Below are 72,089 nucleotides of genomic sequence, written 5' to 3' on the forward strand. Positions count from 1 at the left end.
TTTAAAATATTGTTACTGATAATTAGTTTTTTAATTTAATTTATAGCTATACAAAGAGTTAAATGAAATAGAAAATTTTAAATTTAGTATAAGGATAACTCCAGTAAGCGTACTTAATATTCGATTCTGAGTTGTAAAGACATTTTTTAAGTATTACATATTCCAATTGAAAACTTACTTTTTATTAAATTAGATAACTTTAAAGTTCAAATAAGGTGTTACAAATTAAAGTCACGTTTCTGTTATAAAAATAGAATAATATTATGATCGCTTTGAAAACTTATTTTCACTGCGGCAATTTGTCGTTAAGACCGTTCAAGACATCTGTGCTTGGAGCAACGTACTGAGCTCCACATCTAATGTGTTTTCTTTACATTTTGAAATTATTTCTGAACTTAATAAATTTAAAATAACTTACTTTGTTATATAGCTCCTACATCATTAAAAATTATGTAGAAAAAAAATTCCTTTTTTTTCAATTAATAAACCAGTGCTCCACAAAAGACCCAGCTATGATGTGGTGATACTGCCGAAGAACGGTACGAGCAAGCTTAGTAGATGCTATACTACTCTTGAAGGCTCCCACGTCATACTAGGATGGAAAATGACACTAGCAACTTGTCCAATTTCATTACAAAGTAGTGACTAAGGTTTTTATAAGTTACTAGCTGTCGCCCGGGTCTTTGTCCATGCGAAATAAAAAAAATAATTAATCAATAAAGTTCAAATTGACTCTACGTTTTATTTAGATAACGTTTATTTGGGAAAAAGAGAAGAACTGTTTTTAGGATTTTCACGGCAATTATTCGAATTTTTCTCACCTTTTAAACCTTCCCTAGATGTTCACGAACATTTCAAGATCAAGATAAGAAAAAACAGTTCAGCCGTTCTCGAGTTTTAGCGAGACTAACGAACAGCAATTGATTTTTATATCGATGTTTGCTTTAATTAATTAGTTCATATGTATAGTATTAAAATTGTATAAATTCATAGTATATAACATATGAATAAATATTTTACATACCAACAGTAATTTATATTAAACATTCTCTCAGTCACAACACTCACGTCTTCCAAGAATGTTACTAAATCACTCGAGACTGGAATATGTCTCATTTATTTATGTTAAATAAATCTGTGTAGCGGTTGTTACTGTATATTTGCGATGTGGTATATCTTGTTAGGTTCTTCACAGAATATAAAGGGTGTATTCTAAAATTTGCTTTTAATTTTTTTTTAAATAATAACTGGCTGATTTCGATGTGTTTTCCTTCCTTGATTGACTTTTATAACAGTTTAAGCATTCAATAATTTATCTACATAGTATTAAAATGACAAAAGGAAGTCGAACTTGCTACCGGACGAAGAAGAGGGCCTTTCTAGACCAGCCAGCTATCAAACTGGCTAACAACATACTAAATAGAACCACTCTACCACTAAACTAATTAATTATAAGATTTTTAGAGCGAGGCTTGAGTCCGGCCCTCGCAACCGCCGGTCTTCTCGGTAGCAACGGACTCCCCAGAACGTATTACGCTTTACACTTTTATATAGAATCTTCTGAATAAAACTTTAATATCGTGTTTCAGGATCTAAGTAGCGATTGGTTGATTGTTAGTGAAAGCGAAGCTTATAACGTTGTATCACAATATACTGTTCGTTCATTGTCTGCTTCACGGTAGACTGCACTTTTAAAAGATACGTCTGTGTTACGGTCGTGGAATTCTTCGAATATTAAAAAATAATCATTAAATATCGTAAAATGAACTCTTCGATCATTGATGTTGATGAAGACAGGCGTGAAGTGGAAGCAATTCCGCGTTTCGTCTGATGAGTGTGCGTCCCGGAGGCCTAATTTAGTCCTCTGTCTCTTCCCACCCTTTTTCTCATAAGGAAAGGATGGGAAGTAGAAGTGGGCTTTCCGGATGATTGCTTTCTGTGCATCCTCTCCTCCGTCGATGAAAGGTAGGCAACGCATATGCAATTGCGTATGTTCATGGGCAACGGTCACTTCGCTATTCAGCGATTTCATGCTCGCTCGTTTGCCACCTTATGATATAAAAAAAATGTGAAAAGTGCTCATTGCTCAAGAGACGGCTTGATCCAGGAAGTAATCCGATCTGCAGTGTACGAACGTTAAGTGACATTTATAATAAGAACGAGTTGCTGAAGTTTCGTTTATTTTACTTCTAATTTATTTATTATTTTCTGTTGGAATTGTATTTGTGACTAATTAATTTCTGCGAGTCTCAATAACATTGTCTAATATGAACCGAGAATATGAATTTTAATCCTTTAAATATCTTTAACCTGAGAGTTTAACTGCGCAGAATTAAAGAAAAAGGGTGAAAATTATTTCATATGTTACTGGAGTTTATGTTCTATATTTGTGCCAAATAGCAATAAGATGTATTGAAGAAATGCGGAGTTATCAAGTAAATATGCAAACATATCTCACGGGAACACGTAACCAGGAACATAAGTAGTCTGTGTTCATTAAGATTGTGTTTTATAGCTATACCAAATTTCGTTGAGTTCCATCTAGCTGTTCCATCAACATAATTACAAACATTCATCGAAACATACTTAGATGAGTAGATACAACCAAACATAATATTCGTCATAATTTCTAAATTCCAAACAATATCATTAATTTGTCAAATTCAGTTGTTTTGTTCAGTAATAACTAGTCATTTCAACAATAGAAATACAAGAAACAATTTGCTGCTTGTTTGCTATTTTGCGCTGAAAATTGTCGAGGAATTTAAATTATATGGTATTAATAATGCGATTAAAGTTTTTACCCTACTTTAGTGTAGTTATAGTAAAAAAGTCTTGACAGACAGACGGACGGACGGACAACAAAGTGATCCTATATAGTTCCGTTTTCCTATGAGGTTCCTAAAAACAAAATTAAAAGTGATAAAAATATATGTACTATGTCATTATACGTCCCCAATGAGGGGCTCGGAGCCTACCTTAAATCAAGGGTGACTAGACCATAGTCAACCACGCTGGCTCAATGCGGGTTGGTTCACACATATCTTTGAATTTCTTCTCAGATATGTGCAGGTTGCATCACGATGTTTTCCTTCGCCGTAAGAGTCTACTATGAGTTAGTTTTGAATTATTTTTATTAACTTACATATCTATTTTTTTATATATATAAAAATCAATTCCTGTTCGTTAGTCTCGCCACGACTGGAGAACGGCTAAACGGATTTATTATATATTGGTCTTGAAATGTTCTTAGTGGTCTAGGGAAGGTTTTAAAAAGTGAGAAAAAATCGAATAATTACCGGGAAAACCCTAAAAACAGCCCTTTTTATTCTATACAAACGTTTTCTAAATAAAATGTAGAGTCAATTTGAACTTTATTGACTAATTGTTTTTTTTTAATTTCGCGCAGACGGAGTCGCGTGCGACAGATAGTTATCGAAATATATACCGTTAACATTTTTGAAGAAATTATTATAAAAATTCATGTCTTTTCGATACTACGTAACGTGGAAACGACACACAAAGTGAAATGATGAGAGAGAAATTTTTAAGAATTTTTGGAAGAATTTGAAAGTTTATATAAAATATCACATGAAAATGAATAGGTATTTACTTTTCTAACTCTAAGAAGGTCAGGCGAGAGTTAACAACCGGCGGCTTTAATTAGGAAGGGAAGCTCTTCCCCAAGTTTTGATGAATGCGATTCCACAGACAAACCTCGCGCCACGATAAGCGACGACAAATTTCAAATTTGAATCTCGCTTCTTTGAGTAATTGCTTATTTCTTATTACGTCTTTATTATATGATAATTAGATATTTAAATAATTGACCTATATTTTGTTGTGTCTTGCTTAATGTAAGATTTATTATTAACTTCGAATATATATATTTGTTATACCAACTGTTGCCCCACTCATTAAGCGAGGAAATAAAAAAACAAACTTTATTAGTAGCCTATATCTTCTTTATAGAGATTCCTAATCGTAAAAAAATACGCGAAGCGATATTTTTGTACACCTTATTGAGAAAATTACGTTAAAGGACGAACGCAAAATTTTACAGAGTTCAAATTAATGTGGTGAAAAAGTGCATAAAATTAACCTACCAATATTATAAATGCGAATGTTTAGATGAATGGATGAAGGTTTCAAGGTATCTCAGGAAGGACTGCATTGGTCACGCTGAAATTTTAGAATAGAACAATAGATGTAGAACATAGTCTGGAAGAACACATAGGCTACTTAAGTTTGTAATTCCGCACGTACGGAGTCGCAGGCGACTGCTAGTTTAAAATAAATAGCATCATGAGCAACTCGTTCGTTTTTTTAGTATAAAAGTTATTCCATATTTTGTTCTAAATTTGAATTTCTTTGCAAATCGCTATTGAATTTAATACAAGTTATCATTTGAAAGCAATAAATAACAGCTGATAAATGTGTATCGTCATTTGGCAGTTTTCTTGCGCTGCGCCATTTGTCTTAACTTTTTTTTAAATTTCTTTTTAAAAACTTCCGCTCAGTATAGTAAGATAAAGTAGAATGGTGTCGATTCTCAGTTCGAGACAGTTTATACAACAGACTGGGATCTTTATCGCGGTCAATGCTGAGTTTTAAAAGTAGGAAGTTTTACGAATGACTATGTAATTTATTTCTTTTTAAAAAAATATATATTGAATAACGAAAATCTCGATTTTATCCGCTTTTATTATTATTTAAATCTTACTTTCATGTAATCATTCCGTCTTTTTTTCTAATTTAAATTTACGTCATTTTTGGAAACTGTTTACGAATAGACATTTTTTGTTTGTAATAATTTTAATACTTTTCATATGATTTCTTTGTGTCCTTTAATTTGCTTTATAAATATTCAATATATTTATATCCTTTAGTTTGTTATGAGGAAATTATTTCTAATTCCCTACATCAAACCCGCGACCCACGTCAAACCCTTTGATTCCTAAATGTGTATTCAAGCATAACAAAAGAATTTCCATAACTAATTTTGGTTTATTAATCGAAGATTAATTCGTAATATTTAAATATTATTTTTTAGGTTATTAAATTGCCCGCTCAATAAAAATATACAGTCTGACTTAGAATAAATGAAAGAAATAAGACACTTTTTGACTGGTTTAAACTTTTTTTTGTTCTTAAAGCTAATTATTTTATTAAATTACTAAAATCATGGGTAAATCAAACAATAGCATCCATGTTTCGCAACGCCTGTCATAATTTAATAGCAAATACTTATAAAATAAACTTCAAATAATTTCAAAGTCAAAATGATTGATCTATAATAATTGTACTTTACTTACAAAAAAGTTCTTACTTTTTATGAGCAGGCAACAGAGATGTTAGGAAATAAATTAAAAAGGGCCGAAACGTGTCTGTATAAAAAGGGCCCGTATTTGAAAAGCGGATGAATTCTTGCAAGATTTTTCGACGTGCTAATAACACTTTGAAGCATTCACGTATACCGTTATCCGTTTCCATTGGACACGATTGTATTTAAATTATTAAAGTAAAAAAATATAGATTTATTACCTACTTTAGGAACATAATCTTTTTGTTGGGATAATTTTTTTTAAATGTCATTAACATTTCAAAATGACATTCCGAAAATCGACTTTCGAAATGACGTTTTTATTTGACGTCAAATTTGTATGGAACATTCCATTCACTAATCCATGTATTTATAATAGGTAACACAATTTACTAGAAAGAGAGAAAACATAATCATCCATTAGATAAATCGCTAGTAGAAAGGTCCAAAATGTATTTTAATATCCATTTTGGATTTGAATATTTTAGGTTATCAAGTGTCACGTGGTTAGTATAAGAAATAATTAGGATTTTTCTATTCAATTACATTTTCTCCTTAATTTACGTAGGTAACGTCCTAATTTCGTTCCTTAACCTGCGTGCAGGTAACCGCCATTTCTTTTGTTAATCTACTGACGTAATAAAAATCGTGATAAACGTGTACCGTATGGACCGTACAATGGAAACGCGCTCATATCTCTTGTCGAATTATTTCAGGCTGAGGTTTCCGCATTTTTGTATAATGAGTTTCATTCGGATCAAGAAGGAATTGAATTTGGAATAATGTGTGATATTTTAGCAGATCACTTGACGTAATATATTTTAACCTACGTTTAAATCACCTTTGTTTTGAAAACATAATTTAAGTCTTTAGAATTTTACAAGAAAAACATTTTTTTGTAATTTGAAATTTTGTTAACAAAACATAACAAGTTGTGTGCTTAAAAATGCAGTAATCTGAAATGACAGTGCTTAATGACTACAGGCTTATATTATTAACTACTAGCTGTCTCGCGAATCCGTCCGCGCGGAACTAAAAAACGCAGCCTATGTATTCTACCAGACTATGTTCTACATCTATACCAAATTACAGCGGCATCTGTTCAATGGTTTTGTAGATACATTCAAACAAATATCCAACCGGGCATCCAACATTCGCATTTATAATATTAGTAACAGAAACGAAGGTTTTTTTTTTGTACAAAATTGATCTTGTTTCAGGGCTCTGTTGGGGCTGCCGCGCTTCTGCAGCGCGTCTGGTATGTTTGCTGATGCTGGTGTTGACGGCTTCGCCGCAATGATCAGGAAAAGAGCAGCATCCCTGATGCGTCGGGTGCGGGACAGCACCAACACCTGCAACTCATTGTTGATAGAGTGGGATTGGACTGTCCAGTGCTGGCCATGTGGACACGTCTACATGTGCCCTAAAGAATTTTGTTTTATTTTATTTTTGTGCTAGTGTGTTTAATTTGTATTTTTGTTTTGTATGGACCATGTGTCTGAATTAAAGATTTATTATTATTAAGAAGTAGTAGTAGAGTATTCCGAAATTTATAGGAAAGTTTGAATATCGATTCTCAGCTGTCAAAAGTACAACTGTCATGTATTTGACTTCGAAAAAAACACAAAGGAATTTTAAAGGTAAAATGCATTATTTTATTATAAAGAAAAATAAGCATTTAAATATACACCGGCTCTTTACGATTCGCTCCAGCAGTTATACGGTATCAAACAGACTCCTTCAGAAAAACCTAACTGGAAGTTTTTAATTTAACTTTAAAGCCAGATTCACAATCTTGGTTTATGCAAACTGAGTTTTGTTCGCCTTGAATTTGTATGCAAATTATTTACCCGGTGGGAGCGCTAAGCTTTTATAGATTTGCCTTCATTTATTATTGAAATTGTCTTTTTTTAGCAATGATTTTTCGTGAAATAAAATTTTATAAATATTTAACATATATACGTTTTTTTTATTTCACTGCCAATTTTTATGTCCATAAAAAAGGAAGTGAATGGTATATATAAAAATAAGAAATGTTCGTTGTAGATTATTTTAAATTTTGTCTACGTCCAAGCTCCGTTTTACGTGAAATTCTACGAAACGCTTCTAACCATATTCGCAAATGAAAAATGCTGGCTATGCATTATGCAGTAATTCTACTGATCCCCTGCATTTTGATTTTGTGTTCAGTTTAGTAATTCGATCTTTTTAGTATTATCTAACAGTTTGTACCTTATTTAACAGAAAATTTAGACAAAAAACATGCTATGAGAACCACAGTAAGTTCAAAATCTTACTAATATTATAAATGCGAATTTTTAGATGGATGGATGGAGGGATGGATGTTTGTTACAAGGTATCTCCTAGACGGCTGTACGGATCTCGATGAAATTTGGCATAGATGAGAAACATACTCTGAAAGAATACATAGGCTACTAATTAAGTTTTTTTAACTCAGCTAGTAGTCAGACAGCTAGTCATTAATAAAACATAAGTTCAATATCTTATGTTTTTGTTTGGAAATCAAAAATCGCTCGCAAAAATAAAATAAGTAAAAATTATTTCGTTAAAAATGTTAATTTCGTTTTAGGTTTAAAAAACTTCGCTATTCGAATAGACGCCTGCATTAAAATATCAAGTGCCGACGAACAGAGAGCGCATAAAACATTTGAGGCACCCCATTTTTTTTTTATTTACGTCGACTCTACATTTCCATTCTCTTTAATTTTCACTCTCAATCCAAACGCCTGTGAACTACAGATATTTAAAAATTATGTATTTCATAATTAAATCGTGAGTCAAACTCAGAGTTGAGATGTCGACTTACTGTAGACCAGCTTTTGTTCATCATGACTTCGATCGCGCAGGTTCAAAAATCTAGTCACAAAAATAGCTCATTTTGCTTCGTAATGGCGAAATATTTTTTGCAGTCAGTTCAGAAGGTTACGAGTTTTTTGCATGCAAAAATATAAACCTTTGCTATTTATAAAATAAGTATAAATTTGGTATTAGAAATCTACACTAAGAGTACCTTAGTTACCATTCGCGACTAAATGAGGCTGTAAAATTTGCTACACTAAAACCTTAATTTAACTATGTTCTTTCATCGCATTGTGAATATTAGTTCTAACCCTAGTAAATATAATATCTAGTAACGTAAAAAAAAGTAGCAAAACTCTTTTCTACTTACGACAAGCATCGCGTGCGTTTGTCGCGTGAGAAGATTTCATTTGAAATTATTACGGTAATTAGGATAGTCTCGATATATTTGGGTTTGTCTGTGTTGAAAGGAAGGCGTTCAAATACGTTCTCTCACGAAATAATGAAATACGCTCTCTAGCGGACAATGGAGCAAAGCGTACCATTTGTGGCTCGGACACGACGACCAGCTTTCAATTGAAAATGAAACGCAAACTGCAGACAGAATAAGTTTAAAAAGAAACTATAGACTTGGATATATACTCTGAGACTATAGACTTGGATATACACGAGGATATGAGTCTATGGTCATACCTTTTTTAGATATCATATGTAAAATGTGGAGTAATAAAATGAGAATGGTCTGAACGCAATTTACCGTGACTGCTTACTTCATACTTAACTAATTATAAATGCGAATGTTTGGATTGATTGATGGATAAATGGAAGCATGATTATTAGAAGGTATCTCCACAAATGTTGCCTGAATCTCACTGTCCTTTGGCATGGATGTAGAACATAGTCTGGAAGAACACATAGGATACTAATACTTTTTTTTTCTACACGGATGGTGTCATCTGCAAGAAAAATACGTAATGTTTAATCAGTTAAAATGACTACTTAAGGCAATAAAATGCGTCTCCTAAATGTCATTTGTCATCTTCTCAATGTATTATTTTTGTAAATAAACTGATAACAGTTTACATTTCCACTCCATTAAATATATATTTTCAATTACATATTAAAGTTTGTGAACGCGATGAGGTTAATTAGATTACATTAGTCGTCAAAGAGGTAATTTACATTCCGAGAGCGACCAGATTGAAACGACGAGATTTATGTAAAAAGTTCTAGCGACGTGTAATTAGCACCAATTTTGTTCGTTAACATTTCGATTTTAATATTTTTATATTTAATAGTTTTATTAATATAAATACTAAGTATCAGAAAAAAGTAACCAGAATTTAACTCAATTATGCAATTTGTTTGTTAAGAAAGTCCATTAATTTTCGAGCCCTTTCATCTTAGTTCTCGATGAATTTTAAATCTAAACTAAGACTAAGATTAGATATTGTTCAAACGAATACATTTACCGATTAGAATCAGTTAACGACTATTCAATTAATTATTCAAGTTTTACCCTCAAACGAACGTGATTAAATTTCACGAATGGACTTAAATTTTAATTACAATTCTAGATATCGGCACGTGTTTTGAATACGACTTACTAGATCATTGCAAACCAACGTAGCTGATAGCGGGATTCTGCTTGTATCATATTGCATATTTTTTATTAATTTTACTAATATTATAAACTAGCAATCGCCCGCGAATTCCTCCGCATGCAATAAATAAAAGAAACCTAACCTATGTGTTCTTCCAGTCTATGTTCCACTAATGTGTCGAATTTCATCGAGATCGGTTGAGTCGTTTCGGAAAATACTTTCAAACAGACATCCATTTAAAATTTCGCATTTATGATATTAGAAAGATAGAGAGTAGTAGTAGAAATAGTAAGTTAATCTATACTTATATCTAAATGTTTTTTTTTTATAAAAATGTTATCTGAACCATTGATATGTTGGAAAATGTTTAGTATTCCGTATTCGTGGCAGATCTATCTTTCAAAGAACAAAGTGCCGCGACGGGATGAAGCGAGAATTGGATATGGTGCCTCGCAAACTTATTGGTTCCTCTACAACAGACCATTTTGCAATATCGGACGCTGAATAAAACACTCGCTTTTTATATATGTATCGTAATATACAAGCCATTTAATTTTTTTTTAAATACAGTTCTTGGAAGAAAATTGTAAAAAGACTTATCAAATTGTACGTACTGTTAGTTTTTTTTTAACTAGCTGTCGCCCGCAACTCCATGCGCGTGGATGTATAAAAAAAACTTAATTAGTGTGGCCTATGTGTTCTTTCAGACTATGTTCCACACGTATGCCAAATTTAATCGAGATCCGTACAGCCACATCACATCTATCTAAACATTCGCATTTATAATATAAGTACGTTAAATAACAAGCAGCTCTTCAAGGCATAAATTATAAATAAAATCATAAAATAGTATTCTATGACCGTCTCCATGCTCTAAACTACTTCCTCACTAATTTTCAGGCATATCGGTAAAGCCCTTCTTGAGTTATAAATATTGTAACACGACTTTCTTTTATATACATATATACTCGTACGAGTATATAAAGATTTTCGCAAACGAAGTCGAGCGGCAGCTATATTACAATAAACGAACCACTATAAATTTAAAGAAATAATCTTTGACCAAACTAATTATTATATTTTTAGTTAGTTTAATTTGTATCAAAGTGCATGTACGGTAAAAACCTTTTTTTTCTTGACCGAACGACTTTAAGTTTATCTGTACCAATAAAACATTTAGCCACACTAAACGGCCATTTATGGTCTTCAATGGATCGTAATACGCTTTTACGAGAACACTAGTTGAAAGTCGGTGCATTGATTGAATTGCCACACTAGTGATGTAACTCAGTGGTTAGGCTAAATTATAAATTCGAATGTATAAATAGATAGATGTTTGTTACACGATAAACCCAGAACGACTAAACCGATCTCGCTGAAATTTGACATAGACGTGGAACATAATCTGGAAGAACCAATAGGCTACTAATTTAGTTTTCTTTTTAATTCCACGTATAGGGTGTCGCTAGTAACAGCCAGTAGTTTAATACGAGTGATACGAACTTCATAAACAAAAGAACATCAGTTGATTTTGAAAGCGGTTCTTTAAGAATATTATGTTTTCAGTGTTGACTTAGTTCACCTTACCTTATCTTTTCAACGGTCAAAAAATATTAACGTAAACAAACCCTTCAAGAACACGTGTAGGATTTCCATGAGATTTTATTTTTAACGAATAATTTTCATAAAAAGATCCTTTTGAAGCAATTAAAGTGAATATTCAATAGCGTTCGATGAAATTTTGAATGAAAAAAAAATTACGATTAACTTATTTAATTTCACGGCTGAAAACAAGCAATTAACGTACTAAATGGCCGAACCTGTCCACTCATAAAGCCTTTACGATCGATTTGGATGGTTGTTTACATGAAATTCTTCTATAATTATTTTCTTTTTCTGTAATTAAAAGAAAAAGTATTTACCTCACGCTTAACGTTTCGGATGCATTATTTTGGTCCCCTTTTCTTCAAATTTTCTTGGTAAGTGATCGGAATGGTAGGTTGATTTGGCATCAAAAGCGGACATAGGTATCCTCTTTCTGTGTGCTCCCTCTGTCAATTTCTTAGTCTCAGTCAGTAGTCAGTAGTCTTATCGCTATTTCGGCGAATTTTCATGTTGCTTCCTCGTTTGTCACCTTATACTATAAAACATACCACCTTACCTTGGGCTTTCACGGGAAGCATTCATACAAATTAGTTTTTTCAGGTTTTTTCAAAGTAATTACAAATTTTGAGGATGACCAAAAGTTCAAGCAACAATATTCCTTGCAATCATTTATTTACTCACTTCATAACATCGATCCGTTTTTAAAATAATTACATTAATTCCCGACACTTATGCCTTGCCTTTGCCGTGCCTTTTAGTTGACGACTACTCAACGAATGAATCCGTCTCCATGGTTGTTTTCACATTTATACGTTCACTCTATTGACCAATCCAACGGAACCGGACGTTCGTTCAGTTGTCGTATTAAAATAGTAAAACATTTAGTAACGATTCAACAATATAATCTAAAATCATAAAACAGATCAAGATTAATTTACGGATGATTAAAACAATTATGTATTTTAACTCGATACAAATATAAGTAAATTATTAAGCTTAAGGAAGCTAATTAATTGCATAACAAGTCTTGAGTCAATGCAAATACCATTACTACATGGATTACGCCGTCATCATCACCAGCTCACTATATGTCCCCACCGAGGGGCTCGGAGCCTACCCTAAGTTAAGGGTGATTAGGCCATAGTCAACCACGCTGGCCAATTACGGGTTGGTTGACTTCACACATATCTTTGGATTACTTCTCAGATATGTGCAGTATCACGATGTTTTCCTTCGCCGTAAGAACGTCGGATAAATGTACATATGTAAATAGGAAATGGAAAAACACATTGGTACATGGCGGGATTCGAACCCAGGACCTGTAGATTGCAAGTCAAGTGCTTGACCACTGAACCACCGCCGCTCATTTACTATATAATGATATTTATATAGTAAATGAGCGATATGATTACGTCGTCAATGACTATATAATTATAAAATAGGCACGCAAGACCCTAATAGAAATGAATAAATAAGATACACTTGTAAACAAAAACTTTTGAAATGATGAACTGAAACTGAAGCTCTTTCAATATTGGAATAAACGTAATCCGATCAGGTCTATCGGATTATCAACGTGATTTAAACCTTACTGATCTTATTTTATCTTAAAATTTACTAAAGAAATACATTAATTAAGCACCAATATTTTCGCTTTGTAATTGTAGAATTATCAATATCCATGACAACATTTAAAAATAATCTCCTATTTATATTATAGGTAGATAAATAATACAATGGATAGATAGATAAAACACAACATACGAGAGAGTCAGACAAACGTGATCCCACAGAAAAACGTCTAATGTCGCTTTGTGGATTAATTATCAGTATTAGTAAAATTCGAAAACCTTAAGAATACTATCATACATTCTAACAATACAGTTTAATTTATCAAAAGCAATTCCAAACAGAATCATAAAAACATTACAGACTGGCCATCAATAGCGTCTTCCAAACTTATCAAGTTGAGATGGAATAAAGAAAACAAGTAGAAAAACGCGGCGCCGAACGTTTGACGTGTTTCCAATAAGGGAACTGTTCAGAGTAACCCAACTTCTAAATAGCTGAGTCCGACAAAAACAGTTGCAAGTTTTTAATTCAACTTTAAAGGCGGACTTCGGTCTCGGTTTGTGTAAACATAGTTCTACTTACATTGAATACCAATAGTTTACTTCTTATATAGTTCAAGTACTGCTTTAATTCTTTGACTTTTAAGCTGAAAGTAATGTCTAGATTTTGTTGGGTTTGCAGTATCTATCTGTAATGGGTTTTATAAAAATACAAAGTCACGCGTGACTCCGTCCGCGCGGAATTTGTTCTTCCAGACTATGATTTACACGTATGCTAAATTATATCAAAATCCGTTGAGCCGGAGATACCTTCAAACAAACATCCATCCATGCAAACATTCGCATTTATATTACTAAGATATTCGACCTCGATTTAAGTTTATTTTGTATGGGTGTTTTGAGATTGGAATAGCTAAAATAGTACAAAAAGTAGTACGATTTTAATGATCTCATTTTATATTTTTAAATTAATTATTTATGCTTAAAATAACAATACCTTTAACTATGTAGCCTAACACACACAAGCGTTGTGGAATGGTCTATCCTCGGCGGTATGACTTAGGGTGCGACCGATCGTCGGTGGCTCAGTGGTCAAGCACTTGACTTGCAATCTGCAGGTCCTGGGTTCGAATCCCGCCATGTACCAATATGTTTTTCGATTTTCGATTTACATATGTACATTTATCCGACGTTCTTACGGGAAGGAAAACATCGTGATGCAACCTGCACATGTCTGAGAAGAAATTCAAAGATATGTCTGAAGTCAACCAATCCGCACTGGGCCAGCGTGGTTGACTATAGCCTAATCACCCTTAACTTAGGGTAGGCTCCTAGCCCCTCGGTGGGGACGTATAGTGAGCTGATGATGATGATGATGACGACTTAGGGTCCTTCAAGAAGCGAGCGTATCATCATCTCAAAGGCCGGCAACGCATCTGCGGTTCCTCTGGTATAACTGTCCATGGGCGTCGTTGTTCCCGCTGCTCGTTTGCCCCCTTCTGTTATAAAAAAAAACGTGCAAAGACGCAGTAAATGGTTCAAAATATTCAATTGCACGTTCAATTTAACTTGGCATGAAATACCAAATCCATTATTCCCTGTGGTATTAAAGTATTAAGAACTAACGAATGCAACCTTGAAATATAATAATTACTCCATAACGACTTTCAATATTGAAAATATTTGTATTTCGAAGAATCGTTAGCAAGATATCAATTTTCGAGCTTTAAATTAATGATATTGAAGTTTACTACTTATTATTTATCCAATAACGAGTGTGGAAAGAATATTTTTTGTATATTTCATGAAATAATCATACTAAAAATTAATATCTATTTTCATTATCTTGTAGAAACAAAAATTTTATAGATATTCTCCATCATAATATACTATTTGCTTACTGAATTTGGTTTATTGATTACAATTTAGAGCTTTTTAGATAATCAAATAATAAAATATACTCATTCATCTGCTTTGACGCAGTAATGTTGTATGTGCATGTACAGTCAGAGCCCTTCACGGTGTACCACTTTGAGAAAAATTGCCATCTTCCTAGCATCGTTACTACCTCCGATCCGTCTTACTCCTTGACTCCTTGTCGTCGTCTCAATGTTCACGAAATGTTCAAACGAATGTCGCTAAAGATGGAACACCGTCAGATGCCCCGAGTGTACAGTTGAGAGACTTTTATTTCCTACCCATTTGATTGAAATGTTATTTGACTCTCCAATTACAATGCATTTAGGTCGAAAATTGGTCATAATAACATACATACTTGCTATATTATAGCTCTTATGGTGTTTACCGTTCGATATTCGATTCTAAATGGGTGACGTATTTAATTATTTGTCTATACACACAGTCAAACGTTTGACGCGGTCGCAATAAAGTCCATCCGTGCGGAGGCCGTGAATGAACTTTTTAATTACATTTCATCCTGTGTCGCCCTGTGTACAGCACACGTATTGTTTTGTCAAACAAAGCCACCACTCTAAATTTTATTCGATGTCACTTCCTTTTAGTTGTTCAACAGAATATACAAAAAAAAGCTTAAAATTTTAACGAAGACATGTAAATTTTTTATTTTGTTTTCTTTTAGAATGTACATGAAGGTTTTACATGGTAAATAAAAGAGTTTATATAAGGTTTCATTCATGTAAATTATAATCATAGTCAGCTAGTCGTCTGCAACTCCGCCCGGGTTGAGTTAAAAAAAAACATAGTAGCCTATTTGTTCTTCTAGATAATATTCTATATGTATGCCAAATTTAATCGAGATCCATTCAACCGTTCTGGATACTTCCATCTAAGATTAAAAGTAAATATCAGACATAGAATTTACTTGAAAGGAATTCAGTGTATAGTCCGATTCAATTACTTATTTCGACCATAGTGTAATATGTAATAGTAAGTAAGGTGTGTAATTAAAGGATTAATTAAATAAAACGAAATAATTTCGACGTATAATTTGTATTAAATCAACAATAATCTTAGTCTTTACATTCTTTGGTATATTTTCAGCTCGTCTTTAGGTACAATTAACTATAAATTCAAATTCACATTTACCTTATCGATCTGATTTTAATACACCTAATAATTAAACTATATTATTACACAATTTTATGGATAATCGTAGTCTATGTATTGTTTGCCCATACGACAATATGCAGCAGTAACAGGACTTGGCACGTTTGCAGCTTGGCCGCGGAACCTGGCGACGTAACTGAAAAGAAAAAGCCATTCTGAGGAATATTTTAAAATATATTACTAGCAAATTGTTATTTAACAATAGTGAATTGGTCGTTCGCATTGCATTCGAGTCATATTTTATTGTTTGTATTTGAAGTATGGTTTACGATCCTACTTATTGGTTTAAATTACCCATTTCTGTGTATTTATGCTGCAAAATATTAGATAAACTTTTTTTATATTAAAAGGTGGCAAACGAGCGAACGGCCACCTGAAATCGCTGAAATAGCGAAGTGACCGTTGCCCATAGACATACGGAATTGTATATGCGTTGCCTATCTTTAATCGACGGAGAAGAGGATGCATAGAAAGAAAATATCTTCCATTTCCATGTATCGTCTCATTCGGAAAGCCCACTTCCACTTCCCATACTTTCCTTATAAGAAAAAGGGTGGGAAGGGAAAGATAACTAAATTAAGCCTCCGGGACGCACTCATCAGACGAAACCCGGAATTGCTTCCACTTGACGCCTGTCTTCTGTGTGGTCGTGTTATTTCACGGGGCGAGCCGGGACAATTCGTGCGAAGATTTTAAAGCGGGCTCTACCACTGTTAACTTCTCAATTTTGTTTTGTTAATGTAAACCGCCAATTTGTAATATGACTTTGTACAAAAAACAGTCATAGTGCAATAACGCAAGTAAAATGATAGTTTACAAATGTTTAGTTTGCTTTTTCATAAAATAAATTTAAAATAAACTTTGTGTAAAAGGTGCATTTCTACAAAATGTTAATGATTCAATCCTTTACACTAATGATTGGTTAACACCAATAATAACCGCACTGGTAAATTTATAACATCCTTATGGCAACATTGAAGTAAATTTGCCGAAAACCCGTTACCACGTCCGTGTCTTTTCCGAGAATAGTAACAAAATTGTTTCTGTTCTCTCATACAAATACAGAATTGCGATGAATTTTAGATTTTTAAATATTCAGTGTATATTATTGAAAAGGAATATATCCGATGATGGGTACAAATTACTAAAATATAAGGCTTCCTAATTTGCAAACATTTTTTAATTATTTTTTTAAAAAACGAACAAAGATAGAAGTAATACCTAAACTAATACTCAATCTAAATTATATTAAATAATAAAACAAACTCTAGTATTCAAAGCCACAAAGTATTAGCAACATACAATCTTGCATTCAACTAAAAACCACACTGTGTTAAGCTGTATTCAGACACGCGTCGATTCTAAATTTATTATGACTGAACAACGGTTCAGTGTTGCCATCGTAGGAAATTGTCTCCGCCAATGAGCCGGGGAGCCGGCGAGCAATAATTTACTGAGCCTGAATGACCTCTTTGGTAGTGATCTCATCTTTGACTATAGAGAAACGGACTAAGAAAAGCACCACCGTTGAATTAAATAAATTCTACCACTTTTCCCAGGACCGTGATAAATATGACAATCATACATGTGCATATTAATATGACATGTAAAATTAAAAACAACCAAAATTACACACACAAAACGAGCACACAAGCAAGCTTAAAACGTGTTGTTCATTTCTATTTAATGAACGTGCGCGCGCTTAACAAGTCCTGTCTCTTAAAAGTCAAAGGATCTCATTATCTCAGTTTCCTCTCGCATATGCTACATTGTCCCGAGCAAGCTCTCTTTTAACGCTTATGCTCCCATTGTATTAGAGATAAGGGTATTTGGCTGGCGTATCATTTTCTATGACGTCATCTTTATTTGATATCGCAATTATGTTCATCAGCTTGGAATATTAAAGGTTCTGATTCACTACAATTCTGACGAATAGATGTATTAACGTGGGTAATTTTGACATTATTTGTTATTGTTTTTTTTTTATTAACAAATTTTTTTTTTTGTTTTTATCAATTTTGCCACTTTGTAACTTTTTCGATACTCTCCAATTTTTAGCTTCATTAATTTGCAGTTCGTCATAACCTTTTCCATGAAATACTTTTCCCGAACTCAACTAAGATTTAGTTACATTACACAAAGGTCAATAATAATAGTTCAATTCATAACTATTTGGACCTGCACAAGATTTTTTTTAGTAGTAGTAGGGGGCAAACAAATCGCCTAAGATTTCTTTGAAAACTGGAGATTCAATTATGCACCTTCCCTCTTAACTATTCACTAAGTTTATTCGTCGAGAGCTTACCTCGTTCAATTTTAGGATCGCTGTTCGCTGAATAGAGGGCGACAGCGGAATTATCCCTGTAAAGCTCCCCGAGCTTGGCCTCGCAGCGGAGTATCGGAGCACCGCGTTCATAATGAGCAGGCCATAATTGTACTTGGACGTATTGTTCTGAACGAAACAGTCCTTCTGCCGCCGGTTGCACGTTGTACATCCCAGGAGACACCTGACAAATTATACACATTTTAGTTAAAGTAAGTACAGTATAATTAGTTGTAATTGTATCGTGTGAAAGTACCTTTATAACTAAGTTTAGGTTCTTCTTAAAAATTATAAATTTATAGATAATAGATTCTTAAAAATGAGCGTCTGTGGCTCAGAGGCCAAGCACTAAGATACTTTATAACATCCATCCATCCATCTATTTATCTAAATATTCGCATTTATATTATAGTAAGAAATAGAAACCCTACCATATGTAAACAAGGTCCGTGGCACATAGAGTAATATATCAAGGACAACGAAAGTCATAACTTTAACACAAATTCAGCTACAAAAAGTGTTGACAAGAAATTCCGTGCCGAATACAACGTATAATATTTCCAGCAAAACAATCTCATACGGTACAAGAAGAAATTTCAATCATAATAAAACTTTCACGAGCATAAAGTCAGCGGAGTGTGTAATGTTTACAAAAAAAAATGCGAGATCGCTAACACTGGATGTGATATGTTACTATGTCTGTAATTGAGTTTTTATTAAGATTATATGTTAACATAATCATATCTCGTTTCAATATTTCACTAGCTATTGCATGCCACTCCGTCTGCGCGGAATTAAAATATGTATACTAAATTTCATCGAGATCAGTACAGCCGTTCTGAAGGTAACCTTCAAACAAACATCCATCTAATCTTTCGCTTTTATAATATTAAAAAGGAATAAGATAATAAGATTACTATTATAGAAGATTTTTTTTTCTATTACCTGAACTTTTTAGGCCCCTTACTTATTTTAAAGTAATCGACACGAAATTGTATACAATTGTTGATTTACGCCCGAACAAAGCAATCTGTGCTTAAAATCAGAAGATTTTTTTTTATATGGGATACTAAAATAGAACGATCGCTAAAGTATGGAGTAAAATTATTAAACATTTTGAAAAGGAAAAATTAATCAACGATACTTTTTAGTTATTTTTCTACAATTAAATTTTTATGTTGTTAGTATATTGCGACAGAACACAGATGTATAAATTCCAGAAAAGATAAAGATTAGTTGTTTTAAAAATTAGCATTAAAAAAGGTATTTTTAAATAATTAAGAATGTGTATGTTATCGTAAAATAAATGTTTTTAACCAGCAATGAACTGAATGAGGGCTTATGTTTTTATTTTACGCGCTTAAATAAACCAGAACGAATGGCACTACGGCTTATTTTAATTACGTATTTTTAAATCATATTAAATTTTATGTTTACGTAAAATTGTGTGTTTCTAGAATCCTCGCGTAATTTATTTTTTGTATGAAATAATTTTAGATTTGAATGTTTACTGTATTCTAATACTAAACCAGATTTAGATTATATTCGAAATAGTTAACCTTGATAATGTTTTCTTCCAAAACAACACAATAACTGTGGGTTTCCGAGATCAAAATATAAAACACATCGTAATCCCTGTCTTATTTTTGACAAAACAGAGATAACAATATGTTTTAAATTAGTGTCTCAGAAATCCACGGTAAGTTAGATAAATAAACTACTTGAATCGACATTATTTACAAAGTTATATAAACATAAACCACGAAACACAGACGTAGGTAATTTTAAATAAGGACTAATTCAACGCTCTTCATACGTTTAAATACGACACGAGTGCTAAAATAATTTGTTTTACTTCAATGAATTTTAGCAAGTGGCTTCAGGCTTTATACAAGGCAAGCAGTTTGTTACATATACGTCTGCCATTTTGCGGGTTACCCGTATAATGGTCGGCTCGCCTCAGGCGATTTAGGGGAGTACCGAATTAGAATAATTAAACTTTCTATATGCGAAAAATCATGTTAAAAGAAATTTTAAACATGTTACAGTATGAATTTTAACATAACTTGAAAAGGAGAATATATTTTATCACAATTTTCGTATCCTATTCCAAACGCATAGGAATAGGACAAGGGACGTAATTCACCTTCCAATCTTTACCTTATTAGTAATGAAAAGAAAGGGAAGTTACTTAAGTTGGTATTCGGCATTCACAATCATTAGACGTGGAATTACTTCCACTTCACGCCTGTCTTCTGTGTGGTTGTGGTATTGTACTGGACGTGGATCGTTCGTGCAGTAGCTAATACTGCTGCGGACTGTATAACTGTTAGCGTTGATTTCTAAGACTAAAATTAAACATCTCGTCATATCTGCCTTTTATATTTAATAGAACAGGGATTGCTCTTAGAAAACCACGATGATATCAAGTGATACATATGTTAATTACTAATTTTAACAGAATCGGCCAGGCTCGCCCGGTGAAATACCACGACCACACAGAAGACAGGCGTCAAGTGAAAGCAATTCCGCGTTTCGTCTGATGAGTGTGCGTCCCGGAGGCCTAATTTAGTCCTCTTTCTCTTCCCGCTCTTTTTCTTATAATTAAAGGATGGGAAGTGGAAGTGGACTTTCCGGATGAGAGGGTGCATGGAAAGGGAAAATATTTTCTTTCTGTGCATCCTCTCCTCCGTCGATTAAAGGAAGGCAACGCATATGCAATTGCATGTGTCTATGGGCAACGGTCACTTCGCTACTTCAGCGATTTCAGGTGTCCGCTCGCTCGTTTGCCACCTTATGATATAAAAAAAAATTAAATGTAAATTATAATAACAAAAATGTTCAGTAATAAAAATCAGAAATATTAGCGATGCTTCGGGATAGAGTTAGTGAATTTATACGAGTATGTATAGTTATGTTGAGCGGTACTTAATTTTTGGGAGAATTATCCGTTCCTCTTGTGAGTTGAATTTTAAATTAATAATCTAATGCATATTGGATTCGCTTTGTAATTGCTTTTAATACAGCTAATTTAAAGTTCTCTAAGGGCAAACTTTAGCTTATATTTAGTAAAGATAGCTGTTGCCCGCGACACCGTCCGCACTGAACTGAAAAAACCTTATTTAGCCTATGAGTTGTTTCAGACTATGTTGTCAAATTTCGGCGGAATCCATTCAGCTGTTCAAGATACCTTCAAACAAACATCCATCCATCCATCTAAACATTCGCATTTATATTATTAGTAAAATCTAATGATGTTATTGTTCAAAATTTGTATATTTTGAAATTATGCTAACTCATAAACAGTTTTTAAACTAAAAGCGACTTTTTATAATTCAATTTGTGTAAATAAAATATAAATTAAATGTTGACGTTAAGTTGTAAGTGAATAAGTATCCGAAAGAAGCTTAAATTTCTCTTGTAATTGGGTAAGTTCTTGCTTCAAAAGAGCATCGATTTTAATACAAATTGCTTTTATAGTTCCTTCAACAATGTTATAGTCAATTTTCTACGAGTTTATAAAATGAACAACAATTTTCTTACGGAATTTAGTACACGGAAATATCAAATGTTTATTATAAATATATATATATAAATATATAAATGTGTATAATTTACCTTACAACTAAGTAAAGGTATTTGCAAATTAATATTATCTTTTTTTTAGCCGACTTCAAAATGAAGGAGATTCAATTCGTCTGGATGTTCTTTTTTAACATCAATAGTTTTAAAAAAGATACTGCCTGTATTGTGATTAGGTTACTCATATTTATATCCCTGAAGATTTTATTAAAGTCACAATATACTTATAAATATTATAACTGCTAATGTTTAGATGGATAGATAGATGTTTGTTATTTTGTATCTCCAGAACAGCTCAAAGGATCTGTATGAAATTTGGCATAGATGTAGAACATAGTCTAGAAAAACACATACGCTGCTTACTGTTTTTATTTTATTTAATGCAAACAAGATCGCAGGCAAAAGCTACTTTCATATATATTAGATATCTGAATCCAGTTTATCTGCATAAAAAGTAAAAGTAGAATAAAAACTAAAGAAAATAATTCTAAAAATATACATTTGAAAACTTATAATGGCTCAAGATCAATTCCGATTCCTGGAATTTACGTGAACATTTGCGGTTTTATATTCCGTATAAAATTGCACGTATGTGGAATTTATATAAGCATGTCTGCGGTATTTCAAACCATGCAACTGGAATTAAAATTGCGAGCGTCATTTTAACTGTTATATTTTTTGTGAATTTGAAATGCTCTCCTGTTTACATAAATAACACAGACACTCCTCCGTTTTTAGAATAGAATAGCGTCAGATTTTTAATTTAAAATTAGAAAATATTACAATAAAAATTACTAATCTATATATATAAAAGAAAGTATTAGTTACACTATTTATAACTTAATAACGGCTTTACCGATATGGCTGAAAATTGGTTTATTCATTTTTTTTCGAATTAATGCTTGGATAGAGCTGCTTTTTATTTAACTTACTAATATTATAAATGCGAATGTTTAGATGGATGTGATGTCGATGAATGGAAGGGTTAAGGGCTACACTAATTAAGTTTTTTTTTATATTTATTTACGCGGACGGAGTCGCGGGCAACAGCTAGTATATTTTAGAAGAAATACGTTGAACTTACCGGTATATCATTGATGTAAAATGTCAATTCGGAGGGCGGGCGGCTCGGACCTGAAGTGCAGTTGGCGCGTAAGATGTCTCCTGGCATGTAGTAGTGTTGACTCGTGTGGATTACCGGGGACGACGGCGGTAATACTGTTTACAATTAGAAAAATATTATTAATTTGTTAATATAAAAATTCATGGTATAAAATAATGATTAAATTGTACACATATTAGAACAGATGAAAGTAGGTGTCTGATATCGCATAATCAGATTTTTTTTGTAATTTGTGGCCACTAAATATGATAATATAATCATCAAATCAGCTTACTATACGTCCCCATTGAGGGGTTCCAAGCCTACTCTGTCAGGGGTGACTAGGCCATAGTCAACCGCTCTCTCAGTGCGGGTTGACTTCATCCATATATTTTAATTCTTTCGCAGTTAAGTGCAGCATCACGTCGTTTACATATCGATGTAGAATCGAATACACATCTATTATTTCTAAACGAAAGTTAAGTATTTAACTCTTGACGTAATAGACAGTTTGAAAGTCGTAGTAAAAAATACTAAAAAAATGTAACATTTAAGTTGTTCAAGTAAACATGGGTTTGCACCTCGTAATAGCAGGTCATTGTACTACTTGACACTGTTCGCGAACGAGCCTGAACAAGTTGGCCTGAGACAGATGTTTTTATACTTAGCTATGCTAAAACAAACATTTATCTGCAACTTTTAATGTTCATTGTTATTCATATTTTTAATGTTATGACTAGAATATCTGTACTTTAAATGTGAGTGTATTAACAGTCAAAATGTAGTTAGTTTCTATTGCCACAATACAAACTAAAATATTTGCCTCTGTATCTTTTTTGTAAAGTTGTAAGGTCAAAGCCGACAAATTATATGTACTACACCTCTATAACACTACAGAGAAGCAATAATTAATGACACTTCACTCTTCAAAAATAAGTGTAGTCGTTGTTTTGTTTAATATTAGCAGATTTTAATTCATCATCATCATCAGCTCACTATACGTCCCCACCGAGGGGATCGGAGCCAACCCTAAGTTAAGGGTAACAAGGCCATAGTCAACCACGCTGGCGCAGTGCAGGTTGGTTGACTTCACACATATCTTTGAATTTCTTCTCAGATATGTGCAGGTGGCATCACGATGTTTTCCTTCAATGTAAGAACGTCGGATAAATGTACATATGAAAATCAGAAATCGGATCGAACCCAGGACCTGCAGTTTTTATTCTTTTACTAATATTTCTTGCACTATCCAAGTAAACTGTAGGCTTGTTAGGATATGGTTTAGGACAAAAGAACAATGGGATTCGAAGTCTCGATCAGATAAATGAAGATTTACGTTTCCTTGTTTACGAAGCTTAGACTGATTAGAAAAATCAAATCAAATAATTCAATATAAACTTACCGACAACTTCCATATTGTTTGAAACAATAGACGTAGCAAAAGATGGTGCATCAGCTGTCACCTCGCAGCTGAAGTTGCCGGAGAGACCGAAACTCACCCGCGTCAGTACCACTTGGCTCTGATTAGATCTGGCCAGCTGAAACAAATGCATATTTTACTATCTACACATCTTAAATGTTACTACGATTTGCGCGAATTATAGTAAACTTTATTCTGTACTAGCTATCGCCCGTGACTCCGTCCGCGCGGAATTAAAAAAAACTTAGCTAATTTAATATCATTTTTCTGCATCTCCTCTCCTCTGCCCATTAAAGTTAGGGAAATCCACCTCAGAACATGTTGGAGATGTCAACAAGCAGTGGATACTACGCTATTTTGGATTGCTGGTTTGAATATCTTTGAGAACATAGTACAAAAATAATATATTCTAAATTAAAAAAAAAAACACCGCGTTTTTCGAACGACCTTTTTCGTTCCATCAATATTATTTACGGAACACATTCAAATCTTCCAGAGTTTGTCAAAAATGTTTCATACATTTAAATAACAAAAATAAAAAACTACAAAAATTGTTTGCTTAATATCCAATCTGTGTATCTCGACCAAGTTTTTTTTCATTAAGCGTCATACAATTTTCTCTAGGCTTATCACATTCGAAGGCAAAAAGGCAAAACACGATAGATTACGGTCCGTTTTCAGACCGACCGCTGTTATTAATGTCTAATACGACCAGTATAAGCTGAGCTCTAATACAATACAAAATAAAAACAAGACGGTAGCTGGAAAATGACCCATCAGGTTATTATCGCGAGAAATAAGAATTCTTGATAAAGGAGTTGGATTTATGAACATCTGCCGCGTAGACTGCGGAGAAATATGGCAGTGCTACCTAAAAAATAACCAACTAAATGCTATCAAGAAAACAGAAAAGATATTTTTTGTAACAAATGTTTATTGTTAAAAACAAAATGTTAATGTTATCATTAAAATTTAAAAATCTTTCTTAATGATTTATTATTTCTTAGGCATTCAAAGCAAACCGTGTCATTAGATTAATTTCAAAGATACAAGCATAAATAAAACAAACATGCTTTACGTTGCTCAGTTTGAAAAAAATGTGTCTTTACTTCGCTTTGATATTTTCACACTATAAATACTGCAAAATTCACACATACTTTATTATATGTCAGTCCCTTACATTCACTATACCGTTAAAGAAGGATAACGACAACACGTCCTCATGATCCAAGAGCCTGTGGCTATTCAACGAACGCGCTACTGCAGCCGATGTAAGATATTTCAGGTCAAGGGTTACATTCAAGTAGTACGTTGAATATATTTTAGCACATTGACACTAGAATTTCACCTCTCTGTCCACATTTATATATTCAAAGTACTGTAATATATCAAATCCAAAGGTTACTGACCTCCAGTTCATCATCATCAACTAACTATACGTCCCTACTGAGGGGCTGGGAGCCTACACTAAACCACGCTGACCCAGTGCGGGTCTGTGGATTTCACACATATATTTGAATTTCTTCTCAGATATGGGCAGGTTTTATCACGATGTTTTCCTTCACCGTAAGAACGTCGGATAAATGTACAAACATAAATTGAAAACACATTGGTAAAACCCAAGACTTGAAGGTTACAAGTAATGTGCTTAACCCACTGAGCCACCGACGCTAAAGTTACCAAGCGGTAACTAACCAAGAGGTCAGTTGTATGTTAAGAAAGTATGTTAGGAGACCTTTGTGAAGGACCGTAACATAAATTATGTTTAGGGAGACAGAGCAGTCAAGTGCTTTATTGCCCCATTACCATTAATCATAATTTACGTTTAGTCCCATCTTAGGGGCAAAGTAAGATCGATAACTCTTTATAATAAGATTGTTTGCTAAATTATCAATTGTGTAGGCACACGTATATATTCGAACGTACATTAAGTAGTGACTATTTTATAAATTAACCTGCTAGATATTAAATTGTCATTAATAGAGAAAATAACAGTCTTTATACAACATTTTTAATCACAATATTTTCTTGCACAAATGAAAAGCTGCATAACATTAAACCTTATCTTCATACTTATTAAGTACAATTTTAAGTAATTGTCTGATTAGTGGAAAAGTTATTAAATATCGACGATTTGATAAAGAAATTAATTTGAAAACTGACGAAGATTTTTTTACCAGGACTGTACAATAGAAGAAATATCATGACTGAAAAATAAATAAATGACAAGGTTAGGGCAAAACTGGATGTATTAAATAGGATTTAGTTATATAGTTAATAATATTTCAATCAACAAAAATCATTAATTAATTGCCTAATCTATTCCCAGGAACAAAGGAACTAAACGGGCATAACATTGTATTATTGAATATTGTTTGGAGGCGTTCAAGCGAAAGAGCTTTGTGATCTTGTTCGAATTATAAAATAAAGCGGATTAATCAACTGCTAAATAATTTAAAGATGACGTAATTTACTATTAAAGTATATTTAGAAGTAAAAGATTTACTAGATGAGAATCGCTACTCAAACTTGTTTCCCACAATTAGTACTTGTTTTGGGAAACAGTAAGAAACAAGGGAACGACTACATGATGTTCTAGATTCTATCTTTAACTGATGATAGATTAAACTTATGTAAATATGGTTAAACACACGTATATTCATCCGGTCGTGGCACCGACTAGTTTCGAGCGATGGGCCGCGTCAGCGAAATATTACCAGTCCCAATCACCCTGATGAAGGGCCCCCGATGGACTCGGAATTAGTCGGTGCCGCCACCGGACGAATATACGAGAGTGTTTAGCCTTGTTTATATATCAGTTTAATAAAAAGTATATTTGCTTATTATGAAAGTAAAAAGATTTCCTATATTCTTTGGTATTAGGATTAATTTTTCTTAAACTGTATACTTACATTCAAATCTATTTTTCAGTTTATTACAAAACCTAATCGCTTCGTCTCACATTTTACGGCAAAGGATTGGGAAAAGGGTTGTGATAGAAATTTAATTAATTTAGAACGCTTCATATTGTTAATAATAATCCAATGATTAATAGTCCTTGAAATCTGTTTTATGTTTTGATCTGTTTCTGAATATTCTAAAGCTATTCTTCAAATAAATTGAATTTAGTTCGTAATAACTAATAAATTTGCTCTTTTCTAATGTTTATTTAATTTAAAAATACATATAGAAATATAGGGATTTATACTATAATTGCGTATTATTTTATAAAATTACTTTTAAATACCAAAAACAAGTAAAATATCATATCGATAGCGGATAGAAAATTTGTCATATTTGTGTTCAAAACTTTAAAGCGAGCAAACTCTTCATATGTTCATAATACGGTGAACGTAGAACTAACTTCATCGTTAGTTACCTGAAGTAATCATATTCATAATATACGGCATACAAATAGCACCAAGTCATGATTCAGTTTTGATTTAAATTATATAACTCAGGAATATATTAAGTCTTAACATAATCATCATCATCAGCTCACTTTACGTCCCCAATCAGGGGCTCGGAGCCTACCCTAAGTTAGGGGTGATTAGGCCATAGGCTATGGCCTTAAAATGCACAAGCCAGTTACTAGACAAAGCACTAGAAATGTAAAAAAAAAATAATATCAAAAATCCACACACCATCGAAGAGTATGTGTTGGTCTTTGGATGGAGAATAATTGGTAATAGCGATATTGGAAAACTCTTTTTGTCTACACCCTATTGTTAGGGAGAAAATTCGATACTGTGCCGATGTATCGGTGCAACACTAGCCTTATTAAAATGTCTACGTTTATGTCCCCTCACTAAGCAGTCTGACACTTGACTTGGTGAGCGCCATTCGCCCCATAGGATCGTGACTGATAACGTCTAAAACTATGGACAAAAAGTTTCAAGGTTAAACATAGATTGCAATTCTATTCTGTGAACTTTTTACTTACATCAACATTAATTCCAGCAAATGGGAATATCTTTGTGGCGGGTTGTTCAGTTGGCGAGTAGCGGTAGAACTCGTGGCGCCCTCTATACCACTTGACGGAGTAGAGTGGGGCGTCGGTAAGCTCGTAGAGACAGGCGAGCGTCGCGTCCGACCCGCGCTGCACCACAGGCGGAGAGATCCGTAGTTCTGTTGCTCGAAGACCACCTATACCTGGATACAGAATTTAATCTATAGAACCCACGATTGATCAGTCAAATATTTCACATATCAACGTCTTCGTAAGACAATTTAATGAACTAATTAATTATCGCCCGCGACTCCGTCTTCGCGGAATAACAAAACTTAAATAGTTTAATATGTGTTCTTCCAGACTATGTTCTACATCTGTACCAAATTTAAGCGAGATCCATGTGCCGTGCATTAAGTGCCGTTACTAAACTACAGGAAGGTTAATTTAATAGATCATGAGAGATATTTGACATCTATCAGTTTAAATTTCATTACGAGATGTTTAAAATTATACAAAGAATGTATTGCTATGGACTTTAAACATATATAAATTGAATTCAGCTTTGTAATTACTAAACAATTCCAATATTCTCATTTCTAAAGCAAGTAATAAGAAATAAATTTAAAGCAGCAAGATTATCTTTGCATTCAACAATAATGATACTATGAAACGTCCAAGCTCTAAATCCCTAAAGGCATTTAGTATTATACTGGAAAGATTAAAGTAACATGATGGTACAATATATAGATTAGGTTTCTGATAGAACGTGATATATGGTAGCGGGGAAATGAAAATGTCATAACTACTAGTCATATCCCGCTTCTAGGTATACTATGAAAATTTAATGACTTTCTACTAAAAGTTTAGATATTTGTATGTGTAAGTGTAGATATCATATGTCACTCTTGTGCTTTATGATATATATATATATATAAATCAATTGCTGTTAGTTAGTCTCGCTAAAACTCGGGAACTGCTGAACGTGTTTATTTTATCTTGTTCTTGAAATGTTCGTGGTCTAGGGTAGGTTTAAAAGGTGATAAAAATTTGAATAGTTCCCGGGAAAACCCTTTAGGAACCTTAATTTTTTAATCCCGCGAGGACGGAGTCGCGGGCGACAGCTAGTGGTTTTTTTGCGAGCTAAAAGAGCATAAGTTACTTGGATAATCCTACATGATATTTGGTCTATTTTTTAAAAACTGTCTAAAAAAAAGATAAACAAATCAAATCATACTAATATAATATTATAAATGCTAATGTTTAGATGGATAGATGTTTGTTTGAATGTATCGCCAGAACCGCTCATCGGATCTTAATGAAATTTGTTACAGATGTAGAAAATAGTAGTTCCTTGGGAGAGCCCGGGACTCTCGCAGTCGCACTTGGGGTTGTCCACCGAGGGTTCTTAGTGAGTAAGAATCTCACATAACCCTGTCTTTCCCCCAAAAGGCAGGGTACCGATACCAAAAAAAAAGGCTATTCATTAAGTTGTTTTTTTAATTTGCGCGGACGGAGTCACGGGCGACAGCTAGTAAAAAATAATTCAGTAATGTACTTTTAATTTAAATATCTAAACGTACAATAAAGCATAATAGAGTCGGACGCCTCACCCTATTAGATACCTAATTCCCTTTTAGATTGACAACTTAAGGAGTAAATTGACTCCGGAGACTGTGAACTTCTTACAAAGCTTTCTAAACTAAAAGCATACCAAACTGGAAGGTAAATTTCCGCACGTAGGAAGTTAGTTCGTAAGAATTTCCCTTTGTTTTACTCCCTTTCATTTTGTTAGCAGTAACTGTTTAAGGCCAACAAACGGTTAGATTGGACTTGATACAAGGAAAAAGTTTTAAATCGTTCCTATTTTTACTTACGTAAGCATTTACTGTATTGATCCACTCTATACCGATTGAATATCTTTTATTTGATACGCTTTGTGACGTATAGAGGTTTCAACGAGTCTCTAAATTACGTTTTGGATATTGGTATATACTAAATAGCTTAGAAGACTAATATACAAAAGAAAAGAATTATTTAGAGAAATAAATGTCAAGGCTGAAAAGACGTAATTAAAAGTTTAAGATATACTTATTAAATAGAGATTCCAAATGTGAGAGAGTGAGACATTATACTAAACTGATATATAAACACGATTCACTCTAAGTGAGCGACGGGCCGCGTCCGCGAAATAATACCAGTACCACTCATCCTGATTAAGGGCCCCCGATGGGCTCGAAACTAGTCGGTGCCGCCACCGAACGAATATACGTGAGTGTTTAGCCGTGTTTATATATCAGTTTAGTCTAGATAAGACGATTAATCCTCAGTTTATTATTTCCTTCGCAAGTAAATTGGATTTTGAATTTGTCAAAACTATAACAATTTTGCATTTCACTTGAAGCGGCTTATTAAACTTTTGCATCAAAATCCTGAATATAAAATAAACAACGTAGGTAAAGATATCCTCGCACACTGCAAAGTAAACGAACTAAAGTTGGCTTCGCTTGGATTTTTGCTGACAAAACATCATATAATTGCAAATGTTGCTTATCTGAATCAAAGTCCCGTAAAAATGGCATTACTGGACAGACAAAACCCGGAATAGCAAAGTCCCAAACCGTAAGTACTTTTATCTAGCCGAGACTCAGCAGTTATTCCCCAAGTTATTGGTTACGTACGCAAAATAATGTCATAAATAAAATCCTTGCTGAACTTTTTATTTCAACGGTAAAATTTTTGCATTACAAAGCTAATGTAATTTTTATATTGAGAATCTCGAATCGATGGAATCTATAAATATTTTTGTCAATACAATTTTACAAGAAGTTGTAGTTAAGCTTGTTTTTTTATCGTTTTATTTGTCAAGAAGTCATATCCAATAATTTGATGACTAACTACAGAAAAAGAAAACCCTAAAATATTCTTCTTATCCGATTCTACCGTTGAAGATATCTGTAAAATTTATAGCTGGATAGAACAGTCACCGAATATTGATAAAAGTGATTTTTGATCAAAATTTTAAATCCATGAATATATTTCTAAACTTTCCTAAGGTTTTAAATATGTTAGTGCTTAGATTTTCTTATACTCACCAACGACGTCGAGCCTCGCAGTGGCGGTGTAGTGTGGGAAGGTGTGAGCATTCTGTATAACTTCACAGCTATAGTTGCCGCTCAGACTCGGCGAGACACGTAGTAAAACCACATGTGTTTCGTTTGAGTTAAGTCTCTATTGAATATATAATTAATGTTAGCTTTATTTATTTATTATGAAAAATATATTATACAATGACATAGGTTGAGCGTAGGAGCCTGTCATAGCATTAACTGTGTGACACACCGGTGCCTTTCCTTTACAATATACATAGTTAAGAAATAAGTGTGTGTTTGTGTGTATTTATAAAGTGAAAGTATTATACTGTTAAAGAATATGAAACTGCGAGAGAAGAACGAATATTTATGATAAACTATATCGTATCATCATATAAAAAGTGCAGCGCCCCCTATCTGGCATAAAGTAAACCAAAAAATGTCACTAATTTTACTCATATTTGAGTATGACGATACGATTGCGATGGTCACAATTATTCGTCGTAGGCCGACTGAATAGCATAATGGGTTTGATTATGACATTCATATTTGTGACATTACTGTATAAACCAGAATCAGAATAATGAATGTCTTGAATTTTGGATATAAAGATATTTAGGGTACAAAATTCTTACATAATTTTCTTTCTTTAAATTTCCTTCAACACAAAAAATACGAATATATTATACATAATAATAAATATATTTTGTGTATCTCTGTCATCGAGAATAATAAGATTTAAATTGCTTAATATACTTACATCAACTTTAATCCCGTTAACGGGCGTTACTCTAGTTGTAGGAGATTCTAGTGGGGTGTATCTATAGAACTCCTGTGTACCCCTGTACCACTGTACAGAGTATATTTCACTGTCGTGTACTTGATGTATGCAAGCCATTGTGACGTTTCTTCCTCGTTGTACGACTCGTGGTGTGATCCGGAGTTCCATGGTACGGAACCCACCTGCTTCTGTGGGCAAAGAAAAAAATATTTATAATAGTGATAATACTCAAAAATCCATTCATTTGATATACAAATAACGCAAAAGACAACAGTAAAAAATATACAATATTTTTTTTTGTTTTTTTTTAAATAAGGTGCAACAAATGTTTAAACAATCCTTTACGCCAAATAACTTACGTTTATTTATTATTGTAGCTTTATTTGTTATTTTTTATGCAAAAAAATGCGGCAACCATTACAAATAATACTGGCATCATATAAACAATAACCGTTTTTTTTTTTCATTTTTGTTTTTTAAAAAAAGTCGTAGGTATAATAATGAACAGGCGCTTTGAATGGGAACTAATACGTAGAATTTAAATCCTAGAGGAATAGATCTCACATATTCTGTGCTCGTTGCAACGTATTTTAATCCATATTCAACGGTTTTTAAGCTCCGTCGCTCGCACGGACGTGAAACGGAACTGAAAATATAATTTCAATATCATTGTAATGCATGAGATTCTCATAAAATATACAATGGTAGAATGTTATTTTATAAATTCGTTATCGATTGGAAATTAAAATAAATACACGTATTAAATTTTATGAAAATTAAATTAGAATTAAGATTTTTTTTTAAGTAAGTAAGCATTCGAAAATCGTCAAGCCTTTTATCTTTGAGTAAACAATGTCAACAATATCTTTTAAACAGGGATTTTAGTGCCAGAAATAGAGAAGTGTTCAGAATTTAAATATGGGAACTAAACTTTATTAACTGCAACTTCTAAGGCATTACGAACATGTGAAGGAGTTTTGTTACTTCAACGTAACTTGTCCTACACTTTGCTAAAAAGATATCAAACTATCATGTTGGTACTAATTTAAAGAATAGTTTTTGGTTTAACTTATTTGGACCACCAAATTTTTTTCCATATTTTTTTTATTAATTACTAAATTCAATTTACGATTTACTCGAAAGGGAGAAAACGTTCATCTGTCTGTCAAGACTCTTTTTCACAGGAACGGTTGAAGGTGGAATTTATTTTAGTACAACTAAATGTCTGATAATTTTGATATGTGGATATTTCTTGGAGTGAATTCGAAATTCGAAATCTATAGACAAAGAATAAATAAGGTAATAAATTCAGAAGTAACAACTTTCGCGTCAAAGAATAAAAGAGTAAATACAAATTGTGAGTAAAAAGTAAAAGAAATACTGTCACTAAAATCCTCAATTTGTTTCACTGAACAATTCCAACCGTTTATACAAACTACAAAAGAAAAAAACGTAAGCCCAACGACTGAGCCGTTGCTTACGTTTCCGAGGATGGGAGAAATTTAATAACAGCCGGCGCAATTCTATTTGGCCTCATAGAAAATAAAATAAACAGACCCCGAATAAATCCCTTACTAAACATCTTTAACTCGTCGACCAATAACACGACAATAACCATAACTTTATATCTAAACTCTCCCTCGCTTTCTTATTGGAGTCGCGCACCTGCTACGCCCGTCTTGCAATATTTCCACGACGGATCCGACGTTTTGCTTTCTTTTTTTCTCTTCCCGATACGCTTTTATGTTGCCAGCATCGAGTTGTGCACTTTTGACATTTTAAATTGCTTATAGTAAGGTTATAAAAATTGCTTCTATTGAGTTATTTTATTACAACACAAAGAATCGTTTTTTCTTTTTAAAATAAAAAAAAATACTTTTTTCATAATCTTACAAATATTATAAATGCAAATGTTTAGATGGATGTTTGTTTGAAGGTATTTCCAAAACGGCTGTGCGGATCTCGATCAAACTTGGCTTAGTACTATGGCTTACTAATTGTGTTTTTAAGTCGCCGGCGACAGTCATTATCGGTATATTTATTACATCCAATGTTTCTTTGGACAGTTTTTCAACTAATTAACAGCGCTATCTATTGATGAATAGTAAAAAACATTATCTCTCTTATCTTATATATAAAATTCTCGAGTCACAATTTTCGTTCCCATACTCCTCCGAAACGGCTAGACCGATTCTCATGAAATTTTGCGAGCATATTGAGTAGGTCTCAGAATCGGCCAACATCTATTTTTAATCCCGCGCAGACGGAGTCGCGGGCGACAGCTAGTATAATATAAAAATCATTTGCTATTCGTTAGTCTCGCTAAAACTTGAAAACGGCTGAACGGATTTATCTCATCTTGGTCTTGAAATGTTCGTGAAAGTCTAGGAAAGCTTTAAAAGGAAAAAAATTCAAATAATTGCCGGAAAAACCCTTTAGGAACCATTTATTTTTAATACCGGACGGAGTCGCGTGCGACATCTAGTCTTAAATAAAAATACAATAAATATTTTAAATAGTCTCCTTTAAGGAAGAACTCAAGGAAAATACTATAAATTTTATAAAAGAAAAAGTTTATTAAAACAAAATATATTATCAGTTTAATTTATCAATAACAAAAATAAATAACGTTTTTAATTTAGCTACCAGCATTTGTTATAAGTTATAAATTAGCAACGTTTTAGTTATTTATAACGATAGAACTCCCTACATTGCCATCTCATCGCTAAGCCGAGTCTAAATATAAACGGATAAATCTTGGATTGTTGTATGTTATACCAACTACCGACGATCTCATTATTTTATTTTTATCGACCCCGCTGTGGAAAATGTGTTCCCATTTGTAGCTTTCCACTAAATTATGAGCATTCGTGACTTTAACGAATGGAATTAATGTCGTACGGTATGAATATTTATCAAACATTGCGATGGTTTCATTTTTTTTGGATCTAAAATAAACAGCAATTAGATAAAATAAGCTATAGCTGTCACAATAAAATGATTGTCTATGGCCAGACTCTCTCCTACAGAAAAAATTCTATTACGTCATATTCAATGACTCACATTTAAAAATAAATATCTCACTGTTACTAATATTACAAATGCAAATGTTTAGATGGATGTATGTTTGTTTGAAGGTATCTCCGGAACGGCTTAACGGAACTTGATGATAATTGGCACTGATGAAGAACATAGTCCAGAAGAACACAAAGGTTTACTATCTTGTTTTTTCTTTAATTCCGCGCGGACGTAGTCGCGGGCGGCAGCTAGTGTAACAAAGACGAAAGTCATTGCGTGGTCTAGGTCTTGCAAAGTTCAACTTCTCTTGAATAAATGAAGCGTAAGTAAACTTAGAGGTAAAATTGTCAATGAAAAAGCTATAATGAAAATATTTAAATTATAATTTTCGTAATACAACAAAAGATATTTATATTATTCCTTATAGACAATAGACTATCGATCTTGTGAAGCACGCTCCAATAAAGTGTATGAAACGGTACCACGCCACGTACCGCACTATTACCCATCATTTGTGTGGAATCTCGATTGATTACACACAATCTCGGTATATACTACCTTTTACTTGCATTGTTATTATTTGCACTTAGGATTTTATGCCAACACGCACGTATCTAAACTATAATATTTACAGCGAAAGTACTGTAATTAAATTCAAACATGTTTGCAAGTCAACCAAAAACAATGTCATAACGTGACTTTCATTGTTAAAAAAAAAACACAAAAACAAAACCTGACAGAATCAGGCTTTTAAAGATGAAATAGCGCCATCTATTGTCTGCGTTTTTAAACAAATATATTAATTTTTTTTCTTATTTGAATTTATACTTGAACATGAAAAAAAAAAGATTTAAGAAAAAAAAATTGAGGTAGATTTGAACTCGTTATTTTACTATCATTTTAGAATTTCATCTCTTATCCTCTGTATGTGTTTTGTGCCAAAATACCTATGACACTCTGCCTTTAATTTTCCGTGCACATGTAAATTCCTTATCGTAAAAATTTCTATCTATATTTATAAAGTCTTTGAAGATGTCGCTTCAAAAGGTATTTCGTTTAGTTATTTACATCAAAGTTACAATATTTATTACACTCTCCTTTGAATCTAGGAAATGAAGAAAGCTGCTAATGACAGACGGCAACTTTAACTCAAAGTAAAATGTATACTTGAACTTCCCGCAATCAGCAGAAATACTCGCCAGATACAATAATAAATTAATTAAATTGTGGTTTTCATAAAACATATCTATTTAATTCAACCCTACTTTACTTTCTCTAATCGTATTAATCTTACTAATATTATAAATGCGAATGTTTGAATGGATGGAAGTTTATTTGTAGGTATCTCCAGAACCGCTGCATGGATTTCAATAAAAATTGGCATAGATGTAGAACATAGTCTGGAAGAATATAGGCTACTTATTAAGTATTTTTATACTGTGCGGACGGAGTCGCAGGCAACTATAATACTAGTATTTAAAATAAAATGTAGATATAGTTCAATTCGTTCCATAAAATCATACGAGGACTGTATGATTTTCCTTTCAGAGTCTTTTAAATGTTAATTAAATAGTTGCTAAGTGTATATTTCTCATCTTAAGTTAATGAGTATCCCTTAATGACCACTGTACTGTAATTCAAACTCGATATAAATACTTGTATAGGTATATATTATATTATATAATAACACAGTTGTCGACTTGTAAATTAGATTCGGAGCGTCGGTGGCTCAGTGGTCAAGCACTTGACTTGCAATCTGCAGGTCCTGGGTTCGAATCCCGCCATGTACCAATGTGTTTTTCGATTTTCGATTTACATATGTACATTTATCCGACGTTCTTACGGTGAAGGAAAACATCGTGATGCAACCTGCACATATCTGAGAAGAAATTCAAAGATATGTGTGAAGTCAACCAACCCGCACTTGGCCAGCGTGGTTGACTATGGCCTAATCACCCTTAACTTAGGGTAGGCTCCGAGCCCCTCGGTGGGGACGTATAGTGAGCTGATGATGATGATGAAATTAGATTACCATAGACTATCTAAAAAATTCAGCTTTACCACTTTACGAAAAAAAAAGTAAAAAATGTATAAGTGCATCGCAGACCGCATGTTCATCACATCGCTACAGCGCTCCGAGATATTTATAGATTAACGATGTACCTAATTAGCAGCGTTGATTTATTTCTGTTTTAAATTTCTTTTTCGCTTTTATAACAGCTATGTTATACGATGTCAAAACAAATTTACTTAGAACAATCTTTGTGTATAAATTTGAATAATAAATATCTAAATTTATACGAAAGATATGAAAGTATTTAGAATAAGGAAAATAAAGGTCCGTTTTGTCAGTTTTCTTAAGTCTTTAGTATGGTATCTTTAGACGGAAAACTTTTTAAATGTTGCTTATTTTGTCTGTCCATCTCTATCTAGATTTTGTTGCGAAAAAATTGACAATAATTCGCAAACATATAATCCCAAATAGTAGACCAATTGTTATTACTGGTCGATTTATCTGACTAAAATAAGTAATCACTGTCGTTTTAAAAAAATCATGCATACTTCAAATCAAAGAAATTGAAGAAACACACACAAATAATAGTGTTTTAATGTGGTGTTGCTTACGCTAAACGAAGATCCAATAGTCCTGACTACCCCTCAGGGTTACAGACATGATTTTTAACAGTGATAGAGCCCGTTTTAACATCTTCGCACTAACTGGCCTGGCTCGCCCGGTGAAATACCACGACGACACAGAAACAGGCGTGAAGTGGAAGCAATTCCGCGTTTCGTCCGATGAGTGCGTCCCGGAGGCATTACTTAGTCCTCTTTCTCTTCCCACCGTTTTTCTTCTAAGGAAAGGATGGGAAGTGGAAGTGGACTTTCCGGATGAGAGAATGCATGGAAAGGGAAAATATTTTCTTCCTGTGCATCCTCTCCTTCGTCGATTAAAGGTAGGCAACGCATATGCAATTGCGTATGTCTATGGGAAACGGTCACTTCGCTATTACAGCGATTTCAGGTGGCCGCTCGCTCGCTTGCCACCTTATGATATATAATTATTTAAAAACAACTTCAAAGAAGAAATCAAGTCACAAATATTTAAAACGTTGGAATCTAAAAGTCAAATCTCTCCTAACCGCAGAGAATGCATGAGAGCTTAAAATATGAAAAATGGAATGCTGTGAAAATGTTCAAGTGATTTCTTTTCTTCTATTATAATAAAGCGTTGATGCGTTTTACTTCTATCTTGAGAATGAACGTAAAGTGGTTTCAGTGTGAAGTTTACGTTAAAACAATTGTTCTGATTTTTTTACTTTGAACAGTCGACAGAAAAAAAAATTTAAACATTATCTTTGTTTTAAAGATTTCAGATCAAATAACTGTTTTATTTACATTTCAGTAAGAACTTGTTTCTATTACATATATGTATAAAAATCAATTACTGTTCGTTAGTCTCGCTAACGAGAACAGCTGAACCGATTTATCTTATCTTGGTCTTGAAATGTTCGTGAGAGTCTAAGGAAGGTTTAAAAGGTGAGATAAATTCGAATAACTACCGGGAACTATTTTTTTTTCATTTCACGCGGACAAAGTCGCGGGCGACAGTTAGTTTATAAGTTCATAGTTTTACATTTTACACTATTTGAGCCTTCAACATTTACTACCGTAACACTTTATTCGCACGGGCGATTTTTTATCGCGCGTTTAAAAAATCAAATAGAACAATCAATAAATCATTGTATCTATGCGGTAGCGCTTTTAAAACGCGACGTTATTTTAACGCGCAGTAATTCATTTTGAGCAGTAAGAGATAAAATTACTGGCCTATAAAATAAAACAACATCGTAAAATATGATCATTAAAAAAATATAAAGAAAATCCGTTAGTTTTCCATTGTAAAGTGTTATAACTGTACTTTTATGAAATCCAATTGTAAGCGTAAAAAACGTATAATTCAATCACTCTGACATTTTTATAGTCCTTACCCGAAAATAACGTTCGCCCTCATTAAAAATTCAAACGTGAAGGTACAATTGTTTGCATAAGGAAACTACGCAATAGATAATGGACTTCATGTTGCATTATACGAGTATTGTAGTAACAAAATATAGTTTAAAATTAACTGAATTTGCTTCATCATGACGCAACCAAATCTTGGCTTATTACGGAATGTGTTCAATACAATATGATTTATCTATATATGTTAAAATCTATTGCTGTTCGTTAGTCTCGCTAAAACTCGAGAACGGCTGCACGGATTTATCTTATATTGGTCTGTTGAAATGTTCCTGGAGGTCTAGGGATGGTTTAAAAGGTGAGAAAAACTCGAATAATTGTCGGGAAAATCCTAAAGACAGCACTTTTCTTTTTCCCATATAAACGGCTGAATATATCTCGCTGAAACTTGACATATATAGAACAGTCTAGAAGTACAAATAAGCTAATAATTATGTTTCTTTTTATTACGCGAACGGAGTCGCGGGCGACAGCTAGTTAGTAATATTTAAATTACAGGTCATAAGTAAAGTATGAATTACAATAAAATATTTTTGAGTCAAAAAAATATTCATATGTATATTCTCGATAAGCAATGATTTTTAATATATTTCTAAACGACGCTAGGCTGGTTGCCGCTGTGATGTGGTCCGGCAAGCGGTTGTAGACGGCAGAATCCATGACGTGCGTCGACTTCTCCGTCTTCGGTGCCTCGCCAGAACCAGCCAGTCTATTAGGGCTATTAACAAAGCTATTTATATACTGTTAAAAATTCGGATTGCTGTCTCTTTTCTTCCAAAGGTAATGACAGAGATGACAGCCTTTTTTGTACCAGTGGTGTACTAGAATCTACGTTTTCAAATTTAAATTTCATTGGTCACTTGATTATAAATAGTCCTTCGACGTAAATTTATTCACATTTGGTCTCGTATCTTAAAAGACATGCAAATGCACTTTCTGTTGAGAACGTTAAAGAATTGCTACGTCATTTGTAATAAGTTCTTCCACTAACATTATTTAAAGAAGATATTCGAAGGAAATATATTAAGGTAAATAGGAAGGAAGACTGTTACAAACCAATTTAAAAAAAAATACAGAATGATATCAAAATTATTATACTTAAGAAAAAGTTGACACCCTGTGTAACCAATGATATATAATTAGGTGTAGTATATGTATGGCAGACGTAAGATTACCTATTAAAACAAATAATCACGTCTTTCGTTTTCTACTATATTAATCCTGTCGTTCAACAAATGTTATTATTATTTACATTGTGTCAAAGAGAATTCTCACATTTGAACCGTTGAAAATATTTCAGTAATTGTTTGTTTGTTCATCATCCCGTGAAGGGAAGCACCTTTGCCATCAAAAGGCCCTCGCTAATGTGTTTACATTTACTTACGAACCTCTGAACATGCGAGAAATTAACTGCTGAACTTTGACGAATCACACATTTATATTTATTTTTACATTGCTGACGACTAAAGGCAAAATTATGTTGATTTGTCTTTTACATATTTTTGATAGGAATTAACAAATTGTAGATAGTAGCTATTAGCAGGAACAGGACTATTTCTGTTCTTAAGTATCCTATGTTATCTTCTAACGGGCTATGTTCAATTATGTAACCGACTAGCTGTTAACCGCGACTACAGTCGCTTGGTATTAAAATACTTAATAGGTAGCCTATGAGCTCTTCCAGACTATGTTCTACCTTCAAACAAACATCCATCCATCCATCCATCTAAACATCCACATTTATAATATGAGTAAGAAGTAATACAAGTTGGATAGTAAGATTTAGTACATTTTATTTTTATTGGATAAATTGACTTTCTTTTTTTGATGAGTTTCAAATTTAGAACACAAAGAAGTTTTATAAAAAGTTCAGTTATTATTTTCCATCGGCATAAAAAGACGGAAGACAAAAGAGTCAAAACAAAAACAACAGTAAGATCATTGTTAAAAGTGATGAATGTACATATCTCGAGCAAACTTTGTACGCCCTAAATATTCGACACCACAAATCATGTGAGATCTTTTTAAGCCCAGAGAATTTCGAAACGCAACCAAAAAAAGATGACGCCATTGAAGTATGGAACAAGTTAACTACTGACAACGATTATAAGAGTTCTGTACTCTTTAATATCGTAAAATGTAATAAAGGGTGACTTTACCTAAGTGACCAATGCCACCAAATTAGAGAATAGGAGAATGATGAGTAGATACAGCTACTTAGACAAATGAAGAAGTAAACAGCGTGGTTAGACAAAGTGCATTCGCTACGAAGCGATTCCATTACGAACTTCAAAAATGGATAGAACTGACAATTACTTTCGATATGTCACGTGATTGACACGCTTCAGCTCTATACAATGTCGAAGTTCGTTATGGAATCGCTTAGAAGCGAATGCACTTTGTCTAACCCCCCAGAAGTTCTGACTGATAACCTCCTTTTTGAAGTCGGCTAAAAAGTGTTCTTGCATTTATTGTGACGCCTTTATTAAAACCCAACTTTTAAAGTTTCATGAATATATTGTGTGGTACATTTATAAAGTTTTCAAGATTCCGTGACCCGCTAGTCGCTTCCTCCCGTCGTCTGTAGATATAGAAAGGACGCGTTTGAAATTCACCAGTGAATCACAGCCCGGGTGAGGAATGCGTTAATAAGTCGCACGAGAATTCCTGGACTCTAGCGCTCTATGTGCGACGCTGCTATATTTCATGTGTAAAAAGTTTTTTGAATGAATGTAATATCACAAACATGAATATCATTCTAAAATCTGTTTTTACTTTTGATGTTTTTTTTTTCATAACACAAGGAGGCAAACGACGCCCATGGACATCAGCAATACCAGAGGAACCGCAGATGCGTTGCCGGCCTTTGAGATGGTGATACGCTTGCTTCTTGTTAACGAAGTAAAAATGAATTACACATTTAATTAGACTAATATAAAAAAAATGTAGAACTCAAGTTCTATATTTTTTTCTCGTTCAAATGAGAAATACAATACTTTCTCTAATAACAAAGTATTTTTAGTTCCAGTTTTAATTGATTTAATTATAGTACATGAAAAGAAAGAACTAGTAAAGAAAGCAATATAAATAACTAATGATGAAGTAGTTTTTTTAGAGTGAAAAATTCACAGTAAATAATCCAACTCCAACACCGTATTATCTCGATAGTTATTTAAGAATAAATAGAATTCCAAACTTTATACTATAGATGATTGATGCATTTATAAAGTTTGATATTGTATGTAAGTTGAGAACTAAGATTTATGTTGCGAAATATATATGGAAATCAGCTAAAATTTATAATACTAGCTGAAACCCGCGACTTCCTCTGCTCGAAAATAAAAAAAATAAATAAATCAGTACTCTATGTGTTCTTCCAGACTATGTTCTAAATGTATTCCAAATTTGAGCGAGATCTATTGAGCCGTTCCGGAAATACCTTCAAACATACATCCAACCATCTAAACATTCGCATTTATAATATTACTAAGATGATAAGATAGTCATGGTTTCATAATCTTGGTCATTTTATAATTCATCATAATCAGCTCATCATACGTCCTCACCCAGGGGATCAGAGCCTACTCTAAGATACGGGTGACTAGGCATAGTCAACCACACTGGCTAAAGCGGGTTGGTCGACTTCACACATATCTTTGAATTTCTTCTCAGATATGTGCAGGTTGCATCACGATGTTTCCCTTCACAGAACGTCGGATAAATGTACATGTGTAAATCGGAAATCAAAAAACACATAGGTACATGGCGGGATTCGAACCCAGGACCTGCAGATTGCAAGTCAACTGCTTGACCCCTGAGCCACCGACGCTCCGCGACGTGCATTTTATAATTAGAGCAAGCATATTATAACTGTCTGTAAATTATAAAATAATAAATAAGAAAATCACAATGAGAGAGAAACGAAAAAAAAGCCAAAAAAGGTTACTGGATTTAACACATAAACCCTTTCAATCGATTCACTATCTTAGTCAAACGAGTCTTTTATATTTATAGGTTAAAATTAATTCAAAATCACTTGGCAAAACGATCGAGATGAAGGAACATGATAGGATTAGAGTGTCGTCAGGATAAGCCGGGAGATTTCAATGTCCCCCTCAATGTTCTTCGTCACCGCTAAAGCAAATATTTAGGTCGATTCCTTATACCGCGCTCCGGGCGTTTTTCGTCTGCATGATTGAATCTTGTTTTGAGAATTCTTTAGGGAACAACCTCTATATCTATTTTTATTTAATAAAATATATTATACGGTATAAAGATAATATTTATTTTTAATATATCGTTATTCTTTTTATACGTAACTAATAAACTTAATGGAATTGACTATATAAGAATTGAGTAAACTTAATCTGATTAGAAGATTGATAGAATTGATATAAGATTTTTTTGGACATCAATCATGAGGAAGAAGAGAAGAAGAAAGCAAGAATAGTCCTTTAAACATATCAAGGATTAATGAAACAGTTCAATTTTGAGATACCAAGAGATAAAAGAACTTAAGCATGAATACATTTTGCTTCGAATTGTAATCGACTAACTGTCGCCCGAGACTGTCCGCGTGGAAATTAAAAAAAACTAAAATTACTTAGTAGCCTTTGTGTTCTTCCACGCAACATCTCTTCTACATCTATGCCAAATTTCAGCGAGATCTATGCAGCAGTTATGTAGATACCTATCAATAAACATTGATCCATCCATTCATCTCATCATCATCATCAGCTTACCATACGTCCCCACCGAGGGGCTCGGAGCCTACCCTAAGTTAAGGGTGATTAGGCCATAATCAACCACGCTGGCCAAGTGCGAGTTGGTTGACTTCACACATATCTTTGAATTTCCTTTCAGATATGTGCAGGTTGCATCACGATGTTTTCCTTCACCGTATGAACGTCGGATAAATGTACATATGTAAAGGGGAAATCGAAAAACACATTGGTACATGGCGGGATTCGAACCCAGGACCTGCAGATTGCAAGTCAAGTGCTTGACTCCTGAGCCACCGACACTCATCCATTCATCTAAACAATTGCATTTATAACATTAGTAAGATAGTAATTTAACTAGTTGTATTATTCTAACGAGACATTTATTTTGTACGATATTTATAAAATGTTTTCTAGTCATACACACGTTCGTTAGCTATTTCAACATTGTTAAATGAATAAATGTTATATGAATATTCAGAAACGTTAGCTGTGAGGTTAAAACATAAAATTTTGAAACTGTATGGTACTTCTTCCAACTTTAAACTCCAACGTGTATTTGAATTTAAATGAACTTGTACATTTACGGTTGCGTTTAAACTAGTGATTCACTCTGGTTTCACACGGATAGTTTGTGCATCAAAAACTTTTCTCTTGTTACGGTATTTCACGTCGTCCTTGATACTATAATCTAACTAGCTGTACTCGCGAATCCGTTCGCGCGGAATTAAAAAAAAACATAACTAGTTGTCTATGTGAACACATAGGCAACTAATTATGTTTTTAGGCATTGAAGAATTTCAAGATATTGTTCTATATGTATGCCAAATTTCATCTAAATCTGTTGAGTCGTTTTGGAGATACCTTCAAACAAACATCCATCCATCTAAACATTCGTATTTATAATATTAGTAAAAGTAAGAAGTATGATTTAGTACCGTTATATTTAATTCTCGGAATACTGGTCAGGTATATATAGAGGGCTATTTTTCATCGCTCTGATACGTAGAAATTAAATTAATTTCACTCCAAAATACCTTTTTCGTAAAGTCAAATCTGAATTTTGATAAAGTGTTTTCAGTATTGTATTATTTGCTTGATGCGTAAAGTAAAAGTGAAATCGTGGCACGTTTCTCTCGAGTCACTTTGCAAAAAATGTTAGTTAAAGCAATTTCGCTTTCTGACTTTTACGACTGCCAAACGAAGTCTAAGTTATTCCAGGCTTGTTTCTGGAACACTTTTACGTTAAATTAATTTAGCTTTGACCCACCCGTATAGGCAACAAGCCAAACGCTAATTTCATTTCGGTATAAGTTTGATAAAGGCCTTTCTTATTACAGTAATATTTGTTTTATCGCCTTTAAAACAGTTTGTACTTAGAAAATAGTAATCATTCAAAGCTCTTACTGCTTTTATTACTCTTTATAACAACAATACTAAAGTTAGGCATATTATAGGCATAAAATCCTCTTTTGTCTTTTACCAAAAAATTGTATTTAATAAATTTCACTGTTAGAAAGAATTTCCAATTATAGGAAAGATTAGCAGTTAAAAAACAATCTAGAAATAAATATAGCATATACCACAGTGTAGTTTCCAACTATATATATATATGTGTGTGTATGACGACAATGGGCTACAGGCTCAGCGTGTACCGCATGGCTGCGGAGCTGGTTTTCAGCCTGTCCCGGTAGGCCACGTTATGGTCGTTCAGAGGTGCCCATCAGCTCGTTTACAACCACTAGAAATTAAGTAAAAGAAATAAAACTAAAGCAGACAACTAAACAAACAAAAATAAAAGTAATTACAACTCGTAGCAACTAACTAGGGATAATGGAGAAATAAAAAGAAAATATAGTTAATTTTAAATAAGACAAGAACACATAGTAGTACCACTCCATTGCAGAAGGACTTCTCAGTGACAGGAGAAATGATTGTCTTTATTTCTTCGTTATTGCTAACTGGCCAGTTAGCTATTAGATTTTATTTATCGAAATTAAAAAAAACGGTAATTTATTGTAAAGCCAAAAATAATCAGGTCGTGACATTTCAAAGTATCAGTGTGCAGTTGGACGATGAGAGCTCTTTGTTTTCTAGATGAAAATAAAAAAGAAAACGGCCAACGTCGCTGATTTTAAAACGTTTGAAGTGCTTTTAAATTGATCTTGCATTTGTGTCAGTTATAAGTGTGTATTATTTTAATAAAATTTTATAAAATCCATCACTTAACATTGCTAAGGTAAATGAAGGCATTGTTTTAGACGAAAAAAAAAAGTAAACTTTTTTTTTATTATGTTATTATATTACTGTAAGGTTATTCTGTATAGATGTCTAAATATTCAGAGGGAGACTGAATAAAGCATGATTAAATTGTGTAAAAGAACATACATATATATCTGTGTAAAAAGAGACTGGATTAAGATATGACGGTCTATAGAGATGTATGAAAGAGTACATACCGACCTAGGTAGAACTAAAAAAGGTAGAGGATAAATTGATGGTTAACTGTTAATATTAGAACAAAACTAGCTGTCCGTGCGGAATAAATAAACTTAGTAGCCTGTTCTTCCAGACTATCTTCTACATCTCTGCTAAATTTCAGTGAAATCCGTTTAGCCGTTCGGGAGATACAATTTAACAAACCATCCATACATATAAACTAAAGCATTTACTCGTATAATAATAGTAAGATTTAGTTCATTTGTAGGTACGTGGAAACGCAAATATAATATTAATTGCTGAAACGTACATCCAATTAGACGTATGTATGTAAATGTTTACCTTTACGTTTATAAGGGAAGATATGAAACTGAAATCCTCATACGGAAGTTACGTGCGCGTACTAGACAAACGAGCAAACGAAATAGTACGTTCGCGTATTGAATAACAATAGACGATTTTGAATCTTATTCTTATGCGTTAAGGGTTAGAATGTTTTAGCTGAATATATTAGCATTTGTAAACATAATCTCATTCCTCATATAACAGTCAATATTGGATAAATTATAGTTGAATAAAAATAGCATAATATAGGCCTGAGGGAAACAATGTCTTCTGAAATTGATATTTGCCTATTTGAATAAGGAATGTATATCGAAGACTCACTAATACATAAATGATCAGACATTGATGGAAATGAATATAAATGTGATCGAGGAAATAATAATAAATTGTTATTTATTTTATCTTACTTTCATTATTAGTAGAAATATTATTGCACGTTTGAGAGACAGACGGTTTATTTATTTATTTGTACATTTAAGTCTATTGTAGGCATTATAATATAAAAAATAATGCTATAACATATTGCTTATAACTAGAATGTACTTAATTAATATGTTATATATTTATTGACGTAAAGAGGAAATAAAAAAATTAATTACGTGTTAAATTCTTTGGTTTAAGTTGGGGAGTTATATATTCTTGACTTAATTTTTTGTAAACTTAACTTACTACGTAGGGTTCAGAGAAAAATCTCCGTTTGAAACATAATATTATCTCTGTTTTGTCAAAGATAATGATAGAGATGACGATATGTTTAATACAGAGATTTTGGCCTCAGAAACCAACGGTACGTATTTTATCTTACGTTTCCATATGAAATAATTGTTATACACACACAAGAAAGGCGTGAAGTGGAAGCAATTCCGCGTTTCGTCTGATGAGTGTGTGTCCCGGAGGTCTAATTTAGTCCTCTTTCCCTTCCCATCCTTTTTCTTATAAGGAAAGGATGGGAAGTGGAAGTGGACTTTCCGGATGAAGGATGCATGGGAAGGGAAAATATTTTCTTTCTGTGCATCCTCTCCTCCATCGATTAACGGTAGGCAACGCATATGCAATTGCATATGTCTGTGGGCAACGGTCACTTCGCTATTTCAGCGATTTCAGGTGGCCGCTCGCTCGTTTGCCACCTTATGATATAAAAAAAATCTTCTAATCAAACATAAAAGATAACATAGTTTAATAGGCAAGTTAATAAGCAATTCTAATATGACTTTTATCTTACAGCATAAGTGACGCGATACTACGTAACTTAAACTTTAGAGTTTGTTCTAAGTTAACATCAAAAAGCGTTACGCGATCACGAACTTGTCTTGCCAATTTGTAGCAATTATTTATGACTTTGAAATTATAATCCTTTAATTTTCAATCTCGTATATTATTAAGTAACTTCTAGATATTGTACTTAAGTTAGTTATTCGTATTTAGTCACAGTAAAACGCGTTGTAGACTTTTTGTTTGATGTTGGTAGCCATATAATAATATGAAATTTGTTGTTTAAATCATACAGGGTGTCCCAAAAGGTTACGTACATAGGAATGGGGATGACAGGGGTGGTCACAAGGGTCACCAGAAAAATAAAATAAAAATTCCCCTCTTGGTATTAAAAAAAATAAATGGCATTTTTTAAAAACTTTAAAATTTTACACCTTCTGGGGCAATTTTGTAACCGATGACAAACAAATCTTGCTATATTAAAAAAAAGCTATTATGTTATCGTAAATAACCCTTTATCAATATGAAATAAAAAAAAAACAATACAACTAACAAAGATTTTAAAGAAAATTAAAATTGCCCCAGAAGGTGTAAAAATTTAAGTTTTTAAAAAATGCCATTTATTTTTTTTTGTTATATTCAGCGCGGACGCAGTCACGAGCGACATCTAGTATATGAAATCAAAAATTGTAGAATTGTTTTCTGCTTTGTGTTTGCTGTGTTCATTTGTTACCAGTGCCGTGACTGTCAGAGTAAATGTTCCTGATGTTATGTGGACATTTTATTATTTAACTAACATTAAGTTTTATTGACACTACTCGTGTTTGATGGGTACATAATAATTTAGAAGGTAAACATCAGTGGATGCAATCGTGCAATCAGGAATTGCGGTCACTAACGAGAGACATCAAAACACAACTACGGTGAATCTACACTCTCCTAGCTCTTGTCACAACAGTAATGCTGTCCCTCTTTACACGTTGATAAAAAGCGAGACCACAATAGTGCTGTACTACAAGAGTTGAGATTACGGTTCTTATGCTAACCTAACTTTTAAAAATGTTTAATGGGTTTTTCTGTAGATCTTTTAACATGTTTTTGTAAATGTTTCGACAGTGTAGACGCACATTTATACGTAATATGTTCTTTGTGAAACGTGAAATATTTTGAATTGAAATGTGCACAACAGAGTAAGTGCTCAGCATAACTTAACATCCACTAACGCTAGCTCTACGCTTTCAGCCCTTTCACAGTACATTAAGCTTATACAAAAACGTTCAAGAGGGAAAGCACTTCAAAATCTTTTTATCTTACCACAAGTTGTTTACAATATTACGATTCTTACAAAATGAATTGTTATATTAAGTTATAAATTCAAATTAAACTGAAATTTATATTTCTAGTTTTATCTATACTATAATTAATAATTATAATAAGACTTTATTATATAATACATTTAACAAATCTGGTTATATAACGAAAGAACGAATGACCTTGGCTCCTTAACTAGGTTTCCCTGTATTAAAGGAGCCAATGACTTCCTATAAGTTAAATTGCGTATGTACAATTTTTATAAGTTGTAATAAAAAAAGCTAAATTAGTTAAAAATTAAGTTTATGATAAGATAACATGAAAAGATAACACCCATTGGTACACCTTATAATTAATTAAATGATAAGGTGTACCAATGGGTGTTAGTTTGTGTGTATGTATATATATGTGTGTGTGTGTGTGTGTGTGTGTGTGTGTATGTGTGTGTGTGTGTGGGGCTGTATGTGTGTGTGTGTTAAGAGGAAAGATTTGATTGTTCATTGGTTTGTTTGCATTGTGTAGGCTCAGAAACTACTGAACCAGTGAGAAATTAATTTTGGCATACACGTAGAACATAGCCTGGAAGAACACGTAAGTTACTAATTAAGTTTTTATTTAAATCCCGCGCGGAAGGAGTCGGGGGCGACAGCTAGTGGCTCATGTTATTACATCACGAGATATTCTTCCAATTAAATTGTTATAAAGAACATCACAGTTAGAAAATTGTTAATATAAATGTCTAAAGATTTTTTTTATTTTATTTATTTAAAAACAACTGCATAGCATCCTTATAGTATCCAATCATTTTGACACTATACTCACTGTAGATAATAGTTTACACGATAACATATTTTATAATAACAGTAAATAACACATCATCATTCATCATCAGCTCACTATACGTCCCCGAGGAGCTCGGAGCCTACGCTAAGTTAAGGGTGATCAGACCATAGTCAGCCACGCTGGCCAAGTGCGGGTTGGTTGACTTCACACATATCTTTGAATTTCTTCTCAGATATGTGCAGGTTGCATCACGATGTTTTCCTTCACCGTAAGAACGTTGGATAAATGTACGTATGTAAATCGGAAATCGAAAAACACATTGATAGATGGCGGGATTCGAACCCAAGACCTGCAGATTGCAAGTCAAGTGCTTGACCACTGAGCCACCGACGCTCTAACTAAATAACACATAAAAATGACAAATAAAAAAATACATAGATAAACAGTGCAAGAATATAACAACGCGTAACTAAACATCAATATTCAAACGTCTTCCACACATCTATACGCAGCCTCTGTTAATTTCGACTCGATACGACGAGATATGTTTAATAAAACAATCATTAATTAAACGAAACGGTTACTTTTACTTAAGTATACTTAATTGCATATGTATTTTAAATAGAAATGACGACGGTATTCAGTAGCGTGAAATAGATGGATGTTAATGGAACAATGGAAACGGAACTTGAACGAAAACTAGACGTATTTCCCTAAGGATAAACAATTAACTTCTTGTAAAATGGTTGCAGGAAGAGAGCCTAATGTAGACATACTAATGCGATGAATACGACAAAATTGCGTAGGTCTGTAGGAAATACGTCAAACCAGTAAGAAATGATAATACGAACAAAGCATCTATTTCAACAAAAGATCTTTTAACTTAGTCTCGTTGGCTATTTAATATCGTTGTGATGGATCATAAATTATTGTCAGAGAAAATTACACTCATGTAATCTGACAATAGCTATTACTGTTCTATGTTTGATAACATTCAGCTACTTTTATTCAACTAGTATTTATATAAGACTAATAATATGTCCCAGTTTCGAATATAATATTAATTTGTATTAATATTATAAAGCAGAAGAGTTTGTTTGTTTGTATAAACGCGCTTATCTCAGGAACTACTGGTCCGATTTGATAAATTCCTTTTTCGTTGGATAGTCCATTTATACGACGAAGACGAAGGCTTTAATCTATATAACATAACGCTGCGACCAATAGTTTTTTTTTTAATTCCGCGCAGACGGAGTCGCGGGCGTCAGCTAGTAAACTAATAAAATATAATTAAGGTTACAACGATCTGAAAAAAAAAACCGGTTTAGGTTTTTAGTACACTCAAAATTAATTGCCAATTTAACATTTTTTTTAAATTAAATCTTTCTGCTTTGTGATACTAGTATAGAAAAATATAAATATGCGAAAGTTTAGATTGGTGGATATCTTACGAATCTCTATGAAATTTGTCATACATATATAACATAGTTTGGAAGACCATGACCTACTTATTAAGTTATTTTTTAATTCTGCGTAGACGGTGTCGCGGGCGAGAGCTAGTATTTTTATAAAACCGATCTTGTTTCGTGAAAAGATTTAAGCTTTGAATTGTAGACAGTCTAGAGTTAAACAGAAATGAAAGCAGTCCAAATAGTTGTGCGAATAACGCAAACTGTATTGTAGTAATTAGATATCGCCGCAGAAGAGCCTTTTGTTGCCTTACCCATTTCAGACGAAGATTGTAGGTTTCGTTGTAGGAAACTTGTTAAATCAAACAGTTATTTTCCTTGCCTTATATTCTAAACGTATTTTAGGAAATTAATTAATTTCTTATTTTTGTTTTTATACAACGTTATTATTGTTATATTTGACAAAACAGAGAGAAATAATATGTTTTAAACCTGAATTTTGGTCTCAGAAACCCAAGGTTACTCTTATAGTTTTTATAAATTGTTTCGTTATGTATTGTAGTTGTATGAAAATACGAATAAAGGAACTTAAGAAGAAGGAATAGGACCAAGTTACCTTTTGAAGTTAATAAAAAATATTGTATTTGATACGAGTAATTTTAATTACTTAAAACCAAACCTATTATAATAGATATCTAGCAGCTCTTTCTGTAAGAGGATTGGTAAAGAATAAATCATCAAAGAGATTTCTTAACTTCAGCATTAAATAGATAAATTTAAAAAAAAAGCGCATACAAAGAGGGAACTTATTTCAGACCATCCAAAAGTGTTTGAATAAAACATGAAATATTTATCGGGCACTATATCATATGTAAATTTATGCTATGAGGTTAAGATTTATGATTCGTTACCTTGGATAGCAAATAATATAAATGTATTACATATATTATGAAATACGATAACACAACTAGCTGTCGCCCTCAACTCCGTCCGCACGAAATTAAAATAAAACTTAATTAGTAACTTATGTATTCTTCCAGAATATCTTCTACATCTATGCTAAATTTCAGCGAGATCCATGCAGCCATTCTGTAGATACCTTCTAACAAACTTTAATCCATTCGGATTTATAATATTAGTAAGATGCATTTATCAATCTTTATATATATAATTCTTCTGAGAGTGTGTATGTCACTGAACTTCTCTCAAACGACTGGACCGATTTGGATGAAATTTTTTTGTGTGTGTTCAAGGGGATCTGGGAATGGTTTAGATTCACAATTTTGTCCGCTGGACAATTTTTTTTTTAATTAACTTTTAATTTATTAGTAGTTGTTGATTTTGGAATGTTTTACATTGGATCCGACAGACGGCGCTACCATCGCAGTGTCAAATTGTCAGAAAACGTCTGTCGGGTCCGCTAATGAACTTATAAACTTAAATATTTAAATTACAACTAACTGACTGTAAACTTCGTTTTAAAATCGTGTTAGTCATATTGTAAACTAACGGAAAATGTATTAACAAAATATGTTATTGTTGTAACTAATCTGAAAATTGTTATCATTTAACAATTTACGGATTTTCATTTAGCGCGATATTATACAAAACATACATTTAAAATTCCGTAGAGTGTAAGCTTGTCTTAATACAGTTGCAAACTTACTCTTATGTTAAGTGTGAAAATATATAGTTTGTCATGCATGAAGCATTCGTAGCTTAAACTTTGTTTCTTACAATGTTATATTCAAGCTTAATATGTAAAGTGTCGCGGGAGCAGATTAGCGACGTTATTCCGTACAATGGATTCCTCGCTAAGCGAGTCGGGCGCGAGTTGGGCGCCGAAAGTTCGTCGAACGAGAACTCCGTTGGCGGATACGGCATTGTTCGGTGTTGCTTAATTATTATAACAATTGCCTTTGTGATGGACCTCGGATGGCTCTGTTGGCTATTAGGAAGAATTAGATATAATTAGAAAAGTGCTTATGTAATCTTAAGAATCCCTAATCCGACAACATTAATAGAACAGTTTTTATTAACAAGCAAATTGATGACTTTATAGAGATTATTACGAATTGATAAAATACTGGCAAAATTTATACTTCAGATTTTCGCCTGTTAAGCGAAACTAAAAAAAATAGACATTGGCACAAAATTATAGTGAACTCATTGAAATAAAAAAAATAATGTTGTGTACGTTATGTACAATCATGTGTAAAGCTATGTACAATCATAATCTAGCCTTATAATTCGCTTTTAATTTCCATTTAGCCGCATTTATATGAAAATCAGAAGCATATCAGGCATGGGAAGTTGCGTGCTAACGAACGACCCGGTTTTATTCAAAAGAAAATTGCAGACTGTATAAGATCTAACGCGATGTTGATCCCAGTTTATAATCTATGACAAACGAATTTTAGAAAGTTAGTGTGTGGTTATGAAAAGGGAAGAATCATATGACGAGTGTAATTATAAGGTGGGGTACACCAGTAGAGGTACACCTAGGAAAGGACTATTGAGATGAAAGATAGATCGATACGGAGGACGAAAACTGGTGCGTGCACCCTACTTGATTGGAACAAGGACGCAGAGAGAAACGATTGTTAGAATTCAAGGATTTCGATTGTTTTAATTCGAATCAATGATAAACGTTTTTTTAATGAGGGCAATACAGCATTATATAGAAATTTTTATAAAGAAACTTAACTGTAACCACTGAAAAAACTTATTTAACGTTTAAATCATCAACAATTTCCATTTTATTTTACTAAACCATAAATAAAAATTGTAACACGAAACTTTACCTTTAGCGAGTATTTTAAATGGAACAAAAGCCTTTCGAGTCTTGAATGCGACATTTTTAAAGTATTTATTATTATGCAAACCGTCGAAAGCAAATAAAACGCGCGAGCTTTTGGACTGAAAGCTTTGCAAGTGTCTAATTAAGTCTGCGGCTGGCATGTAGGTCGGTAATATATGCGTATTTTTTTATTACTACCAACTTATACATATAATTTCACGACTCATATTATAAGTATAATCAAAAATTTAATTTTAATGTAGATTATATAATGCAGATTCTCTGTGGTTTGCGTTAGATATTGTTGTAGGGAGCTTTCAATAAATAAACCTTATTTAAGACACATTATAGTTACCTAGTTATTAGCCACTAAACATCCTCTCTCGAAAGCATGGTCAGCTGTAAGAGAACTCTTTTACAGTTCAATTCACCAGTTTACATTGTATTGTGTACAAAGCTTAAATAAATAAAAAAAAATATTGCGTCGTTTTTTTTAATGACAACGGGAAAACTCATGTCTCTACAAACAAGTTATAGGTTTCTCTAACATATGATAATATAGAGGTAGAAACTTCTCTGAATAACATGAAATTTAGAATGATTCATTTTTGGTCTAGGAATCTTCGGACTAATCAACCTTCTACAGACCACAATTGCTCGCGCAATAAAAACTTTCCCCACAAAGTAACCGTTCATTCAAGCGTCAAGACATCCTAAGTGCATTTACACAATTCGCCGCCAGAGCGCGCCACTTGATTATGACGTCCTGAAAATTCTCCTACAATTTAAAACTTTTCTAATTGACTAGGAAGTGAAATTATTTCCTACCTAAACTTTCTGATGGACAAAAGGAAATTTATAATTTCAATCTATATTATTTTCATAACAAGGCAAATAATTTTAAAAACAATTTTACAATGAATAAGAAACTGGATAGAAGTGTCACCTTTTCATGTGTTTGATATTTACATATAAATAGGGTAAAAGGTTTTGTCATACCACTAACCCAATATTTAGTTATAAGAAATAATAGATCCCTTATTAATTTCCTTTAAAACCCTTTAATTTTGTATATAAATTAATTATAATATATCCAAAATGTTTGAACATTTATTTTTAATACAAAAAAAAACGAATTACATACTTTGTAACCTAAAATAAACCGACCCGCATAGCTGACAATGTCAAATCTTACAGAATCCTCTTATCTATCAGACATGGGATGTATTTAATAAAAATCAAGTCTTCAAAATCAAAGACATTATAAGTTCTTATAAGAATTTCAATTTTTTTTAGGGTCTTTCGTTCTTTTGAACATGTCAGTCCCATAACATTCTACTTAGGAACATCTGAAACCACTCCCTGTATGACCATCCATGAACTGGCTGTTAACCCTCTGGTACAAGAAAAACTCCATGAAGAAATTAAGTACTAATTAAGAATTTCAATTAGCGAAGGTCTCTTGAAAAGGATTATTTCTTAATTACTACGCATAGTTACTAATGGGTTGATCATTCCAATTAATAGTACATACCTTTAAGGTTGTAGGATTTTTTTATTATATACATCAACCTTTATCTCTACATTTGTTAAGATAAAGGGTGATGATTAATATTTCATAAAAGAAATCTGCTATCCGTTACACAATTTGTAGTTAGATGAATTAAAAGATAAGATAGTAAAGAAAAAAGATAAATTATGTTAACTTACCATATATCATTGTGATGAATAGAAGTATGGCATTCAGCACATTTGAATGACGCATCCTCTTCGAATACTCTGCCATTTTGCTATCTTAAATTCGTTTCCTAAATATCACTTATTTTTTTTAATTCACTACTTTACATTGTCACTTGTATTAAAAATTTTTTTTCATTCCTTTTAAAGAACTAAATGATTCGAAAGCGTCATGTCACAACTTATTTTAACAAGCCCACCTTTCCCCACTAAATCTGTCAACATTTATTCTCGTACGTAATTAACTCGTTGACAAATAACCAAATGACACTTTCGGCTTTTAAAATTAATGCCACTTCATATATTAAAGATCCTGTGAGACGCACTGGTTATTTTTATTTTATTAAGGGATCTTCATACAGAAAACTGGGATTAAATGACTCGATTTTAAACAAACACATCTAATGATACCTTCCAACATCATACAAAGAATCTGTCTCTCAAACTAACGCGAAAATGTTTATTATCTCTTTTAATCATGAAACTTTTTATCGGACTTTTCATTTACTTTCTACATATATTTCTTCACAATTTAAGCACTAAATACAGCACTATATTTTAAAATACTAGAAAATTTTCACATAAAGAATTAATTGTTAACACAGTATAAAATACACAGTTCGGCATGTTTCGTTGTTATTTAGTGAAGTCGCGCACACGTCTGATCACAGCGCAACGACGAAAAGCACTGCCTTACATAAGGGATCCGTCCCGTGCCAACTAAGTGTCTGTTAGAGGGAGACATAAGATAGCAATCGCAAAGGTCGCAAGCTATACGTATGAGAGAGAAGATATTCGCATCCAATAGCGGTCCAAAAATCTCCACTAAAACCCTGTGTGAAGAAGCAATTAAAATATAAATATAAATCTGTAAGCGATACGCATGCAAAGTAAACATTAAGGCATGAAAGGAACAAAGACGGGTAATAAATCCCTTAGGGAACCTTTCATAATTTCCACATATAAGCGTTTTTCTTTATAACTTTTGTTTATATTTTGCTAATGCTTGATTTTCTCAATTACAAAATTAACGTTATATTCACGGCTACCCACATATTTACCATCAAATTAAATTTCATATTAAATACGTCGCTTTCTTTGCGAAAAACAAAAGCCTTATACGTTTATATATTAATTCTTTTCTTAATTATGTGAACACTAGCTGTCGCCCGCGGCCCCGTCATTTACCATCAAGAAACATAATTAGTAGCCTATGTGTTCTTCCAGACTGTTTTATATGTATGCTTAATTTCATCGAGATCTGTTCAGCCGTTCTGGAGATACCTACAAACAAACATCCATCTAAACATTCGCATTTATAATATTAGTCTTTTTTTCTTATGCAAAAATTAAATTTATTACAGCGCGTATTTTTTGCAAACTTTAGTGTGTCCTAATGAATAATTGTGAAGTCAACCAACCCGCACTTGGCCAGCGTGGTTGACTATGGCCTAATCACCCTTAACTTGGGGTAGCTTGGGTGAGCTGATGACGAATGAATAATTTTCCCTGTGTGTCTATATCATAAAAACTATAAAATCTCTTCTTACCAAACAACCATCGTGTGTGGCGATTGATTTTATTATTTTTTAGCTCAAAATTATTTTGATATTTTGTGTTAATTCATTGAGAATTTGGAATTAGCTTGTAATTAATTTAGCAATACCTTTTGATCCTATTAAAATTAAATCTAAACATTTACACGACGGCTGTAGAAGGGTCAACTTTAACAATATTGATTTAGGCCGTTGTTAAAATCTTACAAAGGGTTATTAATATAGATTTGTATGAGAAAAATAATTACGTAAACATTTTTTTGCAGATTTACTTAGTAAAAATTAAATGAAGATTATAATCAATTATAGCTAGTTTTTTTATATCATAAGGTGGCAAACGAGCGAGCGGCCACCTGAAATCGCTGAAATAGCGAAGTGACCGTTGCCCATAGACATACGCAATTGCATATGCGTTGCCTACCTTTAATCGACGGAGGAGAGGATGCACAGAAAGAAAATATATTCCCTTTCCATGCATCCTCTCATCCGGAAAGTCCACTTCCACTTCACATCCTTTCGTTATAAGACAAAAGGTGGGAAGGGAAAGAGGAAATTAGGCCTCCGGGACGCACACTCATCAGACGAAACGCGGAATTGCTTCCACTTCACGCCTGTCTTCTGGTATTTCACCGGGCGAACGAAAGATGTTAAAGCGGGCTCTACCACTGTTAAAGAAATCACTAACACTAGTATAAGAAACAATTAAAAACTCAATTACGGAATTAATTCCACTTACATCTGCCTTGTGTGTCGTCATGGTAATGCACCAAGTGAGTTGACCTTTCGTGCAGCAGTTAATTGTGCTGCGGACAGTAGCACTAATAAATAATATTATTAGTAGCGTTCATTACTTCATAAAGAACTAATTTATAGCGTTTTGAAACATTATAGATCTTAGGTAATTTTTTAGCAATAGATCTTAGATATATTTTACTTTGCTGACGTCCGAGACTGCGTACGCGCGGTATTTGAAAAAAAAACTTTATTAACCTAGGAGTTCTTCCAGGCCTGTGAGTTCCTCTACGTATATGCTAAATTTCGTCGAGATCAATGCAGCTGTTCTGGAGATAACTTCTACAAACATCCATCCATCCAAACGTTCGCATTTATAATTTAAGTAAGAAGTAAACTTTGACCCCGTAGTACACTTCTGAACTGCAAGTAAAATTAATTCCAATGTAACCTAAAGATCGTCGCAGATTTAACAACTTGAATGAAATGCTCAGAGCAAAGGGAAAAGAACTTTCAAAATGCTACAAAAGAATGAAAATAAAATGCTGCTTAATTTGTAAGTTGAAACTAAAAATAGTATAGACAATAAGAGGGATACGATTTTATAATTAACTGCAATCAACACTGACGTATAGAATTTCGAAGCCGACTGTACAATCGTGTGCAAAAGTATTTATTACGTCACATATTTTTTGCATTCAATTTTACAAATTTTGTCTCCTATCATTAATGGCTAACAGATTAATACTTTTTGTGGATTTACTTCGAAGAATTTAATTTACTGCTTATGAAATTATGGTGGAAGTTAGTCATATTTTTTTAATTGATCCTGAAATGTTGGTCTGGAGGGACAAAAAGATTATTTTCTTTTTAATGTGATTTTATTTTATAATGTCTTTTTGCATCATTCTAGCTGTTTATCATTGTTTATTCTTAAAGATTCCTTCCAAGTGGCCTGTCAAAGTGATGGAAAACTAGCATCTTTGTGAGAACATGGAAAAATTAAGTAGCATTTTTCAACAAGTTTAACTTAAACTTTCATCATCAATCTAAGTTATATTCTTGTAGGAAACAACTTAACACCACAAACAGAATTTAAATGTTTTTAGTTATAGAATGAATTTTAACGTAAAAAACCTAAGAAAATTAATATGAAATTTACGGATTCTGGCTAGTTTGATACCTTAACTCTTGTCTATAAAAACATTGAACTTGTTATATATTATATTATCGTATAATCTTTATAACAGAACTTTAACATATTATTTTGATTAAAGAAAAAAACAGAAAAAAAAACAAAAATATATAAAACTTTAGTTATCGACTGTACCCGCTCGTGCCACGACAGATGTTAACATACGTTGTTTGTTTTCTTACTTTGAGAGATATGTTTGTTATTTTTTTCCTACGAGGGAAGGCCTTACCCTCCTCTCTCGTTCTGTTTTTATTTATGTCACGAGAAATTAACTGTCGCTTTTGGATGCCTTTTGAAAGATAAAATTTCTTAATAGTCGCAGCGGTTATTAGCTTTACTGGATGGAGTTTTAATGAGAATTTGTTGGTTTTATGTATTCAATTTGATGTTTGCTGTAATAGTATTTTATTGTTTGATTTTAGAAAATTAATTTTATGAACATCAAGGGAATCTAATTCAGATTCGGTAGCTTTAAGGTTTATGTTTATGTTATTTTATATTTATATGCCATTAAGTTTAAATGTATTTGAAATGTATGGATTTTAATTAGTTCTTCAAATAAAAGGTTATTCCACGGGTAGAGTTTTATCCTCTCTATTCCAGTAAAGTATATATTTTGAAGTTGTACTAGAAAATTTTAGATATTCCTTTTAAATTAAATTAGGTTTTTTTGGTAATTGAAATATAGGTGTCCCTTTGGTTCATTGTTTTTGATTTAATTATCTTTTAAATCTTTAGTATCTAATGCAACGAATGTCAGTAAACTTAAGCACCGAATGATTCTAGATTAATTTAGATCCGAAGTAACATTATAGTAAATAGCAATTAACATGAAATACACATTAGTATCATGTAGTTTTATTTGACACGAAGATTTCTTTTCTTTGATGAAGAGAAAGAAAAAAAAGTTAATGTTTTCAATCATTTTGAAAGAAATAAACGACCTATAAATCTTGATAAATGCGAAACATCCAGCTAACTAAAGCCCAGCATACGAGGGGAACTTTTAAAACGTCTTAATTTTCGATGCGACACTGTGTCGTATTCAAAATGTTTATTTTAGTCCTCTTGTTTGAAGTCCAGCTTAACTTGAAATTTGTCTTCGTATGTGATGCTGGTCTATTTTTAATATTAGGATATTTATCATGGTCAAAATGGTATGGGATATTTCTAAAGTTTTATTTTATTGTACTTTTCAAAAGACGAAATACATTTATACAGACGTAATCATTAATAGTAATTAATTAAAGCGAAATTAAAAAAAAATGTAGTCAGTTCTTTGTTAAAAAGCCTTGTTAACGCTAGATGTATTGGGATCAAATTTTTGATTTGCGTCATCGGCCTTATTTCAACTTATATAGTACATTGAACGCGAACTTTTGCAAAAAAATATTTCTCTTTCACTTGGAACTTTATTGCTTTGCCTCAGAGTTTATATACTCTCATAGTTTACTGCCTTACCCCTTATAAAGTTTCGTGTAATCCTCTTTGAACCCCCATAATTTCACCCGACCCTGCGCGGCATTGCAGACTAGCTTTATAGTTTTTTTTAAATAGATACTATTTTGCTTGAAAGGTGTAATTTGTCACACATTAAATTTTTTTGAGAGGTTACAAATTAAAGAAACAAAAATGTCTCATACACTGAAACTTTATTATTTGTTTAGTTTTAAAATCCGGTCAATATCGTAACTCTTTCGTGGCATATGTTCTATTAATTTGTCATACTAAAAAAAGCCGCGCAATTAGAATGAAAATAAAATACTTCCTTCCCCGCAAGCCATTCAATATTTCTTTCAAACGTACGACTGACGGGGGATATTAAATTTAAAAACATTTCACCACGACAACTACGTAACCTAAAAATACAAGACTTTATAAAGGGGTTCCGAAGTTCCATGCAAAACTTTACATGCTTCTCTTAACGAGCGGGAACGTATTTATTGAGGGAAACAAATCCCGAATAGAAGGTATAAAACTCGATTTTATTGCCCTTTGATTTGTTTTCCACATAAACATTTAAACAATAAATCCATTCGATTCTCTACTTTATTACAATACTATATGGTGCATTGAAAACATTGCAAATACGAAAAGAAAAACTGCACTCTAGGAGAAACTTATAATTAGCTACGATGTACGTGGCACTCAAGTTTACAGTCGCAAAGAAAAGTGTAATGTGCACCTCGTTATTTTTAATTCGTATTATACTGTAGGACGTGCTCGTTCCAGTTATATAAAAACAAAAATAATTACACATATGTATTTAACAATGAATATACAGAGTCTAAAGATGTTTTAGAAACTAAGAAATAAATAGTTATTAGTACGTTATTACACAAAATAAAAAAAATACAGATTTACGCAAATTCATTTACTTCTGTTCATCATTTAAAAAGTATAAAGTTTTTGGTTAAGTTTGCAGTGTTTGGTTTAGTTCCGTTTTTAATAATTAAAATAATTATTCTAGGACGCAAATATGTAGATTTTAAATTTGGATTGAGGTCCATATATCTTATGCATTATGTAATTCACCTTAAAATGTTTACTTTATTTTAAACCTAACTTTCTAAATGCGGGTGAGAGAAAACTACAACTGTGTAATCGTATGTACCAAAGAAATGGTATCAATTTATTTATAAGAATCAGAAATAATATTTGTTTATTTATTAAGCGGCGTGTGTGTGCGACTGTACCGGGCTCCGTCTACCGACAGATGTTAACATACGCCGGTGTTTTCTTTATTTAAGAGATCTGTTTGTTACTTTTTGTACGGATCCGAGGCGCCTCCGGTCGCTTGCTTATTATTTATGGCGGTGAGTGTACCATTTGACTCGATTCACAACAGCGCTCTTAGATTACAATAATATTCAAAATTTGTATAACTTATGTGTGTAAACTACAGTTGCTTTCAACTCAACAAATGTACAAATGTGACTGTTTTAAACCGCTTCTCTTTATTAAGCAATTTCAAAAAGGAGAAGGTTCTCAATTCGTCTGTATGTTTTTTTTCTTCGTCGATAACTACGCCCCTAGTTGTCCGATTTTTTTTTACTTTTGTAGGTGTTTGAAGTGTTAAAGAAGTAAAAATAAGGAAGAGACAGGATAATGTGGACGATGTTTGAAATTTCCAAAGTCTGTTCAGCCTTCTGTAATGTAGGTAACTTGCCTAATTGCCTAAAAACTGTACCTTAAGATGGTTGTGTGGTGTTTGTTTTGTTGATTTATCACCGAAACTGCTTCGCACATTTTATGCGAGCGCCCCAAATGCTTCTCACAGTATCGGCCAAGTTTTCACATAACTCAAGGCACTCGATTCGGCAGGCGAGTTTATTATTTGTGCTCTCCGATACGTGTATACATATTTTGTATTTTATTGCGTTACTGTGAATCTTAGTTCGGTACATAAAAGATAGCGAATGGCACCAATAAACTAAAAGTTATATAGCATCAAGCTTTGCTTTTTATGTCAACAATTCTAATATTTATTGCGATGTTTCTAGATCAAAACAGGTTAAACTTTTAATATAATATTTTTAACTAAATAACTACTAACAAAAATATTTGGATGTCCGATAATATGAGTATTAAAAATAAAGTACGGAATTCTTTTATTTCAATATAAAAAAGTGGTTTAAAATAATTCGAATACCTTAAAGTTTAGGTTGAAAAGGTGTCGAATGGGAACGAGACAAAGAAATATTTTCGTAGTCAAACGTTGGACTGTAACGTGAATCCGACAATCCACACAATCCGGAACACAAAATACGAAATGACTTCAACACAAAAGAGGAATTTTCACTTTATTGTGCCGCGCAACATAAGCCGTAGTGTAAAGTCGGTTTGTGCAGAAGCTTTTGGAGACAACTTGTGTTTTTCCTACGAATTCAATGGCAGACACGATCTGTTATTCAGCAGCTTACAACTGGTAACTAACAGCTTTTATGTTGTGCAACGAAATAAGTACTTAGACCGTTCAAAATAATATTAATTTCTGTCGCGCGAATCGTCTTGAACTGTATACTCCTAAGAGTATACACTTGATGAAGTCTTGTAGCGACAATAAGTATTGTATCAATACTGTAGTAGTCCTATAGTTTACATACAAAACCTACACTAAGGAAATACTTTAATAACACCTTCACAACTCTGAGTAAGGAGCTGTAAATTCAAGAAAGAATTAATTAAATTGATTAGTGCTTTCGAACTAAGCTATCCACAATCTTAATTTTGTAACGACCCCAAGAATTCGATGCGGATCTGCGATACGATCTTACTAATATTATAAATACGATAGTTTGGATGGATGGACGGATGTTAGTTAAAAAGTCTCTCCGGCACGGCTTAACAGATCTTTATAAAATTTGCCAGAAATGTAGAACATAGTCTGGAAGAACACATAGGTTATTAATTAAGTTTTCTATTTTAATGCCGCGCGGACGGAGTCGCGGGCGACAATCAGTTATTACATATACAATATGTTATACAATAAATAAAAAGTGTGTTGTCATGAATATTTTAATGAATCAAAAGATTTCACAGTACATTTTGTTTTATTCTCAAGGTTTCAGACATTAAAGTCTGATTTTAACGTATCCGATTGCAGACAATATTTATCGTATTTTACGTAATAAAGTCAATAACAAAAGCCCAAAAAGACATAGCCCACTACATTTGAATGTCCATTAGAACAGATTTATTGTGAGCGAAAGTATTTTGGAGCCACTATTTGTGAGGCAGTCGATGACAGAACTTGAAATATGTTTCATGTGCTGCCAAGCTCGATTTTATATCTCATTCAAAATAAAAAAAAATTTAACGATTTTTAAAGAATTTTTTTTATCTTTATCTTAGCATATATTATATCTATATTACTAATCTTATCTTACTAATATTATAAATGCGAATGTTTAGATGGATGGATGTTTGAAGGTATCTCCAGAACAGCTATACATAGATCTTACTGAAATTCGCCATAGATGTAGAACACAATCTGGAGGAACACAAAGGCTACTAATTAAGTTTTGTTTCAATTCCTCGCGGGCAGAATCGCGGGCGATAGCTAGTAGGTTTATTAGATATTCAGATAAGTTGCATAGATGTATCTACATGCAATTTCATACTAGTTAATTAAATTGATTTCTATTATATGCCTTAAAGTCTAATCTAACCAGCGTTAGTACCTCTATGTTATCATCTACCAATACTTACCTTGAAATTCGTAAAAGTAATGCAATAAAAACAATTGCCGTCTAAATTAAAAACATTAGCTTTTAAAAAAATATTAACCTAACAAAAGCCACTTGAAACTAAAGGGTAATCCGCAAATAGTTCGTCTATATTTATTGTGAATACGACAACATTCGCTACATTACTTCTCTGTGGTAGAGTCAATATTTATGGCCAGCAACTATTTACTGATGCTCTTAATGCATTTATCTACGATACAGCCGGAATGAACGCAATATAGTCCACACCGACACTAGCCTGGTCTAGACCGAGACCTAGTCTAGACTCGGTTTACAATTGCACTTATTTTTCTTTAATAGCTTGGAAGCTCTTGATATACAAGGAGTATTTATGTGTAATAAAATTTCACAGCATTAGACTCGTTGTGATTTGGCAAGCAACAATGCAACATAGTTGCATTATAACATTGTTAGAAAAATAAAATTCCTTTCTTATGTCGGCAAACAATTAAATTTTAAAATATGGAACAGCAATAAACATGTTTCTATTGTTATTTTATAGCAACTTATATAGTACTAGCTGTCGCCTGCGACTCTGTCCGACTGGAATTAAAACAAAACTTAATAAGTAGCCTATGTGGTCCAGACTATGTTCTACACCTGTGCAAAATTTACCTTCAAACAAACATCCATCCATCCATCCAAATTTCCTATTTCTAATATTAGAAAATAAGGTAACAAAAAAAGGGTGTTACTAATTACAAAAATAAGCCTCCTAGAGACTGAACTGTATGACACTGCGGAGAAACAAAAATACAAAAATGGAAAGAAACTCATTAAAAACTGTCAGTCATAATGAGTTGACATACATAAACATACAATCATCGGGCAAAAATATTAATTTTTGTTAAATGCAAAAAAGAGACGAGCAAATAATACTTGAATTTCGTATTAATATTTGTGTTATAAATTTAAAACACTAGTTTCCTATCCAAAACAACCTCGAATGGATAACGTTAACGCGACAACATCCGACAAACAAGGAGGTGTCGAGGTCGACTCGGAAATGGAACCACTTTTGGTCAATGTTGGAAAATAATAAAGTACATTGAGACGGTAAACACAAACAGTCGGCGGCGCAGTGTTGGCAACTACGCGGTGCACCTACAATGATCTACAAACAATAGAAGTGACAATATTTTTATAATATGAAACGTTTCAAATATGCGTCGGAAATCAAAAATGTAAAGAAAGGAGGAGAAAAAAGGAGGTTAGAAAAACACACTTATTTTTAATCTCCTCAGTAAATTAGAAATTATTAAAGACTGTTTTTAATATTAAACCTTAAAATGATTCGCTACATACGTGATACTTCTACAAATTCGTGATATTGTGATAGTGACCGTGGGTTTCTGATATCTTAATCCCCATTTAAAGCAAAAGGTTATATCTGTTTTGTCAAAGAAAATGACAGGGATTTTGGTCTTAGAAACCAACGGTTAATGATGGGTATTGAGGAAAACTAAAAGAAGAGAAACTCCTTACATAAGCGATACGACATAAAGAAACGTTTTCCTTGCCCCTATCAATATTGACAGGTACTTTGAGCAACCAACTAAACCGACAGAGCTATGATTGACATTTTTTTTTTCTCTTTGACTACTCTGAAAGTATACAATTGATAACTTCAAGTTAGCGAATAAGCAGTATTTGTGGAAATATTAAAACATTTCTTAGTGAAGGTTGAAACTTACCAATGGTATTGTCATTTTTATTGTAGCAACTTTATGTTCAGTTATAAACCACGCCTTAAAATGTATTTCTACAACCCAGAAGAGCCCATCCATTCCACAGAAAAGTTCATCGAAAAACATATTATCATGTGAATTTTTTCATTAAGAAATCCAGGGAATACTTTGGGAAGGATGACTGACATGGGATTTTGAAAGTAGGCTTTATATTTTTGTAAGAAGTCGTTTGCAAGTGAAAATCTACGCTATTGCAATGGTAAAATTTAACTTAACGATTCGAGGCAAATTCTAGAGACTTAACATGACATTTCCAGTATTTGAAGGATCATTGGCAATTTTATATTGGACCAACCGGGCGTCTCTGCGCGCAATATATTTGTAGGAGTGTACCTTGCAGGCTTCCGCACAACCGAGTAGCTATAAAACTGTTTTATGGATATCTTCGAAATACACAAACTTTGGGACAGTCGGGCGTGAATTTTCTAATATTATATAGGTGTAAATTATCATCATATGTTTATTGTTATTTCCGTTAATATTTCCTTCTGTTTATTTTTGCGCAAAATTAACATGTAGATGGAAAAATTATTAATGCTAAAATTTTATTAGCAATAATTTTTTACTAAATATACGTTTTTATATTATAGAAGCGATCGAATTTTTTTTTTAAATAAAATTCTCATATAAATTTTTCCGTGGATAAACTAACGTAGATGCCACGGTCCGGTCGGGCGAAGGAGAACACCGCGGGATTTAGTGGGTACTCCGGCCTTAATAACAGACCGGGAGTCCCACAGAAAACCGTCCGTGCAGCACGGACGGCGAAGTGCACAAACGCATTCCCCGCGTTAACAAAAAAAACATAAAAATCTTTAAATTAATTTATACTTAGAATTATTGAAATAAGTTGATCGGATAATTCTTTAAAATACGTAGAGTTTTTTTTTAATTCAGAAATGTTAAAATATATAAATATATATATTACGAAACATACATACATAATAATTTGTAGTGTAAACATTGTAGGTCATGTCAAAAATGTAAAACATTTTTAAAAAGAAAAACAAGATAAAATGAATGCCGAAATAAAAGAAATAAAGACAAAATCGGGACACGGCTTGTAGCGGCCATTCCGTTATATTTTTTGTTTGTTTATTCAGAAACTTTATCTTTGGAAAGGACAATGGTCCGCACCGGTAGCCGAGCGGGACTTCGCTACTGTTACTCATACTATTTGTTTTTGTTTCAAATCAAATCTATAATACTGTTCTAGTTTTTTCTTTATCTTATATTAATACGATTTAGTTAAAATTTTCTTATTTTATGACTCAACATTATCAATCTTGGATCTTATTGACAACCATTTTAATTAAGTTCACAGTTTGAATTGCTGATATTTAATACTATTTTACATATTATATCTTGGTCAATTCAATCCCTACTTGAAATACTTTTTATTCTTCCAGTCAAGGAGAAACATCTTATTCAATAAACTTCTAGACATATCGGAATAAATCTGTTGTTTTATAATGAAACATCTACACTAGTGAAATGTGATTTAAAAACAAAATTGGTTACTTAAATCAACACTTAAATAATAATCTTATTTTTATAATAGTTGTTTGTTATTTGTTACATAAGACATCTCGTGTATGATGTCAGAAAACTCCTCAGATACAATTAAAAGAAGAAAAACTGCGACTCGACATTGCCAAACTTGGAACTGATCTTAAATAACAATTGTGAGCAAAGAAAGTTTTTTCCTAACAATTCGCTTTTGCGGCCAAAATTATATCTATTTCATACTTATATTGAGTCCAAGGCCCTTCGTACACAAAGCTAGACTTATCTCCGATACCACACTTCGATACTTGGGTCTCGCGTATCGCGTAGCGAGCGGTACATACACACAACACTGAATCGGCTACGCGCGCCTTTACTATCTGGTCCGTCTAAACAGGCATACCTACTTTATTGCTGACACGAATTTACAAAATGTCAACTATACAGATTTGCAGCGCCATCTGGAAAAAAATCGGTAACGCTTGCCTGTATACCTCTATGACATTGAATTGCGTAAATCGCTCACAGATTAAAATCTCCAGGTATCGGAGTTTTAGGTATTCTAGTGACGGAAGGGCACATTTGCTAAAATCGATAAATTGTCACCGAAGAGACTATTTTAAACTGGTCTTTAATAAAAGTTGTATGTTAAATAGTTTACATAATTATTTGAAGTTTATGTTGGTATAATTTCCTTTAACGCTTCATTTTTGTTTTTTCGAAGTGGCCGTGACCCTCTCTCGAGTAATGGCCGGTGAAGCCTCACTCAAAAATCTCAGTCCCCTTCCCACGTTTACATTTCAACCGTCCCCTCTCAAGAAGCCATTTGATGTTCATTTTGAATTACTATTCAAAACATTTTCATTGCCCTCGTAACTGTGAAGTGACTAATTAAACATGGGCTATTAACCGGAAATATTTTCCTATTAAAATATAAAAAAAAACATAAGAAATGTTTGACCCAAATAGATTTTTTCACTTGATTGCATTTTATATTGTTGCTCGTATTTATGTCGTAACTTTTATGTGATTCAATGTTTCATTTTTATTTATACGCTCCACAATATTGCATCAACGACAAACTCATAGATTTGAAAAATGCTAACAAAAACACTGTCCGGTGACAAACAGAAAAAAAAACTCAGTGACAAGTGACAAAAAAGGCGAGCTAACAAATACGAGCAGACACAATGTTTACAAGATCGAGAGTGCGGAGTCTGTTGTCACGTCGCGCGAGTATTTATCAGGGACATGAAAAGGCCAGTTCACTTGATAGATGGCTTAACCCTGCCTTTGTTGAATAACTTTTATCGCTTGTGCTTTTTTGACCGTTGGACGGAGCTAAATCAGTGGACGCAGTTAGCTTGATTTATTACTTGTACCATCATTTGCAGATTAAAATTTATAAGTCGCAAAATGACTTTGATGTTTGAATTGTTTAATAAACAGTAAAGAATTGTTAATCCGACTCGAAGGACCAATATTACTGAGACGATTATAAACAGTATAGTGAACTGTGTGGTACTCTTTACAACTGGATGCAAACTGATTGATTTATAAAAAGATTAACCTAAAACGAGAATGCTAATCCGGCGACGGGTTTGCTCGAACAAAACCATCAAAAGAAAAATCCTTGTCAGCCAAATCGTTCTGTTGCTTACGAATAACTTTGTAGAACTGCATTTAGTCGGACAAAGCCGCAGATGTCGGAAATAGTACACTGTCTACAGTAATTTGAGCTAATACACTCTGACCACAATTAGCTTTGCTCACGCAACGAGCAACGAGCGAGTTATGAAAATACAGCAACATATTTTCACATTCAAATAATGTTGTTGCCTTCGTATACGAACATATTCTTTGTCTTTTAAAAAAAAATCACATGAGAAGAAAATAATGCGAATAAAAACTTTAATAAATTACTGCAGATCAGTTAAATTCTTTTTATATTAATATAAGGTAGAAAACGAACGTGCGGCCCGACATTACTAAAAAAAGTTAAAGACAGTTACCTATAACCTTCAAAAACTTAGAAAGTTGTGCGGTGCCTTAAGAGGAGAAAATATACAAATAAAAACTGTATCTCTATTTAAAATTTTAAAGTACATTTTCACTAACGTTTGGCTTAACTATAAATAAAATAAAAAATAAACTATCATTTCCACCGCGTAAACAGAGTTCCGTACAGATCCGATTGTTTACAATCTCTGATAGTATTTTATCTGGCACTTTGCTCTTTGCTACAACCGCGTAGCGTGTGTTGTTTGTCTGCTCTGCTACATAGCTCTAAAATAAACAAAACACGACCGGCTAACCACAACATGAGTACAATGAGATAACTGATTAGATTTCAACGCGTACATTGTTTGATTTTAAAACTTATGTTCTTTGTAAAACCGATAGATTTATTAAACAGCTTTGTCGATTGTTGACTTTTTAATTGTAAAGTTTTTGGACATTGCTACGTTGCGACTGTTTATGACTTTCACAAAACTTTAGTTAAAAGGATGTGGAAATACGACATACGACGGAAATGAAGAATTTTAATATAAAAAAATAAAATCAATAGAAACAAACAATTTTTTAAAAAATGTGGTAAAATCGAAACAATTAAACTTAATTAAAACAAACCTGCTGATGTATATAAAATTCTCGTATCACAATGTTAGTTACCAAATTCCTCTGAAACGCCTTGACCGATTTTTATGAAATTTTATATTCATATTTAGTAGTTTTGAGATTCGGCTACTATAATTTTTTTTCCGACGAGGGCGGAGTCACGGACGACAGCTAGGTTTAAAAAAAAAATTATCAAAAAGAACCTATGCAATTTTTTTACAGAAAGGTTAAGCAAGCAATTATTTTATTTATAAAAATAAAATTATTATAATAAACTTTTGTTAAAAGTAATGAATTTCAGTTTGGTAGTTGGTGTAAGTCTTTATTGTTCCCCAAAGAGGCGTTACGGCCTGGCCGCTAACGTTGTTTTACGATTAAACATCGAAGCTGGTGAAAAATACTTAATAATTCACTCTCTTTTATAAAAGCAAAACGAAATGTAGCTAAAATAAAGAAATTACTTTTGATTTTTTATTAAATTTAAAAATTCTCAGACATTTTTCTTTTATATTTTGCATTAAAAAACTAATATTGTTTTTTTTGTATTTAACGTAAATAATGCATAAACTATTATAAAATGATCCTTATAAAATATTTTTTTTATATATTCTAAAATTAATTATTCTGAATATTATTCCTTTGTTTTTTTTTGTACGAATAAAAAAAACATTTTGTTATAATTAAAAATTTTAATCATCAACACGTCGAAATGTTGCGTTATATTTTAAAATTAGGAACAGCAAAGTAATACACTGAAATTTAATTTAGCCGAACAAGGGAATACGCATGCCGGTTAACCAGACGCTATTTATCTAAATGCGGGCTCCCGCAGCGCCCCCTTGTGTTCAGTTTACGTACTATATGTACAAACGAACAATCTTTAAAGAAAGGAATACGCGTACAACGACATGGACTTACAAAGAAAAAGTTTAAGTCCCTCCACTTAAATACGTATATAACAATTAATTTACAAAAATATATTTTTAAACGATTGCAACATGGTTAATTTGCATGCGCGGAATTAAAAAAAACTTTATTAGACTTTTTTTATATGATAAGATAGCAAACGAGCGAGCGGCCACCTGAAATCACTGAAATAGCGAAATGACCCTTGCCCATAGACATACACAATTGCATATGCGTTGCCTACTTTAAATCGACGGAGGAGAGAATGCACAGAACAAAACATTTTCCCTTCCCGTGCATCCTCTCATCCGGAAAGTCCACTTCCACTTCCCATCCTATCCTTACAAGGAAAAGGGTGGGAAGGAAAAGAGGACTAAAGTAGGCCTCCGGGACGCACACTCATCAGACGAAACGCGGAATTGCTTCCACTTCACGCCTGTCTTGTGTGTGGTCGTGGTATGTTTTCTTTCAGTATCCAAAGACAGTTAAGAGGTTTTTTGATTTCGCAATATATCCATATTTCA

The 72,089-nt window shown here is 32.9% G+C and overlaps 1 protein-coding gene across 2 annotated transcripts; it reads right to left on the reverse strand.

Annotated features, from left to right (window-relative positions):
* Nucleotides 1-15,885: 15,885 nt before the first annotated feature.
* Nucleotides 15,886-56,726, reverse strand: LOC106115237 (uncharacterized). Of its 2 annotated transcripts, none has more exons than XM_013308562.1 (8): nucleotides 56,028-56,726; nucleotides 32,239-32,444; nucleotides 31,482-31,617; nucleotides 28,381-28,589; nucleotides 24,420-24,555; nucleotides 23,000-23,133; nucleotides 18,316-18,517; nucleotides 15,886-16,146 (listed from the first exon to the last, which is right to left on the reverse strand). In XM_013308562.1, exons 1-8 carry the CDS (start codon nucleotides 56,101-56,103, stop codon nucleotides 16,061-16,063), a joined length of 1,185 nt encoding a protein of 394 aa, XP_013164016.1. In that variant the 5' UTR covers nucleotides 56,104-56,726; the 3' UTR covers nucleotides 15,886-16,060. The 2 variants fall into 2 exon arrangements, with proteins under 2 accessions (XP_013164016.1, XP_013164015.1); XM_013308561.1 differs by having other exon boundaries at nucleotides 32,239-32,447.
* Nucleotides 56,727-72,089: the final 15,363 nt, after the last annotated feature.

The sequence above is a fragment of the Papilio xuthus genome, unplaced genomic scaffold (genome assembly GCF_000836235.2).
Source record: "Papilio xuthus unplaced genomic scaffold, Pxut_1.1 DF827870.1, whole genome shotgun sequence".
In the NCBI taxonomy this organism is placed as follows: Eukaryota; Metazoa; Arthropoda; class Insecta; order Lepidoptera; family Papilionidae; genus Papilio; species Papilio xuthus.

Excerpts from the sequence above, each read along its gene's own strand:
- LOC106115237 (XM_013308561.1), bottom strand. The coding sequence starts at position 56,103 with ATGGCAGAGTATTCGAAGAGGATGCGTCATTCAAATGTGCTGAATGCC. Across the intron at positions 28,590-31,481 it reads TGCGAGGCTCGACGTCGTTG|GTATAGGTGGTCTTCGAGCA; the intron begins GTGAGTATAAGA and ends TTCTGTATCCAG. Across the intron at positions 23,134-24,419 it reads AAACAATATGGAAGTTGTCG|TATTACCGCCGTCGTCCCCG; the intron begins GTAAGTTTATAT and ends AATTGTAAACAG.